A 72,089-nucleotide genomic window follows, 5' to 3' on the forward strand; every position below is an offset into this window, starting at 1 on the left:
TAAATCTTATTTTTGTTATGTTAAATTGTTCGCTTATCATTTCTACTCCTGTCCAAATGGTTCAAATGGCTCTAAGCACTATGGGACTTAACATCTGAGGTCATCAGTCCCCTAGACTTAGAACTACTTAAACCTAACTAACCGAAGGACATCACACACACGTCCATGCCCGAGGCAGGATTCGAGTCTGCGACTGTAGCAGTCGCGTGGTTCCGGACTGAAGCGCCTAGAACCGCTCGACCACAGCGGCCGGCGCTCCTGTCCAGCCTGTTCCCGCAGCACTCTGTAGCCCACCTCTCTTTACCATTGTGTATGAAATCGTACACAAAAATAAACTCGTATATCTATTTCTCGGTATTACTGCCTCATGTCTGATCTTGCCAGTGCGTATCTTTTTCTAAGCTGGCGAGTAGCTTCGAAAAAATCTTCTCTTCCACACACATAAAGTTACGAAATGATCTTGAAATCTATGTGATGAAGTCCGTTCTTCAGAGTGTTGATAGCCAATACCTCATTGAGAAAATGGGTATTATGCATACGCAAACTAACATTAGGTTCTATACATTAACTACATTCAGTTTAAAAATAAGTGTGGAATGAATGGTCATTCGAGTTACCGGTAACGAATAACAAAATTATGTAATGTTCCTCTATCAACAATTTGCTGGTCAAGCCATCGACGAGTCCAGAATTTTCTCCACGATTTTCCCCATTCTTCTTCGACAGTCAACACAGCTGTCTTACACGCGTCCATTGTCGTTAAGGAAACTGTGAGTTACATGGCTGATGCGGCTGGGAACTCCTGCTGGAGAGCGCTGAAGTCGCAAATCACGTTGAGCAGCTCGTTATGTTCCGTGGGATGTAGGAGGTCGTTTCGGAGCGTACAGCAGCAACGCCAGACACCACATCTGGTGTGCTGCGCAATGAGAATTATGTCCCGCGTGAGGATGGCTTTACAGCAGCCCTATGAGCGTTAAGAGGAAACGGCTCTGGAGGCTGATTCGTGCGGTGGCATAAATGTTCAAATAATTTCGTGTAACGGCTGGGAGCTGGCGAAGTCGAAGAGTCAACTGGCAGCCATCACAGGATGGAGGAGGCTAGTTTTGAGCCCTCTTGGGCAGAAGTCATGTGGAGGTTTGTATCTCCACCCACATCAATGCTCCGCGAGCCACGTGATGGTGCGTGGCTGAGGGTACTTCTGGTACCACTGATTTATCTCCCCTTTCCTGCTTCATTCTCGAATGGCGTGTGGGGAGAATGATTGTCAATGATTTTCTGTGTTAGTTCTAATCTCTCAAATTCTCTCGTCGTCGTCATTTCACGAATGTGGGAGGAAGCAAATGTTGTGTGACTCTTCCCGGAAAGTGTTCTCTCGAAATTTAAACAATAACTCTTTTTGTTATGCACAACGCCTTTCTTGTAGCATCCGCCACTAGAGTTTGTCTAGCATTTTTGCAACGTTCTTGTGCGGAGTAAACTATCTCGTGATGGAACACGCAGCTCTTGTTTGGATCCTCTCCATCTATCCTATCAATCCTGCTTGGTGAGGATCCCAGATTGATTTAGGTGTTTTCTTTGATTTAACGAAGGCTTTTGACTGTGTTGACCACAAAATATTACTGCAGAAGTTGGAACATTATGGAGTAAGGGGAGTAGCTTACAATTGGTTCGCCTCCTACTTTAAGAACAGAAAACAGAAGGTAATCCTCCGCAATATTGAGAGTGGTAATGATGCTCAGTCCCAATGGGGCACTGTTAAATGGGGCGTTCCCCAAGGGTCGGTGCTGGGGCCACTGCTGTTTCTTATTTATGTAAATGATATGCCTTCTAGTATTACAGGTGATTCAAAAATATTTCTGTTTGCTGATGACACCACCTTGGTAGTGAAGGATCTTGTGTGTAATATTGAAACATTATCAAATAATGTAGTTCATGATATAAGTTCGTGGCTTGTGGAAAATAATTTGATGCTAAATCACAGTAAGACTCAGTTTTTACAGTTTCTAACCCACAATTCAACAAGAACTGACATTTTAATCAGACAGAATGGGCATGTTATAAGCGAGACGGAACAGTTCAAGTTCCTAGGCGTACGGATAGATAGTAAGCTGTTGTGGAAAGCCCATGTTCAGGATCTTGTTCAGAAACTAAATGCCGCTTTATTTACCATTAGAACAGTATCTGAAATAAGTGACATTTCAACACGAAAAGTAGTATACTTCGCATATTTTCATACGCTTATGTCATATGGTATTATATTTTGGGGTAATTCTTCTGATTCAAAAAGGGTATTTTTGGCTCAAAAACGGGCTGTTCGAGCTATGTATGGTGTAAGTTCGAAGACCTCTTGTCGACCCCTATTCAATAGTCTGGGAATTTTGACATTGCCCTCACAGTATGTATTTTCTTTAATGTCGTTTGTTGTTAGCAATATTAGCTTATTCCCAAGAGTTAGCAGCTTTCACTCAGCTAATACTAGGCAGAAATCAAATCTGCATGTGGAATGCACTTCCTTGACTCTTGTGCAGAAGGGAGTGCAGTATTCTGCTACATCCATTTTCAATAAGCTACCACAAGAACTCAAAAATCTTAGCAGTAGCCCAAACACTTTTAAGTCTAAACTGAAGAGTTTCCTCATGGCTCACTCCTTCTATTCTGTCGAGGAGCTCCTGGAAGAGCTAAAAAATTAAGCAAATTCCAGTGTTACATTCTTGATTTTCTTTATTTAAACTAACGACTTGTCGCCTGAATATGTTTGTTATATTTCATTTTATCTGTTTCTACAATCGTGTTATAATTTCATGTATTGACTCGTTCCATGACCATGGAGACTTCTCCTAAATGTGGTCCCACGGAATAATAAATAAATAAATAAAAAAATAAATGAACGTTTGCTCAGGAATCGGTCAAACAAGTGCCTTGTAACCCACTTCTTTAGTGGATAAATTACATGCCCTTAAAATTCTTCTTATACCATGAACATCAGTGTGGCATCTTCTTTTCCTACTAGTTGTGTTATGTAGTCATTCCACTTCGGGTGGCTCAAGACAGATACTTGGTTCAAATGGCTCTGAGCACTATGTGACTTAACTTCCGAGGTCATCAGTCGCCTAGAACTTAGAACTAATTAAACCTAACTAACCTAAGAACATCACACACATCCATGCCCGAGGCAGGATTCGAACCTGCCACCGTAGCGGTCGCTCGGCTCCAGACTGTAGCACCTAGAACCGCACGGCCACTCCGGCCGGCAGACAGATACTCCTAGATATTTTACGGTGGTTACTGTTGCCAGCAATTTTCATCAGTAGCATACTTGTACAGTAGTGAATTCATTTTCCTACGCATGCGCAATATGTTACATTTATTTATGTTAAGGGTCAATTTGCCAGAGCCTGCATAATTCGTCAATCCTTTAGAGGTCACTCTGTAAATCTTTACTGTATCCTGGTGTTGCTACCTTCTTGCACACAACCGCATCATCTGCGAACAGCCTTAAAGAGCTTCCGACACATTCTACTGCAGTATTTACATACATTGTGATTATAACAAAAATTTCGCTACCTGGGAGGACTCCAATGAAAAATGAGCGATCATAGGATAAAGAAATTTCGTTGCAACATTTGTAAGGATATGTGGAAGAGAAATAACGAATAAACCACTGAAAGACATTTTAATTTCCACATGAGAGACTAACATTTGTTAATAGCATACCGTTCACGTTCCAGGTTACAAAAAATTGACCGTCGCCATCTACCAGAAGCAATTCCTAAATGGCCAGTTAAATCGAACCTACGAATTTCCGGTACGGAAGAAGGAACTATCCGTGCAGCTTTAATGCATCGACAGCCGAGAAGAGCAGCAGCGCTGTCGCTATTGTTTTGGCAAAAGATTCATGTTGGCTGTCGACAATTGTAATGGGCACTGATGCTTGTGTTTTAACGCTACATCGACGTACCTGCACCAGAGCTTAATAACAAGTCGTTACCTAACACTGCTAACAAATTAAGTATAGCAGCGCACAGTCCGAAAGTCATTGCTATGAAGTTGGGTACTCACGAGACAAATAGTTTTCTAGAATCATTAGCCCAAAATATCGGGAATCCCTACTATCTTTAACCCTAAATGGGACTACAACAAGAGAAGATAGTAAGATTTTTCGACTGGTTCTGACAAGAAGAAGGATGCCAGCAGATGAAATCCAGGTAGAGGTCGCAGGCAGAGGGTCACCACTAACAGACGGGAATCGATTGCTGGAAGCTGGCTTGAGATCTGGAGTTTCTACCCGTCGTTTGCCGCTGATGCAATTCGACAGACAACATGGGCTTGAGTGATGTAGAGCCATAGTCAGTGGCTTTCTCTGGTGTTCAGCGTTCCGTTTGTGCGGGTCAGATCGACGCCAACAAATCCGTAGATGACCTGATCAGAGGTCACAGGAAGCAACGATATTCGCTACCCATACCTCTCCATTTCTTGGAATCGTGAGATTCCCCAGGGTTCAGTATAATGTCCTATACTCTTTTCATTATGCGTAAATAATGTGTCATCAGTTTTGACCTACTGCAAGTACCACAAGTATTTTGATGACTTCTAATTGTATCTAAATGCAAAATCTATATACCTGAAGACAGCTATTGAGAATCCCAATCCAGAGGTCACAGGAAGCAACGATATTCGCTACCCATACCTCTCCATTTCTTGGAATCATGACATTCCCCAGGGTTCAGTATAATGTCCTATGCTCTTTTCATTATGCGTAAATAATGTGTCATCAGTTTTGACCTACTGCAAGTATCACAAGTATTTTGATGATTTCTAATTGTATCTAAATGCAAAATCTATATACCTGAAGACAGCTATTGAGAATCCCAATACCGACCTGTGTGTTCTATCGAAATTGGCGCATCCAAGCGACGCTGGTTGGTCATTTGCTCATTAGCTCACAATAGCGGGAATCCGTACCTTCTTTAACCCTAAATGGGACAATTGTCCACTACTCCTTCAGCAAAGAATCTAGGCATAATAACAGCTGAAATTCTAAATTGGACTGAGCACAGAACAGCAGTGTCCACGAAGACATCAGCGTCTCTCCATGCTCTACAAGAATATTTAAAAAGCTCTTACCTCTTGACCTGAGAAAGAACCTGTAAAAACACTTACACTTCCAGTTGTTGATTACAGCGACGTTATCCTGCGAGGCCTTTCTCAGGGTAGCGCACGACACTTGGACCCGCTTATGAATGCCTATGTTCCTAATATTGTGATATTCGACTCTTTGATCACACTTCACAGCTACCCTGTCCACGTGCGCGCAGAGATTACCATACCTTCTGTCTCCTCTACTGGCTTATCAGTTAACACTGTCCCTCATAACTTTCCTGGACCTGAACGCTCTGGTCTGAACAATATGGCAGAAACACTTGCTCCTGTCAGAGCAAACTCCTTTCTGTCCCACTATCGTTCAGCCACTTTCTCGAAGTTCTTCTCATTAACATAAACCAAACTCTATAATAACCTTCCGCGTTATATTAGAGAACTGAACAACATCTCCAGTTTCAAAAGACAGCTACTGACATGCCTCCTAAAGCGACAACAAGGATTACCATTGTCCCCGTAGATACTCGTTACCCTTGTACGTCCCTCTTTTCAACCTGCCTTTCCTCATTTCTCAGTGTTCTTCACTGATGCTTAAATCCCCTTTCCCCAGAATTCATTGTATCAGAAAAAATCCGTTTTGTACAGATACTGGCACTATTACCTGTATTTGCCCATAGTCAGTATAATTTACTCACAATGCCACTTCAGACACACAAATAATTTTAATACTAGCTGTCATATTAATATTATTATTTCTTAGGGAACTAGGATGTAAAAAATATACTGTATGGGTGAAGCCCTGGTACAGTGTAAGAGAGGGCCTGTTGATCCTAATCAGATGAGGTTCAATAAATAATTAAGTAAAAGTAAAGTAAAGAAGCTATTAGATACCGTAAGAGGACTGGTTTGGTAATTGGTGAAGAGATCAGTATCTGGCAAGAAAGTCATATCTTTCTTGACGAGTATGTCAATTGGCATACTTCAAGAGAGTAATCCAGAGTCGTATAGCTACGCCAAAAAGGCAAAGAGCAGAACCTAGAACGAATCATTTTGCTTGAGAATACAAAGGTGACGCTGCAGGAATCCTGTTATTTTAGGCATGGCTTGATGGGAAAGTGAAACTTACGTGGACTCACCTGAAGAAGGCACTACGCGCGGCACGGCACTGGCTAGACGTATACGGTCACCTGAGGTGTCACTAGACGATGGCCAGAAGCGTCAGGCGACGTGGCCTGACGCACTAAATACACTACTGGCCATTGAAATTGCTACACCAAGAAGAAATACAGATGACAAACGGGTATTCATTGGACACATATATTATACTAGAACTGACCTGTGATTACATTTTAACGCAATTTGGGTGCATAGATACTGAGAAATCAGTACCCAGAACAACCACCTCTGGCAGTAATAACGGCCTTGATACGCTTGGGCATTAAGTCAAATAGAGCTTGGATGGCGTGTACAGGTACAGCTGCCCATGCAGCTTCAGCACAATACCACAGTTCATCAAGAGTAGTGACTGGCATATTGTGACGAGCCAGTTGCTCGGCCACCATTGACTAGACGTTTTCAATTGGTGAGAGATCTGGAGAATGTGCTGGCCAGGGCAGCAGTCGAACATTTTCTGTATTCAGAAAGGCCCGTACAGGACCTGCAACATGCGGTCGTGCATTATCCTGCTGAAATGTAGGGTTTCGCAGGAATCGAATGAAGGGTAGAGCCACGGGTCGTAACACATCTGAAATGTAACGTCCACTGTTCGAAGTGCCGTTAATGCGATCAAGAGGTGACCGGGACGTGTAACCAATGGCACCCCATACCATCACGCCGGGTGATACGCCAGTATGGCGATGACGAATACACGCTTCCAATGTGCGTTCACCGCGATGTCGCCAAACACGGATTCGACCATCATGATGCTGTAAATAGAACCTGGATTCATCCGAAAAATGACGTTTTGCCATTCGTGCACCCAGGTTCGTCGTTGAGCACACCATCTCAGGTGCTCCTGTCTGTGATGCAGCGTCAAGAGTAACCGCAGCCGTGGTCTCCGAGCTGCTGCTGCAAACGTCGTCGAACTGTTCATGCTGATGGTTGTTGTCTTGGAAACGTCCCCATCTGTTGACTCAGGGATCGAACTGTGGCTGTACGATCCGTTACAGCCATGTGGATAAGATGCCTGTCATCTCGACTGCTAGTGATACGAGGCCGTTGGGGTCCAGCACGGCATTCCGTATTATCCTCCTGAACCCAACGATTCCATATTCTGCTAACAGTCATTGGATCTCGACGAAAGCGAGCAGCAATGTCGCGATACGATAAACCGTAATCGCGATAGGCTACAATCCGACCTTTATCAAAGTTGTGATGGTACCCATTTCTCCTCCTCACATCGTGAGGCATCACAACAACGTTTCACCAGGCAACGCCGGTCAACTGCTGTTTGTGTATGAGAAATCGGTTGTAAACTTTCCTCATGTCAGCACGTTGTAGGTATCACCACCGGCGCCAACCTTGTGTGAATGCTCTGAAAAGCTAATCATTTGCATATCACAGCATCTTCTTCCTGTCGGCTAAATTTCGCGCTGTAGCACGTCATCTTCGTGGTGTAGCAATTTTAATGGCCAGTAGTGTAAATATGGTGGCGGGGCGCTCGCTAGGTCAGTTAGAGAGTCAAGGCACCCGTACACAAGTTGACCGGTCTACCGACACGCTCGCCGAGCCCATCAGGCTCTGTTTCGGGTGAGTCATTCCCAGTGGCAAGTCCCTCCCTCCTTACCTCGACTGCTACCTGCCGGCCCACACTCCGTCAGTACTAGTAAGCAGCGTCTGCCACGCGCTTGGCAGTGTCCACAAACAGTTGGAGAAATCACAGCTATTGTTGGCGAGCGGTTCGGCCAACCGTTCGGGCTGTGACTGAATGCCTTAAAGTCGCCATGGAGGGATTTCGTATAGATCAGGCCTGTGGTCTGGATTTAGAGTATTTGCTCTGGCTCTGCTCACATTTTGTACACAGCTGCGTTCCATCCTCCAAGGGAACTCTACAATTAGTACAGACAGGAATAGTATATCATTATCCATTTTGCTCAGACGAGCAATAAAGTGTATTGCTGCTAAAGTTTTGCCTTAATTTGTTCATATTTCCGAACCAAGTTCCACAGATAATTCCTGAAATCATCTGGTTAGCCTGCACCACGTTGGCTGGCCGAATGGACCTCTCTCCATATCTATGACTTTCAGTGTCTAGAACACTCACTGGACTCGATACCAAGACCCCATATAGCAGCTCACAGCACAAACATTTTGAGGAATGTAGGGATCATCGACTGGCCTACCCATTCCCCTGATTTATTACCCGTAGAACATGTCTGGGATACGATGGGAACACGTGCAGATTCATTACCAGTCTCCACCCAGCAATCGTCGTGTATTGACACAGCATCAGCTTCAGGCACAGCAAGAATGTATTCGTGCCAGTAAGTGTCACACCTTACACTGATCATGAAGGATACCGTTTTCAAGTAGGATGAACGTTTAATCATTTAATACCCTTTATCTGATGACCAGGATAGGTACCCGTGGTATAGGGGAGCGTCTTTGATTCATAACCAAAACGTCTTCGGTCCGGGGTTCGATCCCCGCCACTGCCCAAATTTTGATAAATAATCAGCATTGGCGGCCGAAGACTTCCGGCATAAGAAGTCAGCCTCAGTCTGCCAACGACCTTGTCAAAGAGGGCGGAGGAGCGGATAGAGGTTCAGGGCACTCTCTTGTCCTAGGGGTGGGAAATTGCCCCTAAAGGCGGAAGAATCAGCAATGATCAACGACAGAAGGCAATGGAAACCACTGCATTAAAGACACGTAACGTGTATCCACAGGACATGTGGCCTGTATTTGAAGAAGTGTCATGATGATCTCTCCATTGGCAAAAGATTCCGGAATAGTCGCCGGCCGCGGTGGTCTCGCGGTTCCAGGCGCTCAGTTCGGAACCGCGCGACTGCTACGGTCGCAGGTTCGAATCCTGCCACGGGCATGGATGTATGTGATGTCCTTAGGTTAGTTAGGTTTAATTAGTTCTAAGTTCTAGGGGACTGATGACCTAAGATGTTAAGTCCCATAGTGCTCAGAGCCATTTGAACCGGAATAGTCCCCCATTCAGATCTCCGGGAGGGGACTGCCAAGGGGGAGGTTACCATGAGAAAAAGATTGAATAATCAACGAAAGGATAACATTCTACGACTCGGAGCGTGGAATGACAGAAGCTTGAACGTGGTAGGGAAACTAGAAAATCTTAAAAGGGAAATGCAAATCTCAATCTAGATATAGTAGGGGTCAGTGAAGTGAAATGGGAGGAAGACAAGGATTTCTGGTCAGATGAGTATCGGGTAATATCAACAGCAGCAGAAAATGGTATAACAGGTGTAGGATTCGTTATGAATAGGAAGGTAGGGCAGAGGGTGTGTTACTGTGAACAGTTCAGTGACCGGGTTGTTCTAATCAGAATCGACAGCAGACCAACACCGACAACGATAGTTCAGGTATACATGCCGACGTCGCAAGCTGAAGATGAACAGATAGAGAAAGTGTATGAGGATATTGAAAGGGTAATGCAGTATGTAAAGGGGGACGAAAATCTAATAGTCATGGGCGACTGGAATGCAGTTGTAGGGGAAGGAGTAGAAGAAAAGGTTACAGGAGAATATGGGCTTGGGACAAGGAATGAAAGAGGAGAAAGACTAATTGAGTTCTGTAACAAGTTTCAGCTAGTAATAGCGAATACCCTGTTCAAGAATCACAAGAGGAGGAGGTATACTTGGAAAAGTCCGGGAGATACGGGAAGATTTCAATTAGATTACATCATGGTCGGACAGAGATTCCGAAATCAGATACTGGATTGTAAGGCTTACCCAGGAGCAGATATAGACTCAGATCACAATATAGTAGTGATGAAGAGTAGGCTGAAGTTCAAGACATTTGTCAGGAAGAATCAATACGCAAAGAAGTGGGATACGGAAGTACTAAAGAATGACGAGATACGTTTGAAGTTCTCTAACGCTATAGATACAGCAATAAGGAATAGCGCAGTAGGCAGTACAGTTGAAGAGGAATGGACATCTCTAAAAAGGGCCATCACAGAAGTTGGGAAGGAAAACATAGGTACAAAGAAGGTAGCTGCGAAGAAACCATGGGTAACAGAAGAAATACTTCAGTTGATTGATGAAAGGAGAAAGTACAAACATGTTCCGGGAAAATCAGGAATACAGAAATACAAGTCGCTGAGGAATGAAATAAATAGGAAGTGCAGGGAAGCTAAGACGAAATGGCTGCAGGAAAAATGTGAAGACAGCGAAAAGGATATGATTGTCGGAAGGACAGTCGATTTGGAAGAGATAGGGGATCCAGTATTAGAATCGGAATTTAAAAGAGCTTTGGAGGACTTACGGTCAAATAAGGCAGAAGGGATAGATAACATTCCATCAGAATTTCTAAAATCATTGGGGGAAGTGGAAACAAAACGACTATTCACGTTGGTGTGTAGAATATATGAGTCTGGCGATATACCATCTGACTTTCGGAAAAGCATCATCCACACAATTCCGAAGACGGCAAGAGCTGACAAGAGCGAGAATTATCGCACAATCAGCTTAACAGCTCATGCATCGAAGCTGCTTACAAGAATAATATACAGAAGAATGGAAAAGAAAATTGAGCATACGCTAGGTGACGATCAGTTTGGCTTTAGGAAAAGTAAAGGGACGAGAGAGGCAATTCTGACGTTACGGCTAATAATGGAAGCAAGGCTAAAGAAAAATAAAGACACTTTCATAGGATTTGTCGACCTGGAAAAAGCGTTCGACAATATAAAATGGTGCAAGCTGTTCGAGATTCTGAGAAAAGTAGGGGTAAGCTACAGGGAGAGACGGGTCATATACAATATGTACAACAACCAAGAGGGAATAATAAGAGCGGACGATCAAGAACGAAGTGCTCGTATTGAGAAGGGTGTAAGACAAGGCTTAGCCTTTCGCCCCTACTCTTCAATCTGTACATCGAGGAAGCAATGATGGAAATAAAAGAAAGGTTCAGGGGTGGAATTAAAATACAAGGTGAAAGGATATCAATGATACGATTCACTGATGACATTGCTATCCTGAGTGAAAGTGAAGAAGAATTAAATGATCTGCTGAACGGAATGAACAGTCTAATGAGTACACAGTATGGTTTGAGAGTAAATCGGCGAAAGACGAAGGTAATGAGAAGTAGTAGAAATGATAACAGCGAGAAACTTAACATCAGGATTGATGGTCACGAAGTCAATGAAGTTAAGGAATTCTGCCACCTAGGCAGTAAAATAACCAATGACGGACGGAGCAAGGAGGACATCAAAAGCAGACTCGCTATGGCAAAAAATGCATTTCTGGCCAAGAGAAGTCTACTAATATCAAATACCGGCCTTAATTTGAGGAAGAAATTTCTGAGGATGTACGTCTGGAGTACAGCATTGTATGGCAGTGAAACATGGACTGTGGGAAAACCGGAACAGAAGAGAATCGAAGCATTTGAGATGTGGTGCTATAGACGAATGTTGAAAATTAGGTGGACTGATAAGGTAAGGAATGAGGAGGTTCTACACAGAATCGGAGAGGAAAGGAATATGTGGAAAACACTGATAAGGAGAAGGGACAGGATGATAGGACATCTGCTAAGACATGAGGGAATGACTTCCATGGTACTAGAGGGAGCTGTAGAGGGCAAAAACTGTAGAGGAAGACAGAGATTGGAATACGTCAAGCAAATAATTGAGGACGTAGGCTGCAAGTGCTACTCTGAGATGAAGAGGTTAGCACAGGAAAGGAATTCGTGGCGGGCCGCATCAAACCAGTCAGTAGACTAATGACAAAAAAAAAAAAAAAATGTGATGACCATCCCCATAAATACTGAAAAATGTCACTCTGGTGCTGGATGTTGTAACGTTTACATTCCAATCAGTGAATGCTTAGGGATATGCGATGACAGCTAAACAGGCAAAACATTCAGTAAACAAACGAGGTCAGTAGTGCTTTTTGAGTACTAAAATTTATTTATTGTTTGTAATGTTCTTTTATAGATTTGAAAAAAAAAGAAAGGTCGCTCTTGATATAGATACAGGAATAGTGTTAAAAGTCTGAAGTGTGGAATAAACTGAAAATTTTAAAATAAGGTAGAGCTCTGTGTTTCTTGGTGCTGCCAGCAATTCGCTCAGCCGCTATGGAAGTGCACGGATATTCCCCAGCGGTCTTGTAGCGCCTGGTCCCCAGATGCCTCGTCGCCCGCTACTGGCTGCACCGGCTCCTGGTTGCTGGCGACGTCCCCGCCAGGGACCGCTGGTGGTGGCACGTCAGCAGAGTTCTGCGGCATGGCGGCCACAGCCTGCACACAAGGACGACAAGTAGCTATTGAAACCAGCGCTCATTTTTCAATCACCACGTCTTGAGAAAAGTAAAAACACGATCATATGTCTACCTAGAAAAAGCGTTCGGCTGTGCAAATGCTACAAGATGTTTGAGGTTTTCAGGACAATAGGTGTAAGCCAAAGGAAATGACGAGTAATACACACTATGTACAAGAAACGAAAGGATAAAATAATGATGGAAGACCAAGAACGAAGCATCAGTTTGAAAGGGTTTCGCCCCTACCGTTCAATCTATACAGTCCGAGAGGCAATGATCTACATCTACATACATACTCTGCAATCCACCATACGGTGCGTGGCGGAGGGTACCTCGTACCACAACTAGCATCTTCTCTCCCTGTTCGACTCCCAAACAGGACGAGGGAAAAATGACTGCCTATATGCTTCTGTACGAGCCCTAATCTCTCTTAACTTATCTTTGTGGTCTTTCCGCGAAATGTAAGTTGGCGGCAGTAAAATTGTACTGCAGTCAGCCTCAAATGCTAGTTCTCTAAATTTCCTCAGTAGCGATTCACGAAAAGAACGCCTCCTTTCCTCCAGAGATTCCCACCCGAGTTCCTGAAGCATTTCCGTAACACTCGCGTGATGATCAAACCTACCAGTAACAAATCTAGTAGTCCGCCTCTGAATTGCTTGTATGTCCTCCCTCAATCCGACCTGATAGGGATCGAAAACGCTCGAGCAGTACTCAAAATAAATACTCGAAATAAAAGAAGGGTTGAGAAAAGGGATTAAGCTCCGAGATGAAAAGATATCAATGATAGGGTTCACTAATGATATTGGCATCCTCCGTGAAAGTGAGGAAAAGTTACAGGGCTTGTTGTGTGGAATGAACAATCTTCTGAGCACAATGTATACGAGGGTTGCCCAAGTAGTGCACCGCATTTTTTTCTCAGCCGACAACAATGCTACAAATGCGAAACGTTACGTATGTATTATTTGAAGTCCCTTGAGTGAGCGTACCAAGTTTCCGTCACTTCGGACAGATAGCGTAGCTGCAGGACAGTTTCAAAATGATGTCTGCATGTGATGTACGTCACAAGCAATGTGCCGTCATTGAATTCATCACTGCAGAGAAAGAAACTATGAGGAATATTCACAAACGGTTTTGCGTAGTCTATGGAGCACCTGTTGTCGTCAGAAGTACAGTTAGTCGCTGGGCACGGAGTGTGAGGTCATTAAAAAGGCGGAATTCCATGATTTGCAGCGGTCAGGGAGACCATCCATGGCTGTCATACCTGACATGTTGCAGCTAGCTGATTCTGTCATGCGCGAGGACAGACACATTACTGCTCGGCAGTTGGCACTGCATATGTCGATCAGCAAACAAAGTGTTGATGCAATTATCCGCACTCTTGGATATTCAAAAGTGTGTGCAAGATGGGTCCAGCGGTATCTCGCGGTGGATCACAAATCGCACAGAAAAAACATTTGTCTTGATTTGTTGCATGGTTTTGATGCTGAGGGAGAGGCTTTCTTGTCCTGATTCGTGACAGGTGATGAAACCTAGGTTCACTATTTTGAGCCCGTAACAAAACGACAGATGGTTCAGATGGCTCTGAGTACTATGGGACAACATCTGAGGTCATCAGTCCCCTAGACTTAAACCTAACTAACCTAAGGACATCACAGACATCCATGCCCGAGGCAGGATTCGAACATGCGACTGTAGAAACAAAACGACAGTCGATGGAATGGCGCCATTCCCACTCTCGACAGCAGAAAAAAATACTAAGCATCTGGGACTTTGAAGGGGTGATTCTCATTTATGTGATGCCAAAAGGCCGTACCATTAATTCAGAAGCATATGTCAACACATTAACGAAACTCAATATGCGCTTCCAGCGACTTCGACGCCACAGCAATCCAGGAGATGTTTTCCTGCAACATGATAACGCTCGGCCCCACACAAGTCTGAGGTCTGCTGAACACATCGCAAAACAGGGATGGACAATGTTACTCCATCCACCCTACAGCCCTGGCCTACCCCCCTCGGAGTTCCTCTTGTTTGGACCATTAAAGGATGCCATTCTGGGAAAACATTTTGAGGACGATGAGGAGGTGATTCACACAGTGAAGCACTGGCTCCACCACCAGGACAAGGATTGGTAGCGAGAGGGCATACACGCCCTCGTTTCGTGCTGGAGGACTACATGGAAAAATAGGATGTGTAGATAAAGCACCATTCTTTCGTATGTGCAATTCTCATTATGTTCAATAAAGAATTGTTGAAGAAAAAATGCAGTGCATTACTTTCTGGGCAACCCTCACAGATTGAGATAAACCAAAGAGAGACGAAAATGAAGAGGGGTAGTAAAAATGAGATTTGAGATAAATTTAATATTGGGGTAGTAAAAATGAGATTTTGGATAAACTTAATATCAAAACTGGGGAGCGCGAAGCAGGTGAAGTGAAGAAATTCTTCTACCTTTGAAGCGAAATAATTTATGACAGACGTTACAAGGAAGATATAAAAAGCAATAGAGCACAGACAGAGGAGGCATTTCTGGCCAAAAGAAGTCGGCTAGAGAAAAAACGGTCTTAATTACAGGAGGAAGTTCCTGAGGGTATATGTCTGGAGCACGGAATTGTATGGAAGTGGATTATGGACTGTGGGAAAACCAGAAAAGAACAGAACTGAAGCGTTTGAGATGTGATGCTTCAGAAATATGTTGAAAATTAGTAGGACTGATAAGATAAGAAATGGGGAGATTCTCTGCAGACTCGCTGAAGAGTGGAACAACCGGAAATCATTACCAAGAAGAAGCGACAGAATGATTAGACATAGGATATCAGGATATATAGAGGCTAAAAACTGTAGGGAAAGATGAACGAATAACTGAAAACGTTGTGTGAAGGGGGGGGGGGGGGGCGGAAGGTAATCTGTATACATGCCACTTCCCCGTTCTGCTGTTCCAATCGAGTATGGTTCGCGGGAAGAACGATGGCTGATAAGCCTTCATATGGTTTCCAATCTCTCTGATTTTAAATTAACGGCCTTTTAGCGAGATATACGTAGGAGGAAGCAAGATATCGGTTGGCTCTTCTAGTAACGTACACTATCGGAATTTTAACAGTAGACTATAACCTGGTGCAGAATGCCTCTCTTGGAGCGTGTGCTACTGGAGTTGACTAAGCATCTTCCAGACGCTTTCGCGCTTTGTAAATGAACCTGTAACGAAACGTGCTGCTCTGTTTCCTATTTCTGTGTGCGGTTCCCAGACTTACGAGCAACATCCAGTTATTGGTTGACCGAGGGTTTTGTAAGTGCCTCGTTTGAGGGTGGATTACATTGCCTGACATTCTTCGAATGAATCTCGGTCTACCATATGCTTTCCCCGCGACTAGTTTTATGTGGTCGTTCCTCTTCAAATTGCTCCGTACGCATACTCCTAGATATTTTACGGAGGTAACAGCTTCCAGTGATTGTTCTGCAGTTGTGTATCGCACAATACTGGGTCTCTCCGTCTGCATATACGCAATACGTTACATTTGTTTATGCTGAGGGTCAATTTGCGAATCCCTGCACCAAGTATTGATCCTCTGTAGGTCTTCCTGTATTTCACTACAATTTTCTAGCGTTGCAACTTCTCTGTATACAACAGAGTAACCTGCGAAAAGCCTCACGGAACTTCCGGCGTTATCTGCTAGGTCATTCACATACAGGTTGCTTCAGAAATGATGGTCAATAATTCGCACATGGAAAGAACAGGCCAAAAGTAGCTAAAAAGCTCCAATAAACATGGGTCCACAAATCAATCGTTATTGAGATACAGCACATTTTCTGTTGCCCTTCATCAGTGTCTAGGAACAAGTGGCATCTGAAAACGTTAAAGTACGTGTTCGAAATGTTGTCCATGCGTCTGAATGCAACTTGTCTCTGAAATGAGTTGTGAAGCCTCTCAGCAGTCCAGGGGAACTCTGTAAATGCTGGATGGCTGCTTCAATCTGCAAGCGTAATTCCTCAAGAGAGTTGACCGCGGTAGCGTAAACCAGTCTCTTGACATGACTCCACACACAGAAATCTATGGGATTTAAATCCGGAGACCTTGGAGACCATGGCACAGACCCTCCACTATCTACCCAACGTTGATCATAAATCCAAGCTAGAAGCCGGCGCACTCGTAAACGAAAATGTGCTGGAGCACCATCATACATGAACCACACGTTGAGGCGTTGGTTCAGAGGGACATCATCACGTACATCTGGAAGTCCGCAGAAATCGCATGTACTGCTGTTCGGTTTCTGTCGCAGGAAGTTTGGTACAGTTACGCCGTCTCCGAGCAGTCCTGTCCAGACCTTAAATGAACAACGCTGCTGATGTCGTGTTGCACTAGGAATGACGTCAGCCCAAATGTGACAGTTATAGTAGTTAAAAATAGCGTCACGGGTAAAGCCAGCCTCGAACAGAATACTGCTTACAAACGGGGGATTCAGGGTACAATGTTGTTGCACCCATTAGCAGAAATTCTCCCTAGGGGGAAGGTCTGCATAGTTGAGGGCTTGCAATCACTGAAAATGATATGGACTGAGTACTTGCCGATGTAAAATCCGCCACACACCCTTGGGGCGTCCTTGTTAAAGTACCCGGATGCTGATGTGTTGATGTACGTACAATGCGTGACACCCTGTCCTATGGATCTGGGCAGGTCGACCTTCTCGTACGTGGTGTGCGGAGCTCTCTTTTTTCCTCTAAGGCGCTGATGTAACCGGCTAAATGTACGCCTATTGGGCCACCTGCTGAGACCATAAGCTTCTTCATACACTCGTGCAGTCTCAAGGGCACTGCCATTCGCTTTGGCGGACATGAAGTGCATCTCGGCGTACTCTTTATTGGTGTCACCTCCGTCCATGCTACTTTCACATTCGTAACTGATTGTGAGGCCTGTACGGCACAGTGCACGGAAGGGGAAAGGGAAGTAGTTGCGCATGCGTTAAAAAAGAAAAAAAAAGTCGTTCCCAGACCTTGAGATAACAAGGTAAATACCACGGTACCCAGGTGCGTTTCCAGTTGGTTACTATTGCGAATTAATGCGATAACTCGGCAACGGTTGATCTGCAGTTCCATGGTTATTGGCGCTTTTTACCTACTTTTGGTCTGTACTTTCCATGTATGAATTATTGACCATCACTTCTGAAACAACCTGTATTGTGAAAAGTAATGGTTCTACAACATTACCTTGCTGCGCGCCAGAAGTTACTTTTACGTCTGCAGACTTCTGTCCGTTGAGAGTGACATGCTGCGTTTTGTTTGCTAGAAACTCTTCGATTCTATCACGCATTTAGCTTGACATAGCGTAAGCTCGTGTTTTGTTCATTTGGAGACAGTGCGGAAATGTATCGAACAGTTTACGGAAGTCAAGGAACACGGGACCTACCTGAGCGCATATATCTATATATTTCTGGGTCTCATTTTGTTATAAAGCAGAGACGGCCACGATGTGCCCAAGTTCACGAATGCAGCGTCTCGGCTTGGTTCGGTCCTTCTCGCAAGTACTCGGAACAGCGCGTCATTTTGTTTAGTATTGCGGTTAGGCCTGTGTTTGAACACGGCTCGAACTGTTCGAGCAGTTTTCGTTACAGTCCGTGAAATCTCGGGTTCTGTTCGATATTTTGATCGATCAGCGATCTAGTCACTTTCGTTGGTACTATCACAACGACCTGTCTTAGCGTTTTTAATGAACTATGGATTTTAATAATAAAAATAACTTTGAAACACGGACTAAAATATCTTCTAGAGTACAGGTCATGCGTAACAACAGCAACTAATAAATAAATAAAAGATTTCAATCATGATTCTGTCCAGTTCTCCAGCTTTTGCTCGTACTGCACTATTTCCAAGACGGGCCTTGTCGCTGTAATTCATTCTCGCAATATGAATTACAATCATTTTGTTACGATGTATTTTGTTAGTTTCGTATTTAGCTCTTGATTAATTGTCTTTGTTGTTTCATCCTTAATGTTGCCGTCTGGTTTTCAAACTCATTATATGTGGTAACGTTTTTATATCTTACTCTAACATGTGAACAGATATCGATGTGCTCATTTGCGGCTTACCTGGTAAATCAGTACCGCCTCTCATAAACGAATAAAATACACTCCTGGAAATTGAAATAAGAACACCGTGAATTCATTGTCCCAGGAAGGGGAAACTTTATTGACACATTCCTGGGGTCAGATACATCACATGATCACACTGACAGAACCACAGGCACATAGACACAGGCAACAGAGCATGCACAATGTCGGCACTAGTACAGTGTATATCCACCTTTCGCAGCAATGCAGGCTGCTATTCTCCCATGGAGACGATCGTAGAGATGCTGGATGTAGTCCTGTGGAACGGCTTGCCATGCCATTTCCACCTGGCGCCTCAGTTGGACCAGCGTTCGTGCTGGACGTGCAGACCGCGTGAGACGACGCTTCATCCAGTCCCAAACATGCTCAATGGGGGACAGATCCGGAGATCTTGCTGGCCAGGGTAGTTGACTTACACCTTCTAGAGCACGTTGGGTGGCACGGGATACATGCGGACGTGCATTGTCCTGTTGGAACAGCAAGTTCCCTTGCCGGTCTAGGAATGGTAGAACGATGGGTTCGATGACGGTTTGGATGTACCGTGCACTATTCAGTGTCCCCTCGACGATCACCAGTGGTGTACGGCCAGTGTAGGAGATCGCTCCCCACACCATGATGCCGGGTGTTGGCCCTGTGTGCCTCGGTCGTATGCAGTCCTGATTGTGGCGCTCACCTGCACGGCGCCAAACACGCATACGACCATCATTGGCACCAAGGCAGAAGCGACTCTCATCGCTGAAGACGACACGTCTCCATTCGTCCCTCCATTCACGCCTGTCGCGACACCACTGGAGGCGGGCTGCACGATGTTGGGGCGTGAGCGGAAGACGGCCTAACGGTGTGCGGGACCGTAGCCCAGCTTCATGGAGACGGTTGCGAATGGTCCTCGCCGATACCCCAGGAGCAACAGTGTCCCTAATTTGCTGGGAAGTGGCGGTGCGGTCCCCTACGGCACTGCGTAGGATCCTACGGTCTTGGCGTGCATCCGTGCGTCGCTGCGGTCCGGTCCCAGGTCGACGGGCACGTGCACCTTCCGCCGACCACTGGCGACAACATCGATGTACTGTGGAGACCTCACGCCCCACGTGTTGAGCAATTCGGCGGTACGTCCACCCGGCCTCCCGCATGCCCACTATACGCCCTCGCTCAAAGTCCGTCAACTGCACATACGGTTCACGTCGACGCTGTCGCGGCATGCTACCAGTGTTAAAGACTGCGATGGAGCTCCGTATGCCACGGCAAACTGGCTGACACTGACGGCGGCGGTGCACAAATGCTGCGCAGCTAGCGCCATTCGACGGCCAACACCGCGGTTCCTGGTGTGCCCGCTGTGCCGTGCGTGTGATCATTGCTTGTACAGCCCTCTCGCAGTGTCCGGAGCAAGTATGGTGGGTCTGACACACCGGTGTCAATGTGTTCTTTTTTCCATTTCCAGGAGTGTATTATACTGTGGTCAGTCAAGCAACTTTTTTGAGAACAAAATTTTCGTCTTTGCCTGTTACCTTTATCTAAAAATCAGCATAAATGTTTATGCTAATACATCCATACATACCAGTACTGCTTGAGACTTCGTAAATTTGTTCAAACACAATAGGAGTTTGTGAAATGGTAGGATTTATTGCTGTTCTCGCCAGTATTTCACAAAACTGCGAAATTTAAAACAATGCCTTAGCTTATTGTTGTGGCTTGTTTCTTACATATACTTTGAACTCGGATACTTTGCACTTAAGTCTATTTTGCACGATTATTCGAACAAACTCGATATTGTGTCGAACGCTGCGGCATATCGGGAAATCTCGAGCAGTTCGAAGGCGAGTATCGTCTGCCCAGTCCTAGCTGCGGTGCGGCATTTTTCGGTCGGCACAACTCTCTTCAGTTCGGTAGAAGATTAGATTAGATTAGATTTACTTTAATTCCAATTGATCCGCAGTAAGGCGGCCCTCCAGGATGTAGAACACGTCAGAAAAACAATAATACATGACAAATACTTACAACTGAAATAAATAAGCTAATGTACCTTCCATAGGTCCAAAGTGGAAGGATCGTAATTTTTTTAATGAACACTGTATGAAAGGATCATTTTACAAAACTCCTTTACTAAGATCGCATTAATGCTCTGAATTTAAAATTAAAAACATGCTTTTTTATTTATAAGGTAATAAACATATAATAGAATTACTTCAATATTTATTTACAATGAACACATTACTGTACTGCAATGGTGCAGAGGTCAGATTGTACTATATATATATATATATATATATATATATATATATATATATATATATATATATGCGTTCAATGGAGTCATCAATAGAGTAGAAGGAGTTGACCACCAATAAAACCTTTTGGCTTCTCTTACACTGAATTTCATTGGTTGTTAAGCTTTTTATGGCTCTGACAAATTGCTGAAAATGTGTTTTCCCGAATAATGCATACCTTTTTGTACAAGAGTAAGTGATTTTAAATCCTTGGGAAGATTGTTCTTATTTCTAGTATTGATTCCATGAAGTGAGCTGTTGGTTTGAAAAAGTGATATATTTTTAATGACAAATTTCATTAAGGAATGAATATATTAGGTAGCAGTAGTTAGTATCCCCAGTTCCATAAACAGGTCTCTGCAGGATGTTCTTGAGTTCACACCACACGTTTTTGTGCCCAGAAAACTTTCGCTTGACTTGATGAATTACCCAGAAAAATAATCCCATATGACAATATGGAGAGAAAGTGAGCTTAGTATGCCAGCTTTTTAATTTTAATATCCCCTATGTCTGACAGAATTCGCATTTCAAGTAGAGATTTGTTTAGATGTGTCAGCAGATCTGTGGTGTGCTCCTCCCAGTTGTGTTTATTATCAAGCTGTTATCCCAAGAATTTAACACTGTCCACTTCTTCTATCTGCTTGTCATCATATGTTAGGCATATACTCATGGGATACCCCTTATAAGTTCTGAACTGCCTGAATTGTGTTTTTTTTTCAAAGTTTAGTGACAAAGAATTGACTAGGTACCAGTGATTAATGTCCACAAATATTTTATTAGCCGATATTTCTAAGACTACACTTGATTTGCTATTTATTCCAATGTTTGTATTATTGGCACACAAATCAAACTTGGTGTCTGGTAATGTTACTGATGAAAGGTCATTGACATACACAAGAAAGAGTAAGGGCCCTAATATGGAAACCTGAGGGACCCCACATGTAATTAGTTCCCTGTTGGATGATGTCTGATAGCTTAATCCATGTCTCTTTCTCAATAACAACCTTTGCTTCTGCCAGAGATATAAGGTCTGAACCATTCTGCAGCATTTCCTGTTACACCATAATATTCTAATGTACTTAAAAGGATATTGTGATTTACACAGTCTAATGCCTTTGACAGATCACAAAATATACCAGTTTCCTGCAGTCGTAGCGTTAGCACTGTTTACCCTTCCCTAGTTGTCCATGGTATGAAGGACTTTACAGGCCTAATGGCTGCTCTTACAAGAGGAGGCAGTGTAGCGATCTATCGTCACAAGCGTTTAAAAATGAATGGGAATGATAGAAGAGAGGCATGAGAATTCTCAGCGTACATCATGCAGTCGCATAAGCGGCGGGTATTGTGAATTTGCTATGAAACGACATCACAATACCATGCAGAAAGAATTAAAGATTTAATTGACAGTGAAAGAGTACAAAATTAGAGCGGTAGACAGACAGGATTCGTTGTTATGTACATGTAGAAGCACTTTGTGCTAAATTTGCAGTTATGGAACACGTGGAGAAATTAATGGTACGAATAGTAAAGTTTCTTAAGTCGCACGCGTTATTCTACTCTCAGTTGCAAGTTTTCAAGTGAGCTGAACGAGGAGTATGGATACTTTGTATGTTACTGCAAAATACTTGATTTAGTCAAGGGGCATGCCTGGAACAATTTTTGGATTTAAAACTCGCTATTATTGAATTTATGAAGGGAAAATAAGAACAGGAAAGAAAATTAGATCTGGAATGGATTGCAGACCTCGCGTTTTAAGTGGACTGCACTCTGCCCATAGTAAGATACTGCAAGATAAGAAACAACTACTTTGTGATCTGACGAGGAAGCATTTAAAACGAAAATCGCGCTGTAGAAGAGAGATATTCTGACGAACACAATCCAATTCCCGAACACAATTCAGTTCACTAAACTCACTGTAGTTAAGGAAAACGCGATGTTTGAAGAATTCGTTGTGACCCTGAAACAATTACAAGGACAGTTTCCTAAACGTTTTGAGAACATTGCCAGAATTACAGCTGTTTAGGCTGAGTAGATCACTGATCAAAAATAAAAAAAACGTGTTAACAGTATATGTGTTGGAATTTAATGTAGATGTACGACATTAATTTTCGATCCCACTGATATTTCATTACTTACAACTGTATTAGCTCCAAAAATATGAGGTTAATGTTAACATGTCTGTCTGGTCATTAAGATGTAATATGAACACCAAGCGTCGCAATAAACTTTCCTCTTGTACGTCTGAGGTTACTTTTACATCTGTCGACGACTCTCCATCCAAGATGACATACTCTGTCTTCCCAATCAAGAAATCTTCTTTCCAGTCACACGTTTCATTTGATACCTCATATGGCCATACTTTGGTTGATAGGTGTTGATGTTGTTCTGAGCCAGTTGCACTTGTCTATGTGAATGAAAGAACGAAGCGTAGTCGAACTTACCGCTAGAACTATGCAGAGGAGCAGGAGACACTTGGTGCAGGCTGTCATGACGACTGATGGAGCTCTGATGTCTCCCTGGCCCTTATAAAGGATTTGCTGCGTGCTCCTCGAAGCGGAAGAGAGCCGAAATGTCGCGTGAGGCTTGCTCTTACAGCTGTCTGCGTCAACCAAAAACACATTTTGTAAGGTGCCGAAAAGGACTACTGCACAAAAGCACCGACTGTGACATACAATGGCCATTGTGTTACGTCTACAGATCGTACAAATAGGTTTCGTGTGGTGGCATTTGGCATTCTGTGAACTACTTAGCCGAATATTTCTTTGTTTATGTTAAATTCTTGTTTTGTTACCGAAAAATACTATTACAGTTGCGTTATTAACTTGAATGTTCTTAGTTTGCTGTCAGATAGGTCCAATGTGTTCATCATTATCACGGTACAGAATGATATCGAAACCATAATCAGACGAGAAAATATTTTACGTTTAGGGGACCGGATAGTAATGTATTTTTACATTAAATTCAGACAAATAAATTGTCTTCATTTTTAATCCATGACGTAAGCAGCCTCGTTACCAACAACCTTACGCCATTAGTATGGAAATTTTAAATGCCAGATCGATAAAAATCAAGTAGTTTTTGAACAAAATATCTGGAGATGGCGTTTAGTACATAATGCTCATTTTCACATTTTTTGCTACTTAGAAAATGTTGCACCCTTCGGAAAAAATGGAAAACCGAAGGCGCAGTATCGGGCGAATATAGTTGGTGAGGTCATACGTCCAACTCCAGTGTAATGATGTTCTTTTTCGGCGTTCGTCTTCCGCAGTGCGGTACTACGTTGTAGTGTTGCAGAATAACGATTTTTCCGTTGACAATCGCTGGTCAATTTTCAGTTAAAGTATGTTTACTAAATCCAGTCATTCATAGTAAAGGTCTGCATTTACAGTTTGTCCAGTTTTCAGCAGCCCAAAATGAACGAACCCGAGAATACTCCACCAAACATACAAAAGCGCCGTTTTGGGATGTAAACATAGCTTAGCTGTGCTTCGTGACGATTCATTCGGAGAGCGACAGTACCTGTTGCGTTTTGGATTACCATAGAGGATTCATTTTGAATGTGGAGTGAAGTGATCAAGCGATCAAAAAACGCTTCTGTATTGCAATGAGTTGCACGTGGTCGATCGGTTAGCTTTGTTTGTCTTTATCGATCTGCTGCGAATATTCTTGCATAGTCGAAAGTGTTTTGAAGTTCTTCCATTGTCTGACACGGATTTGCTTCCATTTCCACCCTCAATATGTCACTCTGTAACAGTTGTTGGACTTCCTGATTGATAAGAGTCGGAAAGATCAGAATTACCGGATTTAAACTTAGAAAAGCCATTCAGGCATTTAAGAACGTCTAATCCATTTGGCTATACATCGCAGTTGTTTTTGGTTGCAAGTGTTGCGTTACTACCCTTGAGAAACTTAGAAAGTATACTACAGCGGATATGTACCTCTTCTGGTATTCGGCTGGCCGTTTCACCATAAACTGAAAAAAATGAGATTTGATTATCTACGAGTATTCTAGTCATTCTAACCTTAAAATGTTTCTAGCAGGACTTTGAAGTACACATTGAGCTGATAAATGGTAAACGAATATTGACAGAAACGAGATTACTCATGATAAATGCAGGCCCGTGTATTCCAAGTAAGTTAAGGAAGGACGTATACGAACCATCGCTCTTTTCATGGGTGCTGGCTGCTGGAGTAAATAGTATATCATGAATCATGAAGAGAAAATCGGAAAAAGGAGCCCATATTTGTTTAGAAATTGCCAGTAGCTCCCCTCCCCCCCCCCCCTCCATTCCCTCCGACACCATAGTTCTTTAAATAATTGAAGATTTATGCTCCGTTTTAAGAACAGCTAGTTTTTCAGACATCGCATTGTTTTTGACGTCGTGTCTGCTGAATTATGTGTCGCGAAATGACGTAATTTTGGACATTCCTTCAGTGATATACGGGAATAGCATTTTAAATTTATAAATTCTATCAATAATTATATGAAATACTGAAAATCATTTTTTTTTTTTGCTTCTGAGAGCCGTTAAATAGGCAACCTCCAACTGGAACTGGGTGGCCGGTTGAATATTTTAGCCGTTTGGTGCTGTGCATGCGAAGCGCAAGTGTAGAAGCATGAGAATTTATCTACGAGACTACTCTCCAATTTACACTGAAGTGCCTAGTGAAGGGTTTATCGAACCATCTTCAGACTATTTCTCTTCCGTTACACTCCCGAACACCGCGTGGGAAAAACAAACGCATACTATTTCCGTGCGAGCTTCGATCTGTCTCACTTTATTACGATGATCGTTTCTCCCTACGTAGGTAAGCGTCAACAAAACATTTTCGTATTCGGAGGAGAAAGTTGGTGTTTGAAATTTCGGAAGAAGATCTCGTCAACGTAAAACGTCTTCTTTGTTGTCGTGATAAACACTCCAACTCGTGCTAATATCCATGACACTCTCTACCCTATTTCGTGAAAATACAAAACGAGCTGCACTTTCTTTCAGCTTTTTCGATTATCTTATCTCATAAGGATTCCATAGCGCGCAACAATACTCCTGAAGAAGACAGACTGTTTCTGTATATGTATGCAACTGTATATGTATGGTGAAGCTGTTTAGTACACCTGTCGCATTTCTAAGTGTCCCGCCAACAAAACGCAGTTTTTGCTTCATCTTTTCCACAATATTTTTTGTATGGTCGTTCCAGTTTAAATTATTCGTAATTGCAATCATCAGGTATTTAGATGAACTGATAGCCTTTAGATTTGTGCGATTTACCGTGTGACCCAAATTTAAGGGATTCCTTATACTACTCATGTAGACGATCTCACAGGTTTCATTATTTATGGTCAATTCTCTTTTTTCGCAATCTAGAAGTATCTTGTCAAAATCATTGCGTAATTGGTTTTGATCTTTTCATGATTTCACCATGCAATAAATGACAACCTCATCTGCAAACAATCTGAGAGGGCTGCCCAGACTGTTTCTTAAACAGTTTATATAGATTAAGAACGGAAGAAGGTCTCCGACATTTACTTAGGGAACGCTAGATATCACTTCTGTTTTAGTCGACGACTTTCCGTCAGTTACTACGAACTGTAACCTTTCTAAGAGGACATCACGAAGTAAGACGACTGATACTCCATAGACACGCAGTTTGATTAAAAGCTGCTTGTGAAGAACGGTAAAATGTAATTGTTGTGTGACTAGGGCCTCCTGTCGGGCAGACCGTTCACCGGGTGCAAGTTTTTCGTTGACGGAACTTCGGCGACTTGCCTGTCGATGGGGATGAACTGATGATGATTAGGACAACACAACACCCAGTCTCTGAGCGGAGAAAATCTCTGACCCAGCCGGGAATCGAATCCGGGTCCTTATGATTGACATTCTGTCGCGCTGACAACTTTTTTTTCCAAATCTCATTTTTGCTCTATATTGTTCGTTGAATTTGTTCAGTGCGGACGTCCGACGATACCCGTTCAGGTTTTTCGTTGATCAGTTCACTCTGAGCTATCGTGGCGGCACCACTCAGCTACCAGGGGCGGACGTGAAGAACGGTGTCAAATGCTTTCTGGGAATTTGGAATTTTTTTTTTTTTTTTTTGTCATCAGTCTACTGACTGGTTTGATGCGGCCCGCCACGAATTCCTGTGCTAACCTCTTCATCTCAGAGTAGCACTTGCAACCTACGTCCTCAATTATTTGCTTGGCGTATTCCAATCTCTGTCTTCCTCTACAGTTTTTGCCCTCTACAGCTCCCTCTAGTACCATTGAAGTCATTCCCTCATGTCTTAGCAGACGTCCTATCATCCTGTCCCTTCTCCTTATCAGTGTTTTCCACATATTCCTTTCCTCTCCTGCATAGAACCTCCTCATTCCTTACCTTATCAGTCCACCTAATTTTCAACATTCGTCTATAGCACCACATCTCAAATGCTTCGATTCTATTCTGTTCCGGTTTTCCCACAGTCCATGTTTCACTACCATACAATGCTGTACCCCAGACGTACATCCTCAGAAATTTCTTCCTCAAATTAAGGCCGGTATTTGATATTAGTAGACTTCTCTTGGCCAGAAATGCATTTTTTGCCATAGCGAGTCTGCTTTTCATGTCCTCCTTGCTCCGTCCTTCATTGGTTATTTTACTGCCTAGGTAGCAGAATTCTTTAACTTCATTGACTTCGTGACCATCAATCCTGATGTTAAGTTTCTCGCTGTTATCATTTCTACTACTTCTCATTACCTTCGTCTTTCTCCGATTTACTCTCAAACCATACTGTGTACTCATTAGACTGTTCATTCCGTTCAGCAGATCATTTAATTCTTCTTCACTTTCACTCAGGATAGCAATGTCATCAGCGAATCGTATCATTGATATCCTTTCACCTTGTATTTTAATTCCACTCCTGAACCTTTCTTTTATTTTCATCATTGCTTCCTCGATGTACAGATTGAAGAGTAGGGGCGAAAGGCTACAGCCTTGTCTTACACCCTTCTTAATACGAGCACTTCGTTCTTGATCGTCCACTCTTATTATTCCCTCTTGGTTGTTGTACATATTGTATATGACCCGTCTCTCCCTATAGCTTACCCCTACTTTTTTCAGAATCTCGAACAGCTTGCACCATTTTATATTGTCGAACACTTTTTCCAGGTCGACAAATCCTATAAAAGTGTCTTGATTTTTCTTTAGCCTTGCTTCCATTATTAGCCGTAACGTCAGAATTGCGTCTCTCGCCCCTTTACTTTTCCTCAAGCCAAACTGATCGTCACCTAGCGCATTCTCAATTTTCTTTTCCATTCTTCTGTATATTATTCTTGTAAGCAGCTTCGATGCATGAACTGTTAAGCTGATTGTGCGATAATTGTCGCACTTCTCAGCTCTTGCCGTCTTCGGAATTGTGTGGATGATGCTTTTCCGAAAGTCAGATGGTATATCGCCAGACTCTTATATTCTACACACCAACGTGAATAGTCGTTTTGTTGCCACTTCCCCCCATTGATTTTAGAAATTCTGATGGAATGTTATCTATCCCTTCTGCCTTATTTGACCGTAAGTCCTCCAAAGCTCTTTTGAATTCCGATTCTAATACTGGATCTCCTATCTCTTCTACATCGACTCCTGTTTCTTCTTCTATCACATCAGACAAATCTTCACCCTCATAGAGGCTTTCAATGTATTCTTTCCACCTATCTGCTCTCTCCTCTGCATTTAACAGTGGAATTCCCGTTGCACTCTTAATGTTACCACCGTTGCTTTTAATGTCACCAAAGGTTGTTTTGACTTTCCTGTATGCTGAGTCTGTCCTTCCGACAATCATATCTTTTTCGATGTCTTCACATTTTTCCTGCAGCCATTTTGTCTTAGCTTCCCTGCACCTCCTATTTATTTCATTCCTCAGCGACTTGTATTTCTGTATTCCTGATTTTCCAGGAACATGTTTGTACTTTCTCCTTGCATCAATCAACTGAAGTATTTCTTCTGTTACCCATGATTTCTTCGCGGCTACCTTCTTTGTACCTATGTTTTCCTTCCCAACTTCTGTGATGGCCCTTTTTAGAGATGTCCATTCCTCTTCAACTGTACTGCCTACTGCGCTATTCCTTATTGCTGTATCTATAGCGTTAGAGAACCTCAAACATATCTCGTCATTCATTAGTACTTCCGTATCCCACTTCTTTGCGTATTGATTCTTCCTGAGTAATGTCTTGAACTTCAGCCTACTCTTCATCACTACTATGTTGTGATCTGAGTCTATATCTGCTCCTGGGGACGCCTTACAATCCAGTATCTGATTTCTGGAAATATGGAATCAATTTGCGATCCCCTGCCGATAGCACTCATTACTTGGTGAGAATAAAGAGTTTGTTGTGTTTCACTAGAACGATATTTTCTAAATCCAAACTGGCTACTTGTCAACAGAATTTTTCTTCGAGATAAACAGTATACGTCCAACAATACTACTGTAAATCGACACCAGTGAAACAGGTCTATAATTAATGTAATCTGTGAAACTTTCCAGTCTTTAGGTATAGATATTTCGTTGAGCGAGTGGTTGTATATGTTTGCTACGTATGGAGCTATTATATCAGCGTATTGTGAAAAGGACGTAATTGGTATACAAGTCGACTGCAAGACTTGTCTTTATTATTTGCTTTAAATTGGTTCACTATACCGAGGATATCGACTTCTAAGTTTCTCGTGTTTGCAGTTGTCCTTGATTTGAATTCTGGAATATTTACTTCCTCTTCTTTGATGAATGAATTACGGAGCACCATGTTTAGTAACTCAGCTGTAGTTGCGTTATCATCGGTAACGTCAGACGTTAAGTGACAAATAGTTTTCTGTTCAGGGAAAACACAGCTGATGTAATTCTTGTACCTTAGTTAAACCACTTTCAGTTGTATGTGAACTTTTACAGGAACACAACCGGAAGTATTTTATAGTTTAAGTGGTGATAATGTGTAACAGGGACCTCTATCATCCACAAGATATTGGATACGAGCGAAAATGTTTGTAATTTTTCCCGCTACGTGTATGGTGGCAGTAGTGCTCTCAGTGACAAAAAGGAGCACAATGATTAGAGGTGAGGCGCTTGGAGGGTTCTCCGCTTCATAGTATGAAGTGAGTTTTCTTAACCATTGCCTTTCAGTGTTGCTAGCTGGGGCTTTTACCTTTTCTTTCTTTCTTATTTTGCCCTTTCATTGCAGGTAAACGCACTTTTAACATGCCACTTTTTCAACTGATTAATGTGAACTATGACGCTCTGAATGTTGCGGGTAACATTATTCTGTTTTGACAAGTTTGAGTCTCACTCCTTCCCGTACCAGGGCTTAAGTGTTTTTACTGATACGTGAGTATGTTATATTGGTTGTCATAGAGAATGCATTATTGGAATGAGCATATTTTTGTCATAATGTTGATTGTACGTTTATTATCTTGTGGATGTACAACTGACAATGTGATGTGAAGTCACAAAACCAGCCATACTCCTGCAAACGTTCACATGCAGCTGAAAGCGGTTTACTTCAGAAACGTGGACGTTAAGAGGTCTACACCGCCATCTGCTTCTCTCCCTGTCTCTGTATCTGATGCTTGAAGTCTTCTGATCACAAGGTAGGAGATTCCTTAGAAGTTACAGGATGCCAATCGGACAAAAACACACACAGTATCATCATCAACTTCACTTCACTAGTGTATGTAACTATCAGTTTCTATGTTAGACGTTTGAGAACAAGTCTTTGTGAACAATGTCGATTAGTACGTTGGAGATTGGCTTTTCTTGTTTCGTTACGACTCGCTGTCTGCGTCCGTTGCTACGTAAATTATTTTCGTTTGAGTGAACCTAATGCTACCCTTATTGTCGATAAATTTCCGCGGCGCCAACGGTAGACTGAAATTTTAATTATGCAGTTCATACCATATATACCCCCCGTGGAGTTGAATTTTGAATGGTGTCTAAGGTACACAATGAAAGTTCCCTCCAAATTTCATGTTTCTAGGAGCAATGAATCAGACTGAAGTAGCATAGCAGAGCCTCCTTATGCAAACAAACCAGTCACTTGGCCTATCACCTTTATGCAAAAATTGATCACTTGTTATGTTTACTTAAATAAACTACATATGTACGCTCTTATGTTTATGCAAGTCTAATTTTTGACCAAATGCTTCGAGACTAATCTTAATTACCATAATTTCTGACCTACAAAATGGCGGCCTCCTCTCCCCTAATCCTCTAGCCCGAAGCGGGGAGATGTGCTATTGTTGCAGGTTCCCTCCCCCCCTCTCCCCACCACCAACACTCTTAGCGGTGTGGGTGCCCCTGTCATAAAATGGACTCTTCCTCCATGCAGTGTACGAGGGTTGGTCAACAAAGACCGAGAATGATGTTTTCCTGTAGTTTCCATGATAGTTTCCTATTTGTGCCACGAAAATTTGAAAAGAGCGGGCTTTTGTGTATAATGTCCATAGGCAGCAGCAATCTCGTATCAGTAGGTTGGCAGTAATGTTTTATTTTTGTAGGCGCTCTTTGCATTTCGCATACCAAACAATGGAGGTGATGCAAAAGGAAGAGTACGGTGCAATAAAATTCTGTGTCGTTTAAATGATACAACCAATGAAACTTTCAAAAAGTTGCAGCAAGTGTATAGTGAAGATGCATTATATAGTGCAACAGTGTTTGGGTGGTTCAAGGACTTCAAAGACTTGTCTGTGTTAAGCATGTTGGGCCTGGTGTTTCGACTTCTGCTGTGACTGAAATCAACATCAACACAGCTGTTTGGATTGTCCGTGAGGATCGGAGGATAACATTACGTAATCTCTGTGAAGTGTTGAGAATTCATGTGGCAATGTTATTATGATTATGCATGATCCTCTCCATATGACGCGTGTTTTTGCCTGTCGGAAGCGACGTCTATTGACTCTCGAACAAAAGGATGCGCGAATGGAGACATTCAGTGAGGTGCCGCGTCTCTTTGTGATAAGGGTAATGTGTTTCTGGATTCGATTATCGCCAGTGACGAGTCGTGGCTACATTATTATGATCCGGAAGGAAAATTAGCGAGCACAGTGTGGAAATCGCCAGGTTCTCGAACACCAAAAAAAGGCAAAAGTTCTTTCATCTGCGGAGAAAATAATGGTGATCACATTTTTTTAACTGTCATAGAATGATTTACCAGTATGCAGTTCACACTGCTGTTACAGCAGCATACTGTACATCAGTATTGGCTACATTAAACAAGCACATTGTAAGGAAACGGCCAGAAGTTTCTCGGAGTGTGTGCCTACTTCCTCGTGACAATGCACGGCCTCACGTTGCAAATAAAGTCATTTAGTTTCTGGCCAATTCAACACCACCTGTGTACCGTATCCGCCTTATAGCCCCCATCTTGCAACTTATGACTTTTTTGTTCCCATAAGTAAAGACAGAATTGCAGGGCATTTGATTTAAGAACTCTAAAGCAATGCTCAGGAGTGATTTCAAGGACCTGAGACAGAGTGACCTACACCATGTGTTCGAGGGCTGGCAGAGACGCTACAAAAAGTACATTCAAGTAGTGGGAGGGGAGGGGGGTACTTTGAAAAAGATCATGAAACACTGAAATGGAGTTATAAATATATGGGAAAAAATACGTCTCAGCAGTTGTTGATCAGTCCTCGTAAGTCGGTCGATCACGATCAAGCGCCAGCAACGGCCAACAGGGATCAGTCACCTCCTCCAGAGAGAGTGAAAAAAAGAACAAGACTTTCACATTCGAATGTATGTATTATTCATCATTCCATGTTCCTCACTGCTCATTATATGTGCTACATTGATTATTATTTATCTTACAGTGCGCAACGAACCACTGGTGATGCAGTGGCTCATTATTCTCGTATGTGCAGCAGCACGTTGGCGAATACAGGGTGCGGCGCTTACATCCGGACAAATAATATATATATAGTGAAAACGAGTTTATGTATGTGGAATAGTATGGCATTATGTTGACGAGGCGACAGCCTGACTTTCTGTTGCGATACACTGTGTACCACGTGGTCTCGTGACCGAGTGCTTACTTTGTGTTCCATACGCTGAGGAGCAGGTGGAGCACCGCTAACAACAATCATCAAGCAGTCCTTGTATTCATCAGTTGTGAGAGCCATTGGGGCCGCACGATGCACGCTCTCCGCTCTCCTTTGTCTGTACAGTGTGCGTTCTTTTTGATCCAGGCTCACGAAGTACACAATCCTTCTTCTTTAGACCGATATCGTTATTGTTTCCAAGCGTTATGCCATAATGGTTACCGGCTGTGTATCCAGAGGTGTCGTCTGAGTCAGGGTGACACCTTATAAATTTATATGAATAAAAACCCATCACCCAGTAGATGAAACTGTCTGTATCTGCATAAAGTAACTTTGGATCTGCAAAATGAGATTTCACAAATCTGTAATGAGAGAGGTATATATTGAGCTTTGATAGGTCCAATAGACACATACCGACATAAGCAAGTTTCGTGAACTCTATCGAAACCTTAGTCATCTCCAGATCGACGAATTCTTGATTGAAGATAGTAGCCCATTTAAAACGTAGCCTGGTGTTATAGTTTCTGCTTCTCCCAGCTGATAAATAAGTTAATTTCTAATATTCTCCATTGTTTTCTGAAAACTGCATTAATCATAAGTTTAAAAAATCATTTTCAAAACCTCACACTGTGGATGCCCTCTTGTCGGTGTTATTAACAATACAATCATTCAACAAGCGTGAGGAGGAGATAATGCAGATGATTCTACTCGTTTTCATACCCAACTTGGTGCACTACTGGAGGTTTCTGTAGTACATAATGTATTTGTTTATCCACCAGCGATATCATAAATTTGGGAAGCGAACCACTGCATGGAATTAGGCACTCCGAACATAGCGGCAAATCGCTGTATGCATCATGCCATTTATGATGTGCCCTGTGCGCCTAACCTCCAATTGGCAGAGATTGTTGCATGACTTGACCTTCTTGTTTATATGCAGGTACAGGATGTCACTCAAATTATCAAGTGCGTATCATGTCATTTCTGGAAACCCAAAATCTAATCTGTAAGAATTAACATGGATTCCGGAAATTGCGATCGTGTGTAACCCAACTCGCTTTATTTGTTCATGAGACCCAGAAAACATTAGATACAAGCTCCCAGATAGATGCCATTTTCCTTGACTTCCGGAAGGTGTCAGACACAGTTCCGCACTGTCGCCTCATAAACAAAATAAGAGCCTACGGAATATCAGACCAGCTGTGTGGCTGGATTGAAGAGTTTTTAGCAAACAGAACACAGCATGTTGTTCTCAATGGAGAGACGTCTACAGACGTTAAAGCGTGCCACATGGGAGTGTTATGGGACCATTGCTTTTCACAATATATATAAATGACCTAGTAGATTGTGTCGGAAGTTCCATGCGGCTTTTCGCGGATGATGCTCTAGTATACAGAGAAGTTGCAGCATTAGAAAATTGCAGCGAAATGCAAGAGTGGCAACTGACCCTTAACACAGACAAATGTAATGTATTGCGAATACATGAAAGAAGGATCCTTTATTGTATGATTATATGATAGCGGAACAAACATTGTTAACAGTTACTTCTGTAAAATATCTGGGAGTATGCGTACGGAACGATTTGAAGTGGAATGATCATATAAAATTAATTGTTGGTAAGGTGGGTGCCAGGTTGAGAGAGTCCTTAGCAAATGTAGTCCATCAACAAAGGAGATGGCTTACAAAACACTCGTTCGAACTATACTCATCAGTGTGGGATCCGTACCAGGTCGGGTTGACAGAGGAGATAGAGAAGATCCAAAGAAGAGCAGCGCGTTTCGGCACAGGGTTATTTGGTAAGCGTGATAGCGTTACGGAGATGTTTAGCAAACTAAAGTGGCAGACTCTGCAAGAGAGGCGCTCTGCATCGCGATTAGTTTGCTGTCCAGGTTTCGAGAGGGTGCGTTTCTGGATGAGGTATCGAATATATTGCTTCCCCCTACTTATACCTCCCGACGAGATCACGAATGTAAAATTAGAGAGATTCGAGCGCGCACGGAGGCTTTCCAGCAGTCGTTCTTCCCACGAACCATACGCGACTGGAACAGGAAAGGGAGGTAATGACAGTGGCACGTAAAGTGCCCTGCGCCACACACTGTTGGGTGGCTTTAGGAGTATTAATGTAGATGTAAATGTAGATGAACTCGTCACCCATTTGCGGGTTATTTGCCTTCGCACTCCTATGGACGCACCATCGAAGCCTCCCACGAACGCCGCTTTCGACAAACAGCAGCATGTCGACACCGGTCGGTAGTGTGATGTCGACATGTGTCTTTCTCAGCACTGTGTCCCACGAAGCCCTGGTGTGGTGTGATAGAATCCAGGATCCAGTTTTATATGGTAACGCATAGACTCCGGAATTTCTTGAAAATATCCACAAGTAAGGGTATGCCATTATCCATATAAATCTTCGCATACTCTCCTAATTTAGAGATGTGGAACTCTTGCCAGTCATTTCATGCCCGTATCTTGCATCCGTTACGACATCGACTGTAAAACAACTGATGAATTTTGTTATGTCGGGCAATATGGTTTTGTTGAATCTCTCCACTGAATCAACATATTTGTATGGGGAGACTCAATTCTTCGCCACGAGCTGAAACTTTGTTTCAGGTTGGTGCAGCTCCAATGAGGTCTATGTCATTTTTGTCTCATTGTCTCAGCAAGTTTTTCAAGTGGCGCGTCTCAGTCTAACGACAGCTCTCAAATACAACAGTAAACGTTATTCCCATATACTTCGTCGTTGTCCTGCGATTCAGTCATGGGAATGTTGGTATAATAAATATCTCAACTTGCATTATACGTTGTTCGAGCTTAGAGAGCAAACATCGCACAGTTTTGTCCCCCACGTCTGATTCACAAAGATTAAGATTTGAGTAATGCGTGTATACAACTTGAGTTGCTGCCACATATGGTATGTGTCACTCTGCTTACGTTGTATGGGAAGCAATGGGGTCACCCTCACAGCCTGTTACAAGAGCGAGCAGGCATTCGATGTCAGCGAATACTGCAAAGGAGCAACGCTACAGATGGTGGAAATTCTTTAATTTTATGCACTTGTTTTTCTCTGTAGTCATTTTGGGATTTGCCACTTCCTGGCTAGAGCAGTCCAACAGATACTTTGCTCGCTAGAAGCAAATGAATTGAGACATCTAGAAGAACAATGTTGTTTATGACATATTTTATTCAATTAGGAGGAAAGTAGACGGGACATGTTCTTGATCCATACATAGCGTTGTGTTATTTGACTTACTGCTTGGACTGGATTATTTGCCCTCCAAGTTTATATTTCTTGGTGAAAATGTGTTTAAAACCGTCCCATGAATTCCAAACAAGAAGCTGCATTTTATGTGTATAATGGGGGTGTGATGAACAGACGATGTGGACATACTTTTCTCTCGCTTTGTGTATCGCACAAATGTGATATGATGCCCAGTAAGAAATAGCACGATATGATCATCAGATGGCTTCACAAAGTTCACAAAATTGTCAACCACTTAGTTAATACATGAGTCTGAATCCATATAATATTAGAATGGCAAGCTGAAGTATCCTAGAACGAGATAGCATATCCTAATATGCGACGCTGTCACGTTCTGGTATACCTATGGTACAGCGTATTGGAAATAAGCCATCTTGCGCAGAAACCTAGCCTCATAGTTAGGCTACTCAGTTTGGAGGACAAGTCATTTAGTTAATGTAAGAGTACTTCGTGCAGAATATAACCATACTGTTGCAACATCTACACAACTTCAGGTATTAAAGCCCTACGAACACATACACTCAAAAAACCTTACATTCAAGGGTTTTCGCCAATTCCCAGCTCTCTGGTATGATAATATGTCGCTGCTATAACTCAAAATCGACGTTAAGGGGCGAAAGCGTTGCCACAATCTGTGACGTGACTGTACACTCCGAGAATGCCGGATGTGGGCCATAGCCTTTTCGTGCTAACAGTTTTATTTTTCGACCGTACAAAAACGCCTTGTTTGTCCACTTCCGACGACAGGGGTAGAATCCTGAACAGATTATAAAAATCTTCTCAGATTAACGAGGTATACAACATATAACTTAATATGCTCGTAGTAACAAAAACATGCAGATAAATAATTCTTACCAGTTGTAGCCAATGTGTGCCGTAAGGACGATAGGGAAACTCTTCTCCTTGATGTCGTCCTTGATCAGTTCTAAGTACTTTACTGTCTGGACTGGATTGATCGGATATGGTTCTAGAATACCTTTCTGAGCGTTTACTATTGCCGATATTAACGTGTCATATTCCCGATCTAGTTTATTGACGATATCAGTAAGCCATGTCAGCTAATCCTTTACAGTGATCGGAATTACGGCTTTCAGTAACAGTACATCAGTTCTGTTTTCGTATTCTCAATACACCGGCTCAATTGTTTCATGCCGTGCCTTATAATCCCTTTAATTTGTCCTACAGAGCCTCCCGTACGATTAAATCTAGTTAAAATTGCTTAAACTATTATCGGTTACTCGTTCGAAATTCAGAGTGGCTGTTTCCGTTCCCCTTCTAACATACCTATTTTCGCCTTCAGATACATGATGTCATCTTCGTCTTTGTAGCTTAAAACCAAAGAAATTGCAAAGAGGCGGGAAATTAGGGAGATGGGATCTGGATAAAGAACAAGCGATTGTTGAGAGATTGACAAGAACGGTGAAAAGGAATACAGTAGAAGACGAATGGGTAACTTTGAGAGTTGAAATAGTAAAGGGAGCGGAAGATGACAAGGCCTAGTAAAATCCTTTGATAACACGGGAGATATTGACTTTAATTGATGAAAGAAGAAAATATAAATACGCAGCAAATGAAGCTGGCGAAAGGGAATGTAAATATCTAAAAAATCTAATTGAACGCACTGGGTGTGACCGGCTGCAGATAGTAGCACATGTCGGAACGAATGATGCCTGCCACTTGGGTTCTGAGGCCATCCTTGGTTCCTTCCGGCGGCTGGCTGATTTGGTGAAGACAACCAGCATCGCACGCGGAGTGCAAGCTGAGCTTAATATCTGCAGCATAGTGCCCAGAGTCGATCGCGGTCCTCTGGTTTGGAGCCGTGTGGAGGGTCTAAACCAGAGGCTCAGACGACTCTGCGACTATAATGGTTGCAAATTCATCGACCTCCGTTATTGGGTGGAGAACTGTAGGGCCCCCCTAGACAGGTCAGGCGTGCACTACACACCGGAAGCAGCTACTAGGGTAGCAGAGTACGTGTGGCGTGCACACGGGGGTTTTTTAGGTTAGAGGGACCCCCCCTTGGGCGAAACGATAAAATACCTGACGGCTTACCAGAGAGGACATTATCATCGTTGATAAAGAACGTCCGTCCTCAGAGACCAAAAACAGGAAAAGTTAACGTAATATTGGTAAACTGCAGGAGTATCCAGGGCAAGGTTCCTGAATTAGTATCTCTTATTGAAGGAAATAGTGCGCATATAGTATTAGGAACGGAAAGTTGGTTAAAACCGGAAGTGAACAGTAACGAAATCCTAGACACAGAATGGAATATATACCGCAAGGATAGGATAAACGCCAATGGTGGAGGAGTATTTATAGCAGTAAAGAATTCAATAATATCCAGTGAAGTTATTAGCGAATGCGAATGTGAAATAATCTGGGTTAAGCTAAGTATCAAAGGTGGGTCAGATATGATAGTCGGATGCTTCTATAGACCACCTGCATCAGCAACCGTAGTAGTTGAGCGCCTCAGAGAGAACCTGCAGAACGTCGTGAAGAAGTTTCGTGATCATACTATTGTAATAGGGGGAGACTTCAATCTACCAGGTATAGAATGGGATAGTCACACAATCAGAACTGGAGCCAGGGACAGAGACTCTTGTGACATTATCCTGACTGCCTTGTCCGAGAATTACTTCGAGCAGATAGTTAGAGAACCAACTCGTGAAGCTAACGTTTTAGACCTCATAGCAACAAATAGACCGGAACTTTTCGACTCCGTGAATGTAGAAGAGGGTATCAGTGATCATAAGTCAGTGGTTGCATCAATGACTACAAGTGTAATAAGAAATGCCAAGAAAGGAAGGAAAATATATTTGCTTAACAAGAGTGATAGGGCACAAATCGCAGAATATCTGAGTGACCACCATCAAACGTTCATTTCTGAGGAAGAGGATGTGGAACAAAAATGGAAAAAATTCAGAAACATCGTCCAGTACGCCTTAGATAAGTTCGTACCGACTAAGGTCCAAAGCGAGGGGAAAGATCCACCGTGGTATAACAATCATGTACGAAAGGTACTACGGAAACAAAGAAAGCTTCATCATAGGTTTAAGAGTAGTCGAATCATAGCTGATAAGGAAAAGCTGAACGAAGCGAAAAAGAGCGTAAAGAGAGCAATGAGAGAAGCATTCAACGAATTCGAACATAAAACATTGGCAAACAATCTAAACAAGAACCCTAAAAAGTTTTGGTCATATGTAAAATCGGTAAGCGGATCTAAATCCCCTATTCAGTCACTCGTTGACCACGATGGCACCGAAACAGAGGACGACCGAAGAAAGGCAGAAATACTGAATTCAGTGTTCCGAAACAGTTTCACTGCGGAAAATCGTAACACGGTCCCTGACTTCAGCCGTCGCACGGACGCCAAAATGGAAAATATTGAAATAAACGATATCGGAATTGAAAAACAACTGCTATCACTTAGTAGCGGAAAAGCATCCGGACCAGACGAGATACCCTTAAGATTCTACAGTGATTATGCTAAAGAACTTGCCCCCTTTCTATCAGCAATTTATCGTAGATCGCTGGAAGAACGTAAAGTACCTAGCGACTGGAAGAAAGCGCAGGTCGTTCCCATTTTCAAGAAGGGTCATAAATCAGATGCGAATAATTATAGGCCTATTTCGCTTACGTCAATCTGTTGTAGAATAATGGAACATGTTTTGTGTTCTCGTATTATGACGTTCTTAGATAATACAAATCTCCTTCATCATAACCAACATGGATTCCGCAAACAGAGATCATGTGAAACTCAGCTCGCCCTATTTGCCCAAGAAATTCACAGTGCCGTAGACACTGGCGAGCAGATTGATGCCGTATTCCTGGACTTCAGGAAGGCATTTGATACGGTTCCGCACTTACGTTTAGTGAAAAAAATACGAGCTTACGGAATATCGGACCAGGTTTGTGATTGGATTCAGGATTTCCTAGAAGAAAGAACACAACATGTCATTCTTAACGGTTCAAAATCTGCAGATGTAGAGGTAATTTCGGGAGTACCGCAAGGAAGCGTGATAGGACCTTTATTGTTTACAATATACATAAATGACTTAGTTGACAACATCGGTAGCTCCGTGAGGCTATTTGCAGATGACACGGTTGTCTACAAGAAAGTAGCAACATCAGAAGACTCGTACGTACTCCAAGAAGACCTGCAGAGGATTAATGCATGGTGCGACAGCTGGCAGCTTTCCCTAAACGTAGATAAATGTAATATAATGCGCATACATAGGGGCAGAAATCCATTCCAGTACGATTATGCCATAGGTGGTAAATCATTGGAAGCGGTAACGACCGTAAAATACTTAGGAGTTACTATCCGGAGCGATCTGAAGTGGAATGATCACATAAAACAAATAGTGGGAAAAGCAGGCGCCAGGTTGAGATTCATAGGAAGAATTCTAAGAAAATGTGACTCATCGACGAAAGAAGTAGCTTACAAAACGCTTGTTCGTCCGATTCTTGAGTATTGCTCATCAGTGTGGGACCCTTACCAGGTTGGATTAATAGAAGAGATAGACATGATCCAGCGAAAAGCAGCGCGATTCGTCATGGGGACATTTAGTCAGCGCGAGAGCGTTACGGAGATGCTGAACAAGCTCCAGTGGCGGACACTTCAAGAAAGGCGTTACGCAATACGGAGAGGTTTATTATCGAAATTACGAGAGAGCACATTCCGGGAAGAGATGGGCAACATATTACTACCGCCCACATATATCTCGCGTAATGATCACAACGAAAAGATCCGAGAAATTAGAGCAAATACGGAGACTTACAAGCAGTCGTTCTTCCCACGCACAATTCGTGAATGGAACAGGGAAGGGGGGATCAGATAGTGGTACAATAAGTACCCTCCGCCACACACCGTAAGGTGGCTCGCGGAGTATAGATGTACATGTAGATGTAGATGTGTAAAATGGCTAAGCAGGAATGGCTAAAAGACAAATGTATGGTTTTATACGTATCACTAGGGGAAAGATAGATACCTACCGGAAAATTAAGTAAGCCTTTGGAGAAAAGAGAAGAAGCTGTATCAAAATCAAGAACTCAGATAGAAAACCAGTCCTAAGCAGACAAAGGCAAGCTGACAAGTGGAAGGAGTATATAAACGGTCTTTATGTAGAAGGTGAACTTGAAGGCAGTATTATAGAAACAGAAGGAGACATAATGAAGGTGACATGGAGACATGATACTGCAAAACGAATTTGTGACAGCACTAAAAGATCTAATTCAGAACAAGGTTCTGGAAGTAGATGACATTCCGTCCCAACTACTGATAGCCTTGGGAGAACCAGCGATGATAAAGCTCTTTCCTGTTGTGTCAAAAGTATATCAGGCAGGCGAAATACCCTCATAGAAGAATATAATAATTCCAGTTCCAAAGAAAGCAGGTACTGACGGATGTGAATATTACTGAATTATCAAGTAGATAATTCATTCTTGAAAGTTACTAACATGAATTCGTTACAGAAAAATGGAAAAACTGGTAGAAGCGGACCTTAGGGAAGATCAGTTTGGACTCTAGAGAAATATAGGAACATGCAAGGCAATAGTGACCATACTACTTCTGTTAGAAGATAGGTTAAGGGAAGGCAAATCTACATTTGTAGTGTTTCTAGATTTAGAGAAAGTTTTTGACAATGTTGACTAGAATACTCCCTGTGCTGGCATAAGCTGTCGCCAGCACAACTGTCGACAAAGAGGTTGCAAGAAGATGGATAATAGGCGCTGAATCAAGTGCGCTTATCAGAAGAGAGGCCATAGACAGACTCACAAGGAACGCGCCGCCAACGCCCTCTTGACCGCCAGTGTTTAGATCGCTGCCGTGGACCAGAGGGCCCAGTCAGTCACAGTTTCAGCCAGTAATTCGCAGTTGCAGGCTCAGCCAGTGTCACAGTCTCTAGCTCAGTGTCAGCCAGTACCTAGTGACCAGAGTAGTGTGTGTAGTACTTCAACAGCAGTGATGCTAATGTGGACTATTAGGATGAGTTTGTACCTTAAAACATGGACTAGCTTAAAGATAAGTAACTTCTTGTTCTTGTTAATAAAGAATCCTGTTAATGCATGTGTGCAGTTGTGTTGTAGTAGAGGAGACCAGCCACCAAACAACATTCTCTCTCCTGCTTCCCCTGGCACAAGACTCTACAGTGCCAACGACGACACAAAACTCCCATTGGAATCCTGAAGGTAGCAGGGGTAAAATACAGGTAGCGAAAGGCTATTTACAATTTGCACAGAAACTAGACAGCAGTTTGCAAGAGTCGAGGGACATGAAAGGGAAGCAGTCGTTGAGAAGGGAGTGAAGCACGGTTGTAGGCTATCAGCGAAGTTATTCAGTTTGTACATAGAATGAGCAGTAAGTAAAACCAAAGGAAAATTTGGAGTAAGAATTGAAGACCAGGGAGAGGAAATAAAAACTTTGAGGTTTGCCGATGACATTATAATTCTTTTACAGACAGCAAAGGACTTCGAAGATCAATTGAACAGAATGGACGTTGTCTTGAAAGGAGGATGTAAGTCAACATCAATAAAAACAGAACCAGGATAATGGAATGTAGCTGAATTAGTCAGGGGATGTTGAGAGAACTCGATTAGTAAACGAGATAAAAGAGTAGATGAGTTTTGCTATTTGGGTAGCAAAATATCTAATGACGACCGAAGTAGAGAGGATGTAAAATGCAGAATGGCAACGACAAGAAAAACGTTTCTGAAGAAGAGAAATTTGTTAACATCGCATACAGTTTTAAGTGTCAGGAAGTTTTCTGAAAGTATTTGTTGGAGTGTGGGTACGTATGGAAGTGAAAAAATGGTTCAAATGGCTCTGAGCACTATGGGACTTAACTTCTAAGGTCATCAGTCCCCTAGAACTTAGAACTACATAAACCTAACTAACCTAAGGACATCACACACATCCATGCCCGAGGCAGGATTCGAACCTGCGACCGTAGCGGTCCTGCGGTTCCAGACTGTAGCGCCTAGAACCGCACGGCCATCCCGGCCGGCATGGAAGTGAAACATGGATGATAAACTGTTTAGAAAATAAGAGAATAGAAGCTTTTGAAAAGTGGTGCTGCATAAGAATGCTGAACATCAGATGTGTAGAACACACAACTAGTGAGGAGGTACTGAATAGAATAAGAGAGAAAAAAATTCATAGCGCAACCTGACCAGAAGAAGGCCCTTACCTAGCTTGCATTTATCGTGAATCTATCGCCGAGCACAAAGTCCCAAGCGACTGAAAAGAGGCATAGGGGACTCCAACGTACAAGAAGGGTAAAAGAGAATTACAGATCAATATCCCTAACTTCTGTTTGCTGCAGAATTTTACTTTGAATATGTTAAATTTTCTTGACACTGAGAAGCTAATGTCCACGAAGCAGCATGGTTTTAGAAAGCATCGTTCGTGCAAAACTCAGCTTGCCCTTTTCTCACGTGATATACTGCGAACTGTGGTCGAAGGGCAATAGGCAGATCCCATATTTCTAGATTTCTGGAAAGTGTTTGACACGGTGCCCCTTCACAGGATGTTAATGAATTAGTTCACTGACGCGTGAGTAGCTCGAAGATTTCTTAAATAATAGAACCCGTTATGTTGTAATCGACAGCGAGTTTTCATCAGACACAAGGGTATCGTCGGGAGTGCCCCAGGAAAGTGTGATAGGACGGCTGTTGATCTGTATATATGTAAATGATTTGACATACAGAGTGGGCAGCAATCTGCGATTGTTTGCTGATGATGCCGTGGTGTACTGTAGGATGTTGAAGTTGAGTGACTGTAGGAAATACAAGACGACTTAGCAAAACTTCCAGTTGGTGTGATGAACAGCAGCTTGCCCTAAATGTGGGAAAATGTAAGATAACTCAGATGAGTAGGAAGATCAAACTTGTAATGCGTTACTAGTGTTATGCTTAACACAGTCAAGTCATTTAAATGTCTGGGCGCAACGTTGCAAAGCGATGTGAAGCGGAACGAGCATGTGAGAACTGTGGTAGGGGAGACGGATGGTTGACTTCGGTTTATTGGGAGAATTTCAGAAAAAGCAGAGGAGACCGCTTATAGGACGCTGGTGCGACCTAGTCTAGATTACTGCTCGAGTGTTTGGGATCCTCCATGTCAGATTAAAGGAGGACGTCGTAGCAGTCCAGAGGCGGGCTGCTACTTTTGTTACCGGTAGGTTCGAAAAACACGTAAGTGTTACGGAGATGCTTCAGGAACTCAAATGGGAGTCTCTGGAAGGAAGGCGACTTTCTTTTCGATGGAAATGAGCAAATGGCTTCATTGGTCGGGAGGCCCCTATTCGGGGAAGTTCTGCAACCACGTGCAAGTCTTATTTCATTCGACGCCACATTGGGCGACTTGCGCGCCGGTAATGATAATGAAACGATGATGAGGACAACACAACACCCTTCACCAGGGAAGACGAATGGAATATTCCAGAATTTGAAACACGAACAGCTGCTAGCATGAGTTTCTTAGAAGTAGATACCTTAGGGGTTGCGAAGCAACTCAAATCGCTTGATACGGGCAAGTCTTCAGGTCCAGATTGTATACCGATTAGGTTCCTTTCAGATTACGCTGATAAAATTACTTAGCAATCATATACAGCCGCTCGCTCACCGATAGATCTGTTCCTACAGATTGGAAAATTGCGCAGGTCGCACCAGTGTTTAAGAAGGGTAGTAGGAGTAATCCATCGAACTACAGACCTATATCATTGACGTCGGTTTGCAGTAGGGTTTTGGATCATATACTGTATTCAAACATTATGAATCACCTCGAAGGGAACGATCTATTGATACGTAATCAGCATGGTTTCAGAAAACATCGTTCTTGTGCAACGCAGCTCTTTATTCGCACGTAGTAATGGCCGCTATCGACAGGAGATATCAAGTTGATTCCGTATTTCTAGATTTCCGGAAAGCTTTTGACACCGTTCCTCACAAGCGACTTCCAATCAAACTGCGGGCCTATGGGCTGTCGTCTCAGTTGTGCAACTGGATTCGTGATTTACTGTCAGGAAGGTCGCAGTTCGTAGTAATAGACGGCAAATCATCGAGTAAAACCGAAGTGATATCAGGTGTTCCCCATGGAAGCGTCCTGGGACCTCTGTTGTTCGTGATCTATATAAATGACTTGGATGATAATCTGAGCAGTTCTCTTAGGTTGTTCGCAGATGATGCTGTAATTTACCGTCTAGTAAGGTCATCCGAAGACCAGTATCAGTTGCAAAGCGATTTAGAAAAGATTGCTGTATGGTGTGGCAGGCGGCAGTTGACGCTAAATAACGAAAAGTGTGAGGTGATCCACATGAGTTCCAAAAGAAATCCGTTGGAATTCGATTACTCGATAAATAGTACAATTCTCAAGGCTGTCAATTCAACTAAGTACCTGGGTGTTAAAATTACGAACACCTTTAGTTAGAAAGACCACATAGATAATATTGTGGAGAAGGCGAGCCAAAGGTTGCGTTTCATTGGCAGGACACTTAGAAGATGCAACAAGTCCACTAAAGAGACAGCTTACACTACACTCGTTCGTCCTCTGTTAGAATATTGCTGCGCGGTGTGGGATCCTTACCAGGTGGGATTGACGGAGGACATCGAAAGGGTGCAAAAAAGGGCAGCTCGTTTTGCATTATCACGTAATAGGGGAGAGAGTGTGGCAGACATGATACGCGAATCGGGATGGAAGTCATTACAGCAAAGACGTTTTTCGTCGCGGCGAGATCTATTTACGAAATTTCAGTCACCAATTTTCTCTTCCGAATGCGGAAATATTTTGTTGAGCCCAACCTACATAGGTAGGAATGATCATCAAAATAAAATAAGAGAAATCAGAGCTCGAACAGAAAGGTTTAGGTGTTCGTTTTTCCCGCGTGCTGTTCGGGAGTGGAATGGTAGAGAGATAGTATGATTGTGGTTCGATGAACCCTCTGCCAAGCACTTAAATGTGAATTGCAGAGTAGTCATGTAGATGTAGATGTAGTCCCCGAGCGGAGAAAGTCTCCAACCCAGCCGGGAATCGAACCCAGGCCTGCTCGCATGGGAGGCGAGCACGTTACCAGCGGAGCAGGCGGACTTTTTTTTTGGTAAACACTATAGATAAAATTTAGAGAACAGGCATTCGAAGCTGACCACAGAACGAACCTATTGCCGCCAACGTACATTTCGCGTAAGGGCCACGAAGATAAGATACGAGAAATTAGGGCTCGTACGAAGGCATATAGACAGTAGTTTTTCCCTCGCTCTATTTGAAGTGGAACAGGAAAGGAAATGGCAAGTAGTGGTACGGGGTACCTTACGCCATGCACCGTCCGGTGGCTTGCGGGCTATCTGTATAGATTTAGATGTAGATCTAGTGATAGGACACATCTGAGACGTCAACGGATCACCGGTTTAGTATTGGAGGAAAGTGTGGTGTGTAACAGTCGTAGAGACAGATCAAGAGATGAGTACAGTAAACATATTCAGAAGGATTTAGGCTGCAGTAGTTATTCGGAGATGAAGTGACTTTCGCAGGACAGAGTAGGGGAGCTGCATCAAACCATCTTCGGTCTGAAGACCACAACCACAACATTTTCGTCTATCATTCCGAGAAAAATCTTATTGATTCCGCCCACAATATCTAAGAGTCGTCTCTTTTTGACATGGGATCGGCGTCGTGCCTGCTGTCTCATCAGGCCTTGTGCTTTTTCAGTCTCTCCTACGTACCAATGTACCACATGTTCTGTACTTTTGCATTCCGCTGCACTCATCTTCAGCACTGCCAGTCTTCCTTTACCTAATTCGACTGCCTGACTCGAGAGAATTTCCGTGTATTTAAATTTCTCCTTTACCTCTAGTAAATTGAATAACGTCGTTATTCTCCAAGTGACAAGATAAATTTAAATATGTTCCATGTCTTCATAAACAGTCCAGGTGACGTTGGAATTTTGTCATCTGCATATATGGTTTCTCTTCCGTATGCTCAACGACAACAGAAGAGTAACGCCAATTCTGTATACGACACCCGGAATTAGAAAAATTCCTTCAGTCTCTTGGCAAGAATCATAGTTCATACTATCTTGTACGGACCTTGCCATTGCGTATCTAATTTAGCCGATCTCTCTTATCGTACACTCTCGTTCTACAACAGAACTTTATTGTCAAAACTGAATTGTTTTGGATTCTGTGTCTTGTCATTCTTTATCTTACGTTGTGCATTCTGTTCTCTCTCATGTATTCTCTTGTATGCTCTCTTCCAGTTTGGCCACATAATCATTAAAATTATACCTCAGTTCAGATGGATCTTTCTGCAATATCCCCAGAATGTTACATATACTTCCAAAAAATACTTCATGTGACAAAATTCCTGTTTTGCTGTGCAGTGTCTTATTGTACACAAAAATCGCATACGGAACTCAACTTACCTGTCTGTTTGCGCTTTGTTTACATAGCGTCCTACATCTCTGTTACAGTTCGATTTGGCCGTCTACTGCTCCGTTCGTTTGAGTTAGTTAGCTACCTTACGACACGCGTCCCGTGTAGATAAGAGAGAAATCTTAAATATTGTAGGCGAAATCAATAAGATTTTGTTCAGAACGCTAAACGAAAATCATATCACGCATTTGAAGGCGAAAATATGTGTATTGGAAGGTGAACAGAAACAGCTACTCAAACTTCTGAACGAGCAGTTGACAATAGTTGAAGCAACTTTAACTAGATTTAATCATACCGTAGGGTCCATTGCTTAAGGTAAAGGAACTATAACGCAGGGTACGAAACAGTGGAACTGATGCATTGCACAATACGAAAATAGCACTGACGTACTGTTACAGACAATCGTAATTCTGATCACTGTAAAGGAACAGATAATACGGCTTACTGGCATCTTCAATAAACTAGGTTGGTAATATGACACGTTAATATTGGCAATAACAAACACTCAGGAATGTATTCTAGAACTACATATGATCAATCCATTTCAGATACTACAGTATTTAGAACTGAACAATGACGACGTCAAGGAAAAGAGTTTCCCTGTTGTCCTTACGGCACACGGTGACTACAATTGATCAGAATTATTGATCTAGGTGTTTTAATTGTCGGTAACATCTTACGTTATGTGTTGCATATCTCGTTAACATGAGCGGATGATTATAATCTGTTCAGGATAGTACCGTTGCCGTCAGAAGTGGACGGACAAGGCACTTGTGTACAGTCGAGAAACAAAACGGTTCGTAGACAAAAGGACAATGTTTCAGAAGTTAAATGTGAAGAAGAAGACACTGAATGCAAATTCGTCTAGAGACTAACACAGAGAAAAAGGCGCAGTGCATCGAATTCTATTCTTAGACTGCCGAAGAATGTTAGCTTGAGAAAGAACTTTTGTATGCCATCATTGGACTTCTTTTGTACAATAAACGCAGAAATGTTGGGGAGATTGTAAGGAAAAGAATACTAGTATTTTAAGGCTTTCCTCTTTTTTTATTGGTCAGTATTAAGTGTTTTCCCTAACTGTTTCATATTAGGATACCATTTCACTTTCGACTGAAACTCGTTTGTGCTTTACTCAAATTTACGTGTACGAAGCGTGCTGAAAAATAATAGCCCCGATTTTTTTATGTGAAAACTATTAAGGCTTTTTATATAAAACAAACTTTATTAACATTCTGCATCTTCATTCTTCGTGCTTGCATATTTATTTTACGAGACGGCCACACTGCCGACGACACATTTCTCCCTACGAGAGACCAGTTCGTTGATATCGTGACTGAGGAATGTTTGACTTTGTTGACAGAGCCATAACCTCACCCCTGCTTGACGGTTTCATCGTTATCAAAGTGAAGTCCTCGCAGGTGTTGTTTAAGTTTTGAAACAGATGAAAATCGGATGGCGCCAGGTCGGGACTGTGTTGAGGATGATCGATAACTGTGAACGCAAGGCGTCGGATTCTTGTAGATGGAGCGCTAGCGCTCGCGTGTGATCTGTCATTTTCATGCTGACGGAGAGAGTGCTCCATGTGTGGAAGAAGTTTTCTGCGGCTGTAAACTCGATTAGAGCAGACTATTTCTTAGGCACCGACATAGTTACGTCACATCACCACGTTACATCCTACAAACCGAGCGAGGTGGCGCAGTGGTTAGCACAATCCCGTCGCCAGCCATCCTGATTTAGGTTTTCCATGATTTCCCTAAATCGTTTCTGGCAAATGCCGGGATGGTTCCTTTCAAAGGGCACGGCCGATTTCCTTCCACATCCTTCCTTAACCCGAGCTAGCGCTCCGTCTCTAATGACCTCATTGTCGACGGGCCGTTAAACAACACTAACCTAACCTAACATCCTACAATTCGGTGCCCTCTACCGGTAGAGAGCTTCAGCTTTCGTCAGTGAAGCGGGAAAGTCGACCGCATAATATACATGACATCTAATATCTCAACCGATGTTGGGCACATAATAAAAATTTCAGAGGCATTACTTTTAAGCACGCCCTGGCATTAGGTGTTAAGCAAGATGAATCAGTAATTAAAATTGAAACTACAATGATTTAACGTAGATTTCCAATTAACAAGCATTCATTTGTGTAAAATATTGTAAAATAAAATGGAGTAATATAAGATGTGGGAAGTTTCGTATCAGAGATGAGGTTGGTGGTGGGGTCGGCCCACCATTGGTATCAGTTACCTGGCTCATCTGACAAGGCAGTGAGGCCGACGGCCTCTGGAAATACGTCTCATCATCCATGAGACTCTCATATCTATCCAATATAGGTCCCACGCTTGGTCAGGTTTGAATTGAGCCGGTGTTGGCCTTTGTAATCTCATGTCCCATAAATTTTAAATGAGATTGAAGTCCGGCTCTCGAACAGGCGAGTCGATCGGATAGACGTCAGCCTTTTGCGAAAATCGTTGCTGATCAATTCGTCTCCAGTGAATCAGTGAGTGGTCCTGCTGTAACTGGATAACTCCACTGAGAAAGCGTCTCCTCACACTCGCCTCTATAGTACCTTTTTCATGTGCATATACAGATTCTGAGCGAGAGGACCATAAATTCGAAGTGTTCCTGCCCCGTCTCAGGTACTGCATTACTAATGGTGCGAGCTGTACACAACCGAAGGTATCGAGTGTATCAAGACATGTTAACAGTTTTGTTGTGTCCCCTGTACATTGTCCCCAAAACGGAGTTAATGCTAACTGATCTAACTGATGATGAAAAGCGGCAGTACGCGAAGTAAGTAGCGAGTAGCTGCAGTGTAAGATTAGCAGATCATAGTCTCAGAATATGTAACGAAGTATTTATACTTTTATTTATTTACGATTATGTAATGTGAGAGGGTACGATGCTACAACCAGCCCGAAAACTACCGAAGGACAGCGTGCAGAATCTAATTGTGTTAGACAAAAGTCTGCGGATGCCGCTGAGTAATAATGAAAGTATGAAATTTGGTCCTACGAGTGAAGTCATTACTATCATCTGCCATGAAGGCAAGCCCACTGATATCGTGGCAAGGGGAAGTTGAAATTATTAGTTAAACGTCATAGATACACTATTAAAATGGTGGTAAAAACTGAGTATGTGATACGGACAGATGTCACTAGTAGCGATACTGCTAGTTTTAAGCATGGAATTCGACTGCTGCGTAGTAAGCAAGAAAAGCAAAAATATCAGAGATATTAAGTTGGACTTGCCAATACAGCGTGCTGTCAGGCAGTTAGATGACCTGACAGCTGTCAGACATACTTGTAAGCCTGATGAATTGCAGAGTGAAACTGAGTATCAGGGAAGTGCCTTCAGCAGCTTCTAGATAAGTCGTTTCCGTTTCTGAAGTTCCAAGGGCTGTGACGTAGTGATTATATGTTATCTATGTAAAGACTATAAATGTTGTAGAGAATTTTTTAAAATTGTGTTTAGAGCAATGAGTGAAGATCACTGTGGAAGAAAATGTGTTAGAAACGCTATTGTTATTTAGTGTCCGGACAGGGATGTAGTGAGATGTCGTCCTAATCGAAGAACATCGAGAGACAGTGAAGAAATAATTTGTGGTAGATATCATACGCCTGTTAGGAGTGTGAAGTGAAGTTCTATGTCCTCGTCTCGCGCAAAAAGCACTGCGTCCAACTGTTGTAGCGAAAATAGACAAATGCTAAAAAATGAAGTGTAACCATCGTAAGCAATGTGAAATATTGTAAATCAGATATATTTCTCTTTCAAGTATTAGAGACGCAATCATGATATTGTTGTTGTGGTCTTCAGTCCGAATACTGGTTTGATGCAGCTCTCCATGCTACTCTATCCTGTGAAAGACTCTTGACCTCCGAGCAACTACTGCAACCTACATCCTTTTGAATCTACATCTACATCCACACACCGCAAGCCACCTGACGCTCTGTGGCGGAGTGTACCACCAAGAACGGTCTCGGGGTCCATCGCCGCCGCCAACATCTTGCGGCCGCCAACGCGGAGATCGTCACGGAGAGGCATCGCGCGAGGTGGACGGAGGAAGAAGTCCTGTCGCTCGCCAAGGCAGAGGCCGAACTGTTCCTTGAGAGGGACGCCCGGTTAGGATGTTCCCCGACCGAACGCTCGAGGCAATCAAGTGCCAAAGGCGGAAAGCTGCCCACAAGCAGCTTGTCCGCCAATTATGGAGGCGCTTGAGATCGGTCGGGTTCTCCTTGATGTTGCATATGTTGCGCATGGACTACTCAGTTTGTATATTTTGCTTATTTTTTTCGTAGTTCCACACAACTTCTTCCTGTTTTCTCGATTGATCTGTGTTCAGTTTTTCGAGGCATATCCACTGTGCCAACTTATAACTAAAACTGACGGGGGTGTGATGGGGCGGTTCCCTTGTTAGCCACATACCAGTCTCCGGGGGAACTCTACAGTTACTACATATGGGAATGGTCCATCTTCCTTCATTTTTCTCAAACGAGCAGAAAAGGTTGTTCTCGTTCAAGTTTTGCTTTCATTTTTTCGTATTTCCCGAAAAACATTCGATTAGCCACCACGTTGTTTGCGAACTGAATGGACCTTGCACCATATATATGTCATTCAAAGTCAAGAATGCTCTCTGAACGCGACACTAAGACCCAACACAGCAGTTCAAACGTTTTCAGGAATGTGGTATCTTCGACTGATCTCCCTAGGTCCCTGATTTATTAGCCATAGAGCATGGCAGGGGTGCGATGGGAAGACGCACACTTTAATACCAGTTACCAGTCATTAGTCTTCATAAATTACACCGCATCACTTTGAGGCATAGCAAGAAATTTCTCGTTGTTGTTGTTGTGGTCTTCAGTCCTGAGACTGGTTTGATGCAGCTCTCCATGCTACTCTATCCCGTGCAAGCTTCTTCATCTCCCAGTACCTACCGCAACCTACATCCTTCTGAATCTGCTTAGTGTATTCATCTATTGGTCTCCCTCTACGATTTTTACCCTCCACGCTGCCGTCCAATACTAAATTGGTGATCCCTTAATTTCTCAGAACACGTCCTACCAACCGATCCCTTCTTCTAGTCAAGCTGTGCCACAAACTTCTCTTCTCCCCAATCCTATTCAATACTTCCTCATTAGTTATGTGATCTACCCATGTAATCTTCAGCATTCTTCTGTAGCACCACATTTCTAAAGCTTCTATTCTCTTCTTGTCCAAACTATTTGTCGTCCATTTTTCACTTCCATACATGGCTACACTCCATACAAATACTTTCAAAAATGACTTCCTGACACCTAAATCTATACTCGATATTAACAAATTTCTCTTCTTCAGAAACGCTTTCCTTGCCATTGCCAATCTACATTTTATATCCTCTCTACTTCGACCGTCATCAGTTATTTTGCTCCACAAATAGCAAAACTTCTTTAATACTTTAAGTGTCTCATTTCCTAATCTAATTCCCTCAGCATCACCCGACTTTATTCGACTACATTCCATTATCCTCGTTTTGCTTTTGTTGATGTTCATCTTATATCCTCCTTTCAAGACGTTATCCATTCCGTACAACTGCTCTTCCAAGTCCTTTGCTGTCTCTGACAGAATTACAATGTCATCGGCGAACCTCAAAGTTTTTATTTCTTCTCCATGGATTTTAATACCTACTCCGAATTTTTCTTTTGTTTCCTTCACTGCTTGCTCAATATACAGATTGAATAACATCGGGGGAAGACTAGAACCCAGTCTCACTCCCTTCCCAACCCCTCGACCCTTATAACTGCCATCTAGTTTCTGTACAAATTGTAAATAGCCTTTCGCTCCCTGTATTTTACCCCTGCCACCTTCGGAATTTGAAAGAGAGTATTCCAGTCAACATTGTCAAAAGCTTTCTCTAAGTCTACAAATGCTAGAAACGTAGATTTGCCCTTCCTTAATCTAGCTTCTAAGATAAGTCGTAGGGTCAATATTTCTACGGAATCCAAGCTGATCTTCCCCGAGGTCGGCTTCTACTAGTTTTTCCATTCGTCTGTCAAGAATTCGCGTTAGCATTTTGCAGCCGTGATTTATTAAACTGATAGTTCGGTAATTTTCACATCTGTCAACACCTGCTTACTTTGGGATTGGAATTATTATATTCTTCTTGAAGTCTGAGGGTATTTCGCCTGTTTCATACATCTTGCTCACCAGATGGTAGAGTTTTGTCAGGAAATTTCTCAACACTCAGAAAGTGTTGGGTTACATCCTGTAACAAATACAGGAGTATGCTTGTGAGTGTCACACCTTATACTGATGATGATGGACATCAGTTCCAAATGGGATAAAAGTTTAATCATTAGTACCCAACATGTGACGAACGTCTCCAGTAACATTGATAAATTTCAAACTGGTGCGTCATGATGCATAACATTTTCTATCTCTGTCAGTAAATGATTATACGCACTAATTTTATTATCTAGGTAAGATGGTTCAAATGACTCTGAGCACTATGGGACTGAGGTCATCAGTACCCTAGAACTTAGAACTACTTAAAGCTAACTAACCTAAGGACATCCATGCCCGACGCAGGATTCGAACCTGCGACCGTAGCGGTCACGCGGTTCCAGACTGTAGCGCCTAGAACAGCTCGGCCACCCCGGCTGGCATCTAGGTAAGAGACCAGACGAAAACCAGAGAATAAATTTATGAAGAAACATTATTCAAAAATTTGCTTCTGTACTGAAACTTATGACTCATTTCGCTATTGAGATGATAGCTAAATTAGCGAAACAGTCAGTAACTGAACGAAGGCAGTAGTACATTACTGCATGGTAAAATTTATTCAGTCTTTTGTAAAACATGTTAATTTACAGTTTTGAAAAAAGAGAGTTCTTGAAAAAACAATGGAATAATGTTTAAAATTTTTAAACTACAGAAGAAACAAAAAGGTTTATAACATAGTAGAGCTTTCTGTTTCTTGGATCTGGCAGATGTCTGCTCAGCCGGTATGGAAGTTCACGCATATCCCCCAGCGGTCTTGTAGCGCCTGGTCCCCAGCAGCTCCATCGCCCGCCACCGGCTGCAGCTGCTCCTGGTTGGTGGCACCTCCGCTAGGGACCGCTGGTGGCGGCGCGTCAGCAGACTCCTGCGGCACCGCGGCCACAACCTGCAGACAAGTGCGACAAGTCGCTACTGAAACCAACACCAACGACTCTTCATTTTGCAGTCACCGTGCCTTGAGGAAAATCAAGACGCGTTCATAGGATTTATCTATCTAGAACAAGCGTTCGACAATGCAAAATCGCGCAAGATGTTCGAAAATTTCAGGACAGTAGGTGCAATCCGAAAGGAAAGATGAACAATACGTACAAGAATCAAAAGGGAAAATGTCAGAAGGGAAGACCAAGAACAAAGTCTTCGGGTTAGAAAGTATATAAGACCCACGTAACCTTAACTCCCTACTGTTCAATCATTAAATCGAAAAAGCCGTGATAGAAATAAAAGGAAGATACAGGAGTGGGATGAAAATTCGGGGTGCAAGCATATCAATGTGTGGCGAAATAAATAAAAAAAAAATTTATTGATTTTTTGAAAAGATAAAAAATTATGTACATGGAACTGTAATTTTAGAATTTTTGAAAGGCTGTTTTACAGACTGTATTGACTGGCTTGAATGCGGACAAATTCAGTGCTGTGTGAAATTTGCCTGTAATATAATTTACCATTCCGATTAATTACATTTTTGAATTCTATGTCATTGTTGATTAAATCAGAGTTCTCACCTTAGACGTAGAATTAGTCCTTCTGCCGCAATATTAATTCATTAGTCGCTACCGATGTTCTTCTCTTTGTTGACCGTGTGTATCTTCCTGAGTTGGCATCGGTTCACTTCACGAAGACGGTGGGAACCAAGGAATACAATGCTACGTCGCTTTAAATAATTCTTGTAAAACTTAGATACTTCTATTTTTTATTCACAACACAATAAGACTTGCTCTACTCGTCGCACAAACCACAAATACACTCCTGGAAATGGAAAAAAGAACACATTGACACCGGTGTGTCAGACCCACCATACTTGCTCCGGACACTGCGAGAGGGCTGTACAAGCAATGATCACACGCACGGCACAGCGGACACACCAGGAACCGCGGTGTTGGCCGTCGAATGGCGCTAGCTGCGCAGCATTTGTGCACCGCCGCCGTCAGTGTCAGCCAGTTTGCCGTGGCATACGGAGCTCCATCGCAGTCTTTAACACTGGTAGCATGCCGCGACAGCGTGGACGTGAACCGTATGTGCAGGGCGTATAGTGGGCATGCGGGAGGCCGGGTGGACGTACCGCCGAATTGCTCAACACGTGGGGCGTGAGGTCTCCACAGTACATCGATGTTGTCGCCAGTGGTCGGCGGAAGGTGCACGTGCCCGTCGACCTGGGACCGGACCGCAGCGACGCGCGGATGCACGCCAAGACCGTAGGATCCTACGCAGTGCCGTAGGGGACCGCACCGCCACTTCCCAGCAAATTAGGGACACTGTTGCTCCTGGGGTATCGGCGAGGACCATTCGCAACCCATGAAGCTGGGCTACGGTCCCGCACACCGTTAGGCCATCTTCCGCTCACGCCCCAACATCGTGCAGCCCGCCTCCAGTGGTGTCGCGACAGGCGTGAATGGAGGGACGAATGGAGACGTGTCGTCTTCAGCGATGAGAGTCGCTTCTGCCTTGGTGCCAATGATGGTCGTATGCGTGTTTGGCGCCGTGCAGGTGAGCGCCACAATCAGGACTGCATACGACCGAGGCACACAGGGCCAACACCCGGCATCATAGTGTGGGGAGCGATCTCCTACACTGGCAGTACACCACTGGTGATCGTCGAGGGGACACTGAATAGTGCACGGTACATCCAAACCGTCATCGAACCCATCGTTCTACCATTCCTAGACCGGCAAGGGAACTTGCTGTTCCAACAGGACAATGCACGTCCGCATGTATCCCGTGCCACCCAACGTGCTCTAGAAGGTGTAAGTCAACTACCCTGGCCAGCAAGATCTCCGGATCTGTCCCCCATTGAACATGTTTGGGACTGGATGAAGCGTCGTCTCATGCGGTTTGCACGTCCAGCACGAACGCTGGTCCAACTGAGGCGCCAGGTGGAAATGGCATGGCAAGCCGTTCCACAGGACTACATCCAGCATCTCTACGATCGTCTCCATGGGAGAATAGCAGCCTGCATTGCTGCGAAAGGTGGATATACACTGTACTAGTGCCGACATTGTGCATGCTCTGTTGCCTGTGTCTATGTGCCTGTGGTTCTGTCAGTGTGATCATGTGATGTATCTGACCCCAGGAATGTGTCAATAAAGTTTCCCCTTCCTGGGACAATGAATTCACGGTGTTCTTATTTCAATTTCCAGGAGTGTACTAACAATATGGCTGCCTATCCGCACACACCAAAAATTACGTCCATCCCCTACAAGGTAACAATCGAAAGTGTCTCTTAACTCCTTCTTGCAGTATGAAACAAAAGAGAATGCAATATGAACATTACAGAGATTATATTCTACATCCCTCTCAGTTTAATCTTTGGCGCAGCTTTTAAGGTATTGTGTATCTCTGCGTCGGAATGCGTCATTACAAATGATAACACTTGCTACTGATGACACTGGTATCCTCACTGAAACTGAAGAAGTATTACACGGTCTGTTGAATGGAATGAAGAGTCTTCTGAGCACAGAGTATACATTGAGGGTAAAAGTAGATGCAAGTAATGATGAGGAGCAGAAATGAGATTAGGATGAACTTATCAAAACTGAGGACCACGAAGTAGAGAACGCTGCTACACTGCCGGCCGCTGTGGCCGAGCGGTTCTAGGCGCTTCAGTCTGGAACCGCGCTGCTGATACTGTCGCAGGTTCGAATCCTGCCTCGGGCATGGATATGTGTGATATTCTTAGGTTTAAGTAGTTATAAGTCTAGGGAACTGATGACCTCAGATGTTAAGTCCATGGGACTTAACATCTGAGGTCATTTAGAGCCATTAAAGCCTGCTACACTGGAAGCAAAATAACTCATGACCGATGAAGTTGGGAAAATATAAAAAGAATAGTACAGGCAAAGAGGTCATTTCTGATCTAATGAAGTCTATTAGTATAAAAATCGATGTGAATCTGAGGATGAATTTTATAAGAATATATATTTGGAGCACAGTATTTTATGGAAATCAACCACAGACTCTGGTGAAACTGGAAAACAATAGAATCCGAGCGTTTGAGATGTGGTGCTGCAGAAGGATATTGAAAATTAGTTGGACTGATAAGATAAGAAGTGGCAATTTTCTCCGAAGAATTGGCGAATAGAAGAACGTGTGGAAAATATTGACAAGAAGAGGCAACACAATGACCAGACATATGTCAAGACATCAAGAAATACCTCCCATGGTACTTGAGGAAATGTGGAGGTTAAAAACTCTTGGGAAACGTGAAGATTGATGTATCTCTAACAAATAATGGAAGACTTTCGGTGCAAATGTTACTCTGAGACCAGAGGTTAACTCAGGAGAGGAATGGGTGGTGAGCCGCATCAACCCATCGAGAAGACTGATGACCACAGAAAAGTCTTAATACGGAATAAACGGAAAGATGGTAGAACTGGACACATTAAATTTCGTTTGTAGACTGACCTGATCCAGACCGCCCGGGGTGGCCAAGCGGTTCTAGGCGCTACAGTCTGGAACTGCGCGACCGCTACGGTCGCAGGTTCGAATCCTGTCTCGGGCATGGATGTGTGTGACGTCCTTAGGTTAATTAGGTTTAAGTAGTTCTAAGTTATAGGGAACTGATGACCTCAGAAGTTAACTCCCATAGCGCTCAGAGCCATTTTTTGATCCGATCCAAGCAATATCATGTGGATGGAATATTTCTTGACTTGAGAAAAGCATTTGATTCAGTACCACACCAGCGCTTATTGACGGTAGTACGATCGTGTGTGACATCAAATTTCAGCCTGGATTGAGGACCTCTTGATAGGTAGTAAGCAGGATGTTATCTTGGGTAGAAAGTCATGGAGAAATGCAGCAATATCGTACGACTGTCCCAGTGAAGTGATTTCAGACCTTTTCTGTTCTGCTGTGTGTCGATGGCCTACCAGACAATAACAATAACCTCAGACTTACTGCATGTTTGAAGTTAGTGTTTCATGAAGCACAACTACTCTGTCAGATCTTGATAAAATTTCAAATTAGTGCAAAGATTGGCAAGTTCCTCCAAACGCCATAAATGTAAAATTATGCACTAAATACAAATTTCAGTGAATCACAACTGTCATCAGTTAACTGTTACAAATACCTAGAGGTGCAACAGTTTGTAGGAATATGAAGTGGAAAGATCACATTCGCTCAGTAATAGGTACATGCACTGAGTCTACAAAGGAGGTTGCCTATGAAATTCTAGAGAGAACTATCCTAGAATATTGCTCATGTGTATGAGATGTATGTAAAATAGAGCAACAGTATCCTACATATATAGTACATACAATATATCCAAGCAGTAAAATATACAAATAAAGGCAGAACAGATTTGTTTGACCAACAGGAAAGTGTCACTGATTTGATGAGGATACATGTACAAGTAGATGCTGACGCAGATGAGCCCTTACAGGATTCAAACCGATTTGGCCTATCTCGAGGCGCTGGTAGTTTTACAGCGTGTTTAAAAAATATCTCATATCCTACCCCATACTGCTACATGTGTGAAAGATCTCTTGCGCGCATCGTTTGGTGGAGATCGCTTGCTGAAGCTTCCACATTCGTCATGCTTGGCCTCCCAGATCCCCAGACCTCAGTCGTTGTGGTCATTGGTTGTGGTTTTATCTGAAGTCGCAAGTCTACCACGATAATCCGACCTCATTAGGGATGTTAAAAGACGTCATATGACGGACATTTCTCACCATACCTACTGATATGCTGTCCAATACTGTTCACAACATAATCCCTCGACTGCAGGTATTGTTGATGACGGCCGACATGGTGAGTATTTGTTATAAATAATATAATCTTTTCTACCCCATTGCTGTGGAAGATGAGATAAAGTGTTTAGGTCATCACCTCCGGATAGCTGCAGGAAACGTTCTACAATGTCGCAAACTCTTCCAGTTTCCATATATTATGATGTGTTCCACATTTTCGTCAATGACGAACATCGCCTCTGTGTTTTAATTCTACAAATCTGTGTATTGTCGGAGCTGCACAGTTTACACTGTGCCATGTTTAGGTTTCTGTGAGAGCCAAATGATCAAAACTTTTTAATGTCAGTTTAGCAGCTGCCACAGACCTCGAAGTCATGGTAAAAAAACAAACTGTATAACGGTGTACAAAGCTGTAGTCATGCACTGCTTGGATGTGTTACAACAACAACAACAAAAAGCAATGTATTAAACTGCGTATGAAGGACCAGTACAGAAACTGACTCTTGTGATTGGTAGTCTATTGTATATAGTCTTCCTCCAGTACAGTCAACTAAAGTTCATACTGGTCTGTGCAACCTACTTACACCACTGGCTGCATGCTCCAGTGGAGCGATACCTGTATATGTATATGTGCCATGTCAATATGCAGACAGTATTTGTTTTCTGATGTATCAGAAGAGAGAGATGAGGTATAATCTTACAAGGAATGGTCTGACTGGTTAAAGTTTGGATGCAAATAGTTCTCCAAAAACTATATACATATATACTACATATTCATTTATGTATTATATATATTAAGGAATAGGAGTATAAAAACACGCCTGTATTCGCATACAAAGTTGGTCGAAATTTCGAAGCAATCAGTGAAGTACTTTCGGGAGTTAAAGATTTTGAACAAATGAACATTTACATTCTTTTATAGATTCCTGCTATAATTATGATATGCTTATTTATATGTGTATTTATATACCATATGTCACTCCAGTAGATACACTATATGATCAAACACATCCAGACACCGCCCAAAAACATATGGCGAATTGTGCTGCCACTTATTGCCAGATACTCCATATCAGTGACCTCGATAGTCATTAGACATTGTGAGAGAGCAGAATGGGGCGCTCCGCGGAACTCACGGACTTCGAACGTTGTCAGGTGATTGGGTGTCACTTGCATCATACGTCAGTACGCGAGGTTTCCACACTCCTAAACATCCCTAGGTCCACTGTATCCGATGTGATAGTGAAGTCGAAACGTGAAGGGACGCGTTCAGCACAAAAGCGGACAGTCTGACCTCGTCTGTTGACTGACAGAGACCGCCGACAGTCGAAGAGGACAGTAACGTGTAATAGGCAGACATCTATCCAGACCATCACACAGGAATTCCGAACTGCATCAGGATCCACTGCAAGTACTGATAGTTAGGCGGGAGGTGACAATAATTGGATTTCTTGATCGAGCGGCTGCTCATAAGCCACACATCACGCTGGTAAATGCCAAACGACGCCTTTCTTTGTGTAAGGACCGTGAACATTAGACGATTGAACGTGGGAAAACGTTGTGTGGAGTCGGTACACAATGTGCCAATCAGATGGCAGGGTGTGGATACGGTGAATGCCCGGTGAACGTCATCTGCCGGCGTGTGTAGTGCCAACAGTAATATTCGGAGGCGGTGGTGTTATGGTGTGGTCGTGTTTTTCATGGAGGGGGCTTGCACTCCTTGTTGCTTTGCGTGGCACTGTCACAGCACAGGCCTACATTGATGTTTTAAGTATCTTCTCGCTTCCAACTGTTGAAGAGCAATTCGGAGATGGCATCTTTCAACACGATCGAGCACCTGTTCATAATGCACGGCCTGTGGTGGAGTGGTTACATGATAATAAGACCCCTGTAATGGACTGGCCTGCGCAGAGTCCTGACCTGAATCCAATAAAACACCTTTGGGATGTTTTGGAACGCCGACTTCGTGCCAGGCCTCATCGGCCGACATCGATACCTCTCCTCAGTACAGCATTCAGTGAAGAATGGACTGCCATTCCCCAAGAAAATTTCCAGCTCCTGATTTAACGTACGCCTGCGAGAGTGGAAACTGTCATTAAGGCTAAGCGTGGGCCAACACCATGCTGAATTCCAGCATTACCAATGGATGGCGCCAAGAACTTGCAAGTGTCCGGATACTTTTGATCACATAGTGTTTATAATAACTTGCGCGTATTCTAATGCAACGTTGTGTCAGAATTTTAAAAGAATTAATGAAGAACTTTCGGAGATACACGATTTTGAACAAACGAACTTTCACATTTATATTGACATAACTATCAGATTGGTGCATTACAATGCAAAATTTTCCATCTCCTTCAGTGAATACTTAGGGATTGTACAGTCAGACTAGACGGAAGTTCTGTAAGAAACATTATTCCAAAATTTGTTTTTATGTTTTAACTTATCATTCATTTTGCTGTTGGGATAACAGTTAAATTGGTAAAACATTACTTAGCTGAACGAAGCCAGTAGTACTTTTTCGGATGGTAAAGTTTATTTTTTCTTTTGTAATACACGTTCGTCTATAATTTTGGAAAAAGAAAGTTTAGCTCTTGATAAAGCAGAGCTGTGTGTTTCTTGGACCTGCCAGCCGTCTGCTCAGCCGCTGTGGAAGGAAATGGACGCCCCCCAGCGGTCTTGCAGCGCCTGGTCCCCAGCAGCTCCGTCGCCCACCACCGGCTGTACCGGCTCCTGGTTGTTGGCGGCATCTCCGCTAGGGACCGCTGGTGGCGGCGCGTCAGCAGAATTCTGCGCCATTGTGGCCACAACCTGCAGACAGAGCGACAAGTTGTTGTTGAAATAGACGCTGCTACCTTCCGGTTTCTCAATCAGTATGTGTTAAGAAAAATCAGGATGTATTTACAAGGCCTGTCGACCTAGAACAAGCATTCAGCAATGTAAAATGGCGCAAAATTCTGAGAACAATAGCAGGAAGCCAGAAGGAATCAAAAGGAAAATGAGGATGGAAGAAGAAGAATGAAGTACTTCGATTATAAATGGTGTAACGCAGTGATGTAGTCTTTCATCTACACTGTTCAATCTATACACAGAAGAAAGCAAGGATGGAAACAAAAGGAGGGTGTGAAAGTATATCAGCGATGAGATTCGTTAATGGCATCGATATCCTCAGCAAAATTGAGAAAGAATTACAGTGCCTGTTAAATGGGATGATCAAACTTCTGAACACAGAGTATGGACTGTGAGTAAACGGAAGAAAGACGAAAATAATGAACAACAGCAGAAATGAGAATAATGATAAAGTTTACATAAAAAAAGTGGGGACCAGGAAGCAGAGGAAGTGAAGTAATCCTGCTACCTTGGAAGCAAAATAACAAATGATGGATAAAAATGTTCAAATGTGTGTGAAATCTTATGGGACTCAGTTGCTAAGGTCATCAGTCCCCAAGCTTACACACTACTTAACCTAAATTATCCTAAGGTCGAACACACACACCCATGCCAGAGGGAGAACTCGAACTTCCGCCGGGACCAGCCGCACAGTCCATGACTGCAGCGCCTTAGACCGCTCGGCTAATCCCGCACGGCAGATGATGGATAAAGCAAGGAAAGCGTGCTAGCAAAAGCAAAACATTCTACTAGTATAAAAAAATCGGCTATAATTTGAGGAAGAAATTTCTGAGACTCTACGTTTGCAGCAGAGCGCTGTTTGGAAGTGACGCATAAGCTATGGAGAAACTACAAAGTAATGCAACAGAAGGATTTGAGTGTGGTGGTGTAAAAAGATGTTGAAAATTAGTTGAACTGATAAGACGAGAAATAAGGTCGTTCACTATAGGATAGACAAAGCTAGGAACATGTGCAAAATTTTCTCAAGAAGAAGGAGCACTGTGATTAAACACTTATTAAGGTATCAAGAAATAACTTAAATGGTACTTGAGGATATGTACAGGATATAAATTCTAGGGAAATATTGGTATACATGCATTAAACATGTGACCACGTTGCTGCAAGTGGTGCTCTGAAATGAAGAGGTTAAAACAGATGAGGAATTCGTGGTGGATCACATCATACCAGTGAGAAGACTAGTGACCCAAAACAGTCTGTGACCCAAAAATTGTTAGAACAAACCGGTTTAAATTTTCTTTGTAGTTAAACCCGATATAAGCAACCAGGTAGATGAGAGCTCTTTCGACTTCGGAAAAATGTATGATGCAGTAACATACCATCGCTTATTGACGAAAGTACAGTAGCATGAGTTATCAAATGAAAATTTTACCTGGACTGAGAAACTCTTGGTAGAGAAGATGAGCAACTTAATCTTGGCTAGAGAGTCATGGAGAGATGCAGAAGGATCTTTATGATTCCCGCAGGGAAGTGTGCTGGGACCCTTGCTGGTAATATGTGTGTCAATGGTGTGCCAATGTTAACAGGAACCCCATATTTTCGTAAATGATGCAGTTATCGTCCAAATGTCCAGAACTGTAAAACTGCGCACTAAACGCAAATTTCAATGAAACACAGCTGGAATCAAACAACTCTTACAATTACTACAAAAACTGTTTGAAAAAAGCTTGTCAAATATTCCGTCAGTTATTGATAAAATTCTAGGATTATCGCATAGACTGGATATTTCGCTAAATGTCCACATATGGAACATTGTACACCAAACGCAAATTTCATTGAGTCACAACTAGAATAACTTATATAAATATCAATGTTTGTGTGTGTGTGTGTGTGTGTGTGTGTGTGTGTGTGTGTGTGTGTGTGTGTGTGCGCGCGTGTGTCCGGCCGAGGTGGCCGAGCGGTTCTAGGCGCTACAGTCTGGAACCGCTCGACCGCTACGGTCGCAGGCTCGAATCCTGCCTCGGGAATGGTTGTATGTGATGTCCTTAGGTTGGTTAGGTTTAAGTAGTTCTAAGTTCTTGGGGACTGATGACCTCAGACGTTAAGTCCCATAGAGCTCAGAGCCATTTGAACCATTTTTTGTGTGCGTGTGTGGGGCGGTGGGTAGCAGTTAGCAGAGATATGAAACGGAATGATCAATGATCATATAGGCAGAGACACAGATGAGTCAAGTGATGGACTTAGTTTCGTTGCTGATAGGATACTAGGAAAAAACAATGAGTGTACGAAGGGGACTGCCTATAAAACCCTCGAGAAACTACATTAGAATATTGTTCATGTGTATGGAATCCATACGAAATAGCAGTTATGATGGTTGTGGAAAGTATGCAAACAGGCACTGAACCAGTTGTCATATATTTGTTTGAGCAAAGCGGAACTGTCTCTGATTTGCCGAGAATAGATGTAGATGTAAATGCAATGTAATAGATGTAGATAAGCCAACATAGTATTCAGCCGATCTGACCCCTGTCGAGATGCTGGTTGTACTATAAGGTGTATGAAAAAGGGTTATTCCATATCCTAATAGGAGACGGTAAAGATCAAAACTAGAAAAAAAAGTTCTATAATTATTAGTCTGGAAGCAACTGTTTGTTAACAAAGATCAGTATAGAGTTGTGTAAGCTGCCTTCCTCTTGACGTTCCTTGCTGATTTCTTACCGTTCCTGTTCGTCTCTTTACTGAGTCTTCCATGGATGCAGCTGTTCCAGAAAGGGCTTTAAAATGTCATCTACATCAGCTATTTCGTACATATCAATTTGAGGTTGTGCTGGCAGCAGATGGACATCGAGTTTGTAGTGTCATTAAGAAACGAGAAGCCAAAGGTATAATGATTTCAGAACAATAAGTTTGATGAGCCATTTTCCGAAACAATTTCCAAAAATTATTCACAAAAGAATCTACAAAGTTTGTGAAGGAAGAATTGTACCTACCAATGTTTCAGTTCAGAAATACTGCCGGTACTCAAGAGGTTTTGGTGTGCATTCAGAGCTTATTCCCGAGGTGCAGACATGTATTGTGACGTTTGTGCCTGTTTCATTACGAGAAGACCTTTGATAGAGTACAAGGTTACGAGGTGGCTGAGGTGCTAAGAAGCAGTGGGGTAGATGATACATAATTAACGTCTATTGGAATGAGTTGTGAGATTAGGAAAAGAGAAATCTGGCATATTAAAGATATGCCGAGTAATGAGACTCGGCTGTGTTATATTGCCACCGATGTCTAATCTTTATTCGGAATATTTCTTGAAAGAAGCCCTTGAAAATGTGGAAGGAGGGATCGTCCTGATGGGGAGCAGCTGAACAATATTCGCTACGCTGATGACACGTAATAGCGGCTGACAGCTTAAATAGTCTCCAACATCTTGTATCCTAAAAGGAAAGTACTGAGCATTATAGTTTAGAACTGAGCATAAATAAAACAAAAGTAATGGTCTTCGCCAAGAAAGACATACCAAGCTGTTATCTAAATATTAACAGTAAACTTATTGCGGAAGTGAACAAAATTTCCCATATCTTGGAAGTAACATTTGCAACCAAGGGGATAAGTCGCAAAAAATTGAAGTTCGCATTGCCGGCCGCTGTGGCCGAGCGGCTCTAGACGATTCAGTTCGGAACTAAGCGGCTGCTACGGTCGCAGGTTCGAGTCCTGCCTCGGGCATGGATGTGTGTGATGTCCTTAGGTTAGTTAGGTTTAAGTAGTTCTAAGTCTAGGGGGCTGCTGACCTCAGATGTTAAGTCCCATAGTGCTTAGAGCAATTTGAAGTTTTTGAAGTTCGCGCTGAACAAGCCAAAGACAAGTTTTGTAAAATGCCTAATGTGTTAAAGAGCCATCACCTTACAGTCTAAACAAAATTAAGGTTTCTCCGTTGCTGCACATTTCGCATCCTTTTCTATGGAGCTGAGGCCTGGACCTTGGCCGCGTCGACGGGTGAACGATTTGAGGCTTCGAGATGCGGCTGTAAAGGAGAATGCTGAGAGCGACAGGGACAGATAAAATGACTAACAACGGCATTATCCGCAAGATGGAGAAATAAAAAGAAGCCCTAAACACAGAAAAATGCAGAAAACTAGAATATCTTGCTCATGTAATGAAGGATGGAAGCAGAACATTCTTGAAAGGAAGATACCTGGTAGAAGAGGCCGAGGAAGTAGAAGAAGAAGATCCTTTTTTGGAAACGTAAGGACATGGACTTCATACATGAGCGAAGAACTTTTTCGAACAAGCACAAGTGATATAGCGATGAAGGTCACCAACATATGGGACGGACAGGCAGCAGCAGAAGAAAAAGAATTAAGTTTCTGCATTTGGTGAAGTGTTCACTTTTACATTTCTAGGCATTTGAAACCATTGGCCAATCTTTGCGTCACTTGGAAATATTATCAACATCTGAACTGATATTTGTACAGCACTGTTAAGAAAGTATTTCATTAGGTTCAACTTCATCGCAGGTGAAAAGTATGAGATTACTGAAACTCCCTGGCAGATTAAAACTGTGTGCTGGACCGAGACTCGAACTCGGGACCTTTGCCTTTCGCAGGCAAGTGCTCTACCATCTGAGCTACCCAAACACGGTTCACGCCCCGTCCTCATAGGTTTACATCGGCCAGTACCTCGTCCCTTATCTTCCAAACTTCACAGAAGCTCTCCTGCGAACCTTGCAGAACTAGCACTCTTGAAAGAAATGATATTGCGGGGACATGGCTTAGTCACAGCCTGGGGGATGTTTCCAGAATGAGATTTTTCACTCTGCAGCGGAGTGTGTGCTGATCGGTCCGGCACACATTTTTAATCTGCCAGGAAGTTTCAGGAAACATCCCCCAGGCCGTGGCTAAGCCGTATCTCCGCAATATCCTTTCTTTCAGGAGTGCTAGTTCTGCAAGGTTCGCAGGAGAGCTTCTGTAAAGTTTGGAAGGTAGGAGACGAGGTACTTTCACATCTGTCGACGATTCTATCCAAGCTGTCACGCTACGTCTTCACTGTTAAGAGATCCTCATTTCAGATTTCAGTTGATACACCTCAAATGACCATACTTTCGTTGAAAAGCCTTGGTGCAGTATCGAGTCATGTGCTACCGCCTATGTGAAGAGAAGATGGAAACGCAGTCGCACTTACCACGAGAGCCAGACAGAGGAGCAGGAGAGACTTGGTGGAGGCTGCCATGACGACTGATGCAGCTCTGGCGTCTCCTCGTTCCTTATATACACGATGTGCTGGCGACGGCTGCGTGCTGCGCGAAGCGGAAGCGGGCTGCAAATATCGCGTGAGGCCTGCTGTTGCAGCTGTCTGCATCGGCAAACAACATTTTTGTTAAGATGCCGGAAATGTGTATTGCGCAGGAGGACTAAATGGCATCTTAGCCTGGGTTGCTAACCCGCGTCTGTGCACCAGCGCTGCCGATTCAACTTCTTCTTCTTTTTTTGATCTCATTCTGTTCTATATTGTTCGTTGAATTTGTTCGTGGCGGACGTCCGGTGACACCCGTTCAGGTTCTTTGTTGATCCGTTCACTCAGTTTTTTTTATTACGGAGGGTAGCTAACCCTCTGACCGAACACGCTGAGCTACCGTGCCGGCATCTTCTTGTGGTGGATGAAAACGTCACTGTGAGTATTTCGCCGACGTGTGGGGAAGAGGTGGTGAATTACAGTGCTGATCACAAATCTCTCTGTTGTGGTAGTCATATACAGGTGATGTTCCTGAGGCATATTGAGTCTCACCTTTATCTACGATAATGGTGTAGGCTTTAGCAATAAGTTAAAATTTCGTGAAAATGTCGATTCAAGAACGTTTATACCTTAGTGGGTACATGAAAAATTTGTCCGTAGCTTTCCATTCCACTTTCATTAAAAGGATAGTTACGTTGTATCGAAATATGGTGGTCTCGAGAAAAGCCATTTAAAAAGTTGAAAACTATTGGAATAATGTACATTTAATTGTAATTCATTTGCTAACGAGCTAAAGTTCAAGATACATACAGAAAAACCGCTAGAGTATGTGTGACAACTTATACTGGAAAGAACACAAGCTAAATGTTGTGGGAAAGGCGAACCCACGCGGTGTAGCGGTGCGCCTGGGCGTCTTGTCACGGCTAGCGCGGCTCCCTCTGTCGGAGGTTCGCATCCTCCGTTGGGCATGGTTTGCATGGGTGTGTGTGTGTTGTACTAGCCTAAGTTAGCTTAAAAAGTTAGGTTAAGTAGTGCGTAAGCATAGGGACCGATGACCTCAGCAGTTTGGTCCCATAGTCCTTACCACAAATTTCCATTTCCAAAGGCGAACCGAAGACTGCTTTTTGTTGGCAAAACCTTTTAACATGCAACAGACCTACTAAAGAGACTGCTTACACTATGTTTGTCCGTCCTCTTTTGTAGTATTGCTGCGCAGTGTGGGATCCTCAACGGATAGCATTACCGGAGTACATCGAGAAAGTTCAAAGAAATGCAGCACGTATTATCGATAAATAGGGGAGAGAGCGCAACGGTCGTGATACAGAATTTGGGTGGACATCATTGAAAGATAGGCATTTCTCTTCTCACGAATTTTCAATCATCAACTGCCTCCTCCGAATCCGAAAATATTTTGTTGACGCCTGCCTACGTAGGGAGAAACAATTATCAAATAGAATAAGGAAAATCAGAACTCGCATGCAAATATATAGGTGTTCGTTTTTTACGAGCGCTGTTCGAGAATCATTCATTTCATTCATTTCCGTGTCCGGTCAGCATTTCCAGAGGGTAGCAACTCCGATGGCCTTGTTGGTTTCCTCGACCAGGTCCTGTGTTGTGCAGGGTTGATCAAGTTGAGGACAAATTAGCAGGTGGCCCGGGCCTTGTGATGCTCCGCACTCGCAGGATGTTTATCCATCAGTTGGAAGAATGCCCCAATTTCGCATGTTGGTCTTGCTTAGAGGAACGCTCACCCTAAGATGATTAAGCGATCTCCAGATAGGATAGGGTAAGTCGTTTCCTGGAGATAGCTCTCCCTTTACAGTGATATTAGGTGGTGGTAGTTTGCTCCTCCACTTGGTGATGCGGTTAGACTCTGGTGTTCCCTCTAGTGGTTGAGCTCTATCGATGAGAAAAATAGAGCATTATTGTGAAGGTGATTTGATGAACCCTCTGCAACGCACTTAAGTGTGATTTGCAGAGTATCCATGTAGATGTAGATGAAGACGTAGATGTAGACGTAGGTGTGGATGTAGAAGAGTTGCCTTCTTAAATCCAAGAGAATGTGGAATATTGTAACATAATTACCGTGGAGCGAACAAAAGGGCAGTATCAAAATTCTCTTTGTTCTCTTATAGGAGAAGCCTTGTACTGGATGTAGACAAGCGCTGTGTCCGTCATAGTGCGACTTCCCGGGAACGCAGTCTCCGACAGTGGATACACTACACCCTGATCGTCCGGCTTTGGCCAGTATTGTATTGGTTTTAACTAATTTAAAACGGGTTTCCATTAATAATACGGACTTTGAGGCTCGGAAATAACATTGTGGCACTTAATTTGAGCTTTCATAGCGCCTTGCTCCAAGAGGATACTAAGATCGAACCATAGTCGAACATGCATTACAAATGGATAAATGAATGTTAGCATTCCGTAATGTAATACATTCTTTCTCAAACCCCGAAGGGTTTGTCATATATCTGTTCTACCAAGATGAAGAAATGAATGATACTTTCGACATGCAAACAGATATTTCCTAGACAGTTTTGTTTAGTTACTCATTTGCCTAGACAGTTTTGTTTAGTTACTCATTTGCGTATGACATTTTATCTAAGCGCTAAAAGCTAGTGTACACTTCATGTAGACCTATACACAATTATATATGGTTTTCCTTCATATTTTCCTTTAATAATAAGTATTCAAAGGAACAATTTGTGCCTTTTCCAGACTACGGTATTACTTAACAGCATATCCCTAAAATATGAATTAGATAATAAGTCTACATCTTACTAAAACTACTTTCGGTCCTCCAGCTTAGTCTACATCGTACTAAAACTACTTTCTGTCCTCCAGCTTTATAATTTAGGTTCTACTACCAAAGAACGTATTACTACAATTATTTATAGTCTTTGATCGCATATGCACTTCATTCTGATCACCAGTTCTGACGTTAGCCATCTTCAGATCTGTTACAACAAATATAAAAGAAAAATTCCAATTGATGACTTCATCACAACAAATTTAATAAACTACAATTCAAATTTGTACAGCCTCTACAGCTAATGAAGTTACAGTTCCCAAACATACCGATTGTTCCCACTGCTCAATACAAAAATAATCCTGTGATAAGTTTTTCTCAAGAACATGTACACGGCACAACTTAAAAGTGCTTGCATATGAATGATATTGGCATCATTAAATAATTGTACATAGACAAGACAGCTGCCGCACTTCGTATTACTGAATAATGTAACTTTAAAATAAGCGATTGTTTAAAGACATATAAATTTTCATTAAAAGCTGATACGAATATTCATTCATGTTTTACAACTGTTATTGTTTTTGTCGACTTCATTCCGAAGCCTGGTTTGATGTAGCTCTTCACTGTATTATACGCTGTTCAAGCCTCTTCATCTCCAAATAACTAATGTAACCTACATCCATTTGAACCCCTGCTTACTGTATTTAACTCTCCAATATTTACCCCCCCCCCCACCCCTCCCTCCCAACTCCACACATCCCACAACTGCGAAACTGCCTTCATGTCTTAGAATGTACCTTGTCGACCAATCCCTTCTTTTACTCAAGTTTTGCCATAAATAATTTTTTTTCTCCAATTCGGTACAGTACTTCATCATTAGTAACGTGACATATACTTATAATCTTCAGCATTCTTCTCTGACACCACATTTCAAAATCATCTATTCTGTTGTTCGAACTGTTTATCATCCGCATTTCACTCCCACACAAGTCTACACTTCATACAGTACCTTCAGAAAATACTGCTTAACACTTAAATTTATATTAGATCTTAACAAGGATCTCTTTTCCAAGATGTATTTCATGCTACATACAGTCTGCGTTGTATATTCTTTCTACATCGTCTATCATCAGTCAATTTTCTGCCCAAATAGCAAAAGTCATGTACTACTTTTAGTGTCCCATTTGCTACTCTAATTCCTTCAGCACCACCTGACATATTTCGACTACATTTCATTACTCTTGCTTTACTTTCGTTGCTGTTCATCCTATAACCTCTCTTCAGGATCCTTTGCTGTTTCTGCCAGAATGACAATGTCGTCGCCAAACCTCGATTTTTTAATTTCTTCTCCTGATAGTTATCCCTTTATTTCAACTACAACAATATAAAATTAAAAGAACAGTAAAATAATGAGAAGTATGCAACCTAGCTTGTTCTTGTTAAAATAATGGAAGAGTAACTGAAAAAGCACTGTGGTCCAAAATTAACTAAGGCTTATATGATTGCACATACTTTCTTTTTTAGGTATATAATTAATTATTTAATTTCGTTTTCTTCATTCACGCTGTAAGCCAAGCACCGCTTCAGCTCCTATAGTTCCGATACGTGGTGGCGCCATACGTAGCCCTGAAAATGGCGTCTATAACGGAGGTGCGTTCGAAGCAGAGAGCTGTCGCTGAGTTTCTTTTGACGGAAAACGG

At 42.7% G+C, this 72,089-nt stretch overlaps 2 long non-coding RNA genes across 2 annotated transcripts; both read right to left on the reverse strand.

Moving 5' to 3' along the window:
- Positions 1-12,161: 12,161 nt before the first annotated feature.
- Positions 12,162-23,472, reverse strand: LOC124711898. Its single transcript, XR_007005539.1, has 2 exons — positions 23,337-23,472; positions 12,162-12,513 (listed from the first exon to the last, which is right to left on the reverse strand). It is a non-coding gene; the product is annotated as an uncharacterized LOC124711898 (long non-coding RNA).
- A 38,606-nt stretch (positions 23,473-62,078) lies between these two features.
- Positions 62,079-67,701, reverse strand: LOC124711400. The gene is made up of 2 exons (XR_007005474.1): positions 67,584-67,701; positions 62,079-62,375 (listed from the first exon to the last, which is right to left on the reverse strand). It is a non-coding gene; the product is annotated as an uncharacterized LOC124711400 (long non-coding RNA).
- Positions 67,702-72,089: the final 4,388 nt, after the last annotated feature.

The sequence above is a fragment of the Schistocerca piceifrons genome, chromosome 8 (assembly GCF_021461385.2).
Source record: "Schistocerca piceifrons isolate TAMUIC-IGC-003096 chromosome 8, iqSchPice1.1, whole genome shotgun sequence".
NCBI lineage: Eukaryota > Metazoa > Arthropoda > Insecta > Orthoptera > Acrididae > Schistocerca > Schistocerca piceifrons.